The 60,948-nt window shown below is 44.8% G+C and overlaps 1 protein-coding gene across 1 annotated transcript; it reads left to right on the top strand.

The window, feature by feature from the left end:
- The first annotated feature begins 20,121 nt into the window (after nt 1-20,121).
- LOC121282595 (protein phosphatase 1H-like) lies at nt 20,122-58,104 on the top strand. The gene is made up of 10 exons (XM_041196362.1): nt 20,122-20,433; nt 38,293-38,422; nt 42,310-42,636; nt 43,733-43,845; nt 45,870-45,954; nt 47,366-47,484; nt 48,735-48,798; nt 52,729-52,836; nt 54,042-54,193; nt 56,148-58,104. Exons 1-10 carry the CDS (start codon nt 20,195-20,197, stop codon nt 56,284-56,286), a joined length of 1,476 nt encoding a protein of 491 aa, XP_041052296.1. The 5' UTR covers nt 20,122-20,194; the 3' UTR covers nt 56,287-58,104.
- Nucleotides 58,105-60,948: the final 2,844 nt, after the last annotated feature.

Here is a 60,948-nt window from a genome sequence, read left to right on the forward strand (position 1 = left end):
AGAAACCCTGTAATGGTCACACCTGGAGTGATGGGATAGGGGAATGATTTTTACTCCTCCTCCCATAGTCATAACAACTGTTAAAACTTCAGCAATATCCGAGATAGGCACATTGGACTCTATCGTCGCACCTCTGGCAGCTCATAAACTTACTGCTGTGCAGACACTTAGATCCACTGCCTATAGAGTCACACACTCTCCCTGCCTCCATTACAGACAAAGCCTTAACTTCCACGAGAAGCATAGGACAATGAAATCACCCTAGGTCATAAATAGGAAGTAACTGGAATTGTCACCTAACCACACAGGATTCATAAGTCAGTCAAATGACTCTGCAAAAAACACTCAGTTCATTTCGATAAATGGCAACCACCAGCCACACACAAAACAGCCACACAGTCCCATAAATACACACACACACAACAGCCACACAGTCTCACAGACACACACACATGCACACACACAACAGCCACACACTCATACACATACACCAGCCACACAGTCTCTCTCTCACACACACACACGCACACAACAGCCACACAGTCTCATACACATACACCAGCCACACAGTCTCTCTCTCACACACACACACGCACACAACAGCCACACAGACTCATACACACACACCAGCCACACAGTCTCACACACAACACACACTAGCCACACAGTCTCAGACATACACACACACCAGCCACAGTCCCACACACACACACACACACACACCAACCACACAGTCTCTCTCTCACACACACACACGCACACAACAGCCACACAGACTCATTCACACACACCAGCCACACAGACTCTCTCACACACACACACACCAGCCACACAGACTCTCTCACACACACACACACACACCAGCCACACAGTCTCACAGACACACATATACACCAGCCACACAGACTCATGCACACACACACCAGCCACACAGTCTCACAGACACACACACACCAGCCACACAGACTAACAGACATACACACATCAGCCACACAGTTTCACAGACACACACACACCAGCCACACAGGCTCACACACACACACACACCAGCCACAGTCTCACACACACACACACACACACAGCAGCCACACAGTCTCTCTCAAACACACACACACACACACACACTAGCCACACAGTCTCTCACACACACACACACCAGCCACACAGTCTCACACACACCAGTTGGTAAAATGGAGTTATTTAAAAATTCCAGAGGGAAACTTTAAACAACTGTCATAATCAATAATTTTAAGTGTTATGATTGAGATGTGACTCTAAATTCAGAAATCAAACCACTAGTTCTCGAGGTTTTACATTACATTTTACATTAAACTAAGTGAAATATTTTAAAATATATATACATGGATACAAATAACTACTATCATAACTAATCTCCATTCAGGCAACAGCAGCCCATAGACTTAACCAAACACCAGGCAAAGCATTGTCACCTTACAAATTCAAAATGAGGTTATTTTCACTGTGGAGCCAGTTGGAGGCTTGGAGCTGCCTTTTGATCTTACATTGCCTCTACCCTGCACACCTGAAAACTACTGAAGTTATACCTGCCAGCACTGATTGAATTCAAATTCTCATTGCCTCACCAGTCTCTTTGAACTTTACCTTTTAACAATGAAACCCTATTCATTGCACCAATGTTATTAGTAATATAAACATATTGCTTGGTATCTGCTAGAAAGGAATCAGTTTTCACCCCACTTCTTGAATGCTTTATTCAAAAAATGCAAAAGCACTCTATCTCTCTGTTTACATCTCAAACTAGTACATATCAAAGCACCCAGACTAGCTGACTTTAATCCAATTAAGACACACCCACAGACCAAACCTCTATTTTAAAAAAAAATATTTTCCAAAATATTATATACATTAATAGCTTCATGACATCCCCCTCCTAATTGAAAAATGAACTGTCATAATTCTAAAAGACGGCTTCATTTTAATAACCCATCTCACACTATTTCCTATACTTATTACCTATTACATTACCAGATGCATGCATTAACATATATATATATATATATATATATATATACACACAAGTCCTCGGTATCAACAGTAATCACTCCAGTTCAGTGTCCATGTTTTTTAAAAATGCCCCAATTTCCTTTAAGCTTCAAACTCTTGATAACGCATGTGTGAGCAGATTTTCTCTTCCAGAAATATGTATAATGCGTGGATTAAATGGTTGTAATAACAGACTCCATCTGAAAAGCCTTGCACTTCTGCCACAAAATTTGTCCAAAATCTTCAAAGGATTATGGTTTGTATAAACAATTGTTTCTGGTGAATTATTTGCAACATAAATTTCAAAATGCTGCAATGCTAACACCAAACTCAAAGGCTGTTTCTTGATCATTGAATATCTTCTCTGTTGTACATTCAGCTTCTGTGAAAATACCCTATTGGTTTTCAATGCCAGTGTCATCTTCTTGTAACAGTACAGCCCCAATGCCTGTAATGCTTGCATCAACAGCGAACTTGAATTGCTTGGCATAGTTGGGTACTGCCAACACTGGTGTCATAGTTAATAGTTTTCAAACTATCGAATGACTTCTGACACTCCAGTGCCCACTGAAACCTCTTGTTCTTTTTTAATAGTTCAGTCAGTGGAGAAACCACTCAGCTAAAATTTGGTACAAATTTCCGGTAAAACCCACTCATGCCCAGAAATCTCAAAACTTTTCATTTTATTGTAGGCACTGGGAAATCCATAATAGCTTTGAATTTTGCATCTCTCGGAGCCACCTTACCATGTCCAATGGTATGGCCTAGATACATAACTTGTGCTTTTGCAAATACACTTTTAGCCAAGTTCATCACCAAGTTAGCTTCTTGTAGTCGAGAAAACAATTCTTCCAGATGCTGTAAATGCTCCTCCCATGTCTGACGGAAAACTATTAGATCATCAATATAAACAGCACAATTGCTTAGACCTGCAATTACTTTGTCAATTTTTGAGATGTTGCAGGTGGATTCTTCATTCCAAATGGCATGACTTTAAACTGGTGTTACGAAAGCTGATATTTCCTTTGTCCTGTCCGACAATGGATCTGCTGATATCCTTTTAACAAGTCAATCTTTGTGATAAATTTAAATTGTCCCACTTTCTCAATGCAATCCTCCAACCGTGGTATGGGATATGAATCCGCTTCTATCACCGCATTCACCTTTCGATAGTCCACACACAGTCTTTGTGTTCCATTCAGTTTTGGTACCAGTACAACAGGCGAACTCCAGTTACCACAACTAGACTCAATAATGTCATTTTGAAGCATGAAATCAATTTCTTTTTATACTTGTGATAACTTTGCTGGATTTAACCTATAAGGTTGTTGTCTCTCTGAAGATGATATTTCTATACACACATCATATAAAGATAAATGTAGATTTCTCAACTTATTTCCACAAATAGGTTTGTGTGACTGCAATAGCTTTTCCAAATCACTTTGACACTTGTTTGGAAGGTAACTCAATATTTCATTTAAATTTTCAAGCACCCCCTCATTATCCAATTTGATTAGAGGAAAATCAATTTCAGAGTCCTGCACTTCTACCTCTTTCTCATCATCCACTATCACTAACACCTCTTTTTGTTCCTCTTCCCTGTCAAAATACTTTTTAAGCATATTTACATGACACACCCTCTGCTTCTTTCTTCTGTCTGGAGTATTTATTAAATAACTTACTTCGTCAATTTCTTTTCAATTATGTAAGGTCCACTAAATCTTGCATTCAATGAATCCTCTAGTACTGGTAACAGAACTAATACTTTCTCTCCAGAAATAAAACTGCAAATTTTTGCCTTCTTATCTGCTTTGGCCTTCATCACTTGCTGTGAGATCTTTAAATGTTCCCTTGCCAACTCACATGCTCTGTTTAATCTTTCCCTGAAATTTGATACGTAATGCAGGAGAGTAGTTTCTGAATTTTGCCCCACCAATTTCTCATGAATCAATTTCAGTGGTCTCTTTACCTCATGACCATAAACTAGTTCAACAGGGCTAAAACCAGTAGGTGCATTAGGAGCATCTCTAATAGCAAATAACAAAAATGGAATTCCCGTATCCCAAACCTGTGCATAATCAAGACAGTATACTCTTATCACAGTTTTTAAAGTTTGATGTCATCTTTCCAAAGCTCCTTGTGACTCCAGATGGTAAACTGTTGACTTAAACTGCATTATCCCAAAACTGTTCATTACTTCCTTGAACAGCTGTGACATTTGACCCCTGATCTGATTGTATTTCCTTAGGTAAACCATATCTTGCAAAAAATGTAATTAACTCCTCCACAATCTTCTTAGTTGTAATATTTCTTAAAGGTATCGCGTCAGGAAACCTAGTAGACACATCGTTATGCAATCCTGGCCAAAAAAATACCTCTATCTTTTCCTGTGTTTTCCTAATTCCTGAATGTCCCCCAATTGGAATTTCATGAGCAATCCTCAGAATCTCATTTCCAGACTCTAATGGGATAACAACCTGACACACCTTCCTCCAGCTTTCATTTGCTGAGATGTAATCTGACCGCCAATTTCTCATTACTATATTCCCTCGAAGACAATAACATACTGGTTTCTGAATAAGCTTTTGCTATAACTGTTTTCATTGCAAATTATTTTTCTGTAACTCCATTAAGCTCTTTGAGTTAAACACTTCAATTGAGCAATGTTATCAAATACAGTGCCAGCTAATTGGATTTTGACACCTTCTTCTTGCCTTTGAACTGCCTGCTTAACTTCTATTTTTACTTAGTTCTGTTGAAGGGTCATTCGGACACGAAACGTTAACTGGGTTCCTTTCCGCAGATGCTGCCAGACCTGCTGAGTTTTTCCAGGTATTTTTGTTTTTGTTTTGGATTTCCAGCATCCGCAGTTTTTTGCTTTTATGCCTGCTTATCTTGTTTATTTTGTTCTTCCCTACGGGCTTTTGACCTTATTATAATAGAATCAGGAAACAATCCAGGATGTTCCTTTTGTAACTACTGTTAAAAACACTTCTACAGGCTGCTCAACTACCATAGGCATCACCCACATTTGCGATCCAGCTATATCATTACCCAGAATAAATCGAACCCCTGAAATGGGCAATTTCTCCACCACTCCAACTATAACCTCACTATTCTTCCATTTGCTCTTTAAATTTACCTTCCACAATGGAATAGATTTAGCATCTCCATGAATCCCACTTATTATTACCTTCTCCTGCAACACTCCTACTGAACAACAAATATCATTAGCCTACAACATTAAGGATTGACTGGCTCCTGTGTCTATTAATATTTTAACATCTTTACCTACTCCACCCTGTACACATGAAAAGACTTTTCCCTTCACATACAAAGTCTTTAAACATTTCTGTCACCTGCTCCCCAGAATTCTCTTGGGTAAACTGCGAACACATTCCCACTTCTTTACCTATCACTGATTCTCCCTGTTTCACCTGTACACGAACCAGTGGTTTCTCCTGTGCCTGAACCTCAGAACCCACAGTACTTTTACTTCCAGAACTTTTCTGTACCCCAATAACTCCTACAGATTTTCCTACAACCTCCAACATGCTGACTTCATGCGCCCCACTTTATTACAATGAAAACACCTCAATTTTCAAATGTCACTTCTACCTTCAGCACCTTCCTTTTTGTTCTGAGAAAAAAAACTTCCTGGGAACTTCAAGCTACTCCTTCTCTTCCCTGACTACCTGCCTTCATTTCATCTTCCCACTTTTTATCCTTTTGAAATAATTTGAAAGGGTGATGGAAAAAAGGTTTAACTCTGCGAACTAATTCATAATCATCCGCTATATCTGCTGCTTGTCTTACAGAATCAAAGTTCTGTTTCTCTACATGAGCTCTCACTACTGAAGGGATTGAATCTTTAAATTCTTCCAAAAGAATGACTTCCCTAAGAGCTGCATATGTTGTCTCTATTTTTAACGCCCGTATCCACCGATCAAAATTATTTTGTTTTACTTTTTCAAACTCAACATAAGTTTTCCCATGAAAACAAAAACTCCTGGAAAAACTCAGCAGGTCTGACAGCATCTGTGGAGAGAGAGACAGAGATAACGTTTCAAGTCCAAATGACTCTTCTTCTTCAGATCTTCAAATAAGTTCGCCCAAGCTGTTTTCTCATATTCCTAAATTTCTGCCTGTATGTTTCAGGGACCAACTCATATGCACTCAAAATAGCTTTACTCACTGACATTTCTCCTAAAGCGAAGCATATGCCTCAAGCCCCCTACCTAGTAACTTAGACTGTAATAATAACGTCCACTTTTCCTGTGGTCATTTCATCTGTTTAGCTTTCTTCTCAAATGAAATAAAGAATGCCTCAATATCTGTTTCCTCAAACTTTGGAAGAGTTTGTACAAACTTAAACATATCCCCACTGGGTTCTCCTCTGGAGACAAATCCTTCCTCACCTACTGAAGTCTCTTTTCTAACTGCCAACATTTTCAGTTGGAATTCTCTTTCTTTCTCTCTCTCTCTCTTTCCTCCTTCCCCATCTTTGCAATTTCTAATTCCCTTTTAAAAGCCATTTCTCTGCCCTTTGCACCGAATTCAAGCTTTTTCATTTGCAACTGAAGTCTCACTGCCTCCAGCTGTGACTCGCTAGAGTCAGGTTTCAATTCCAACTGCAGATGCTGTGCTATACTTTTAACTATATCTGATTTCCTGGCTCCTGCAGGTAACCCCAATTGTTAATTATCCGCCAAACCTGTTAACTTACCTTTGGTTATTCCCTCCAACCCAATTAGAGTTATCTCTTCTACTCCCAGACAAGTCTTAGCAATTGCCAAAGCCATCGTGCTTTCTCACCTCTTCTAAAATATCTCACCAACTCCTGAATTCAAAGTGCCTCTCATATTCGTAAGCTTCAAGATCCACCAATTCCTGACCAATCGAGGAATCAGAAATATAATTTATCCCAGCACAGCCCCCAATTGTTATGACCGATTCAGTTGGTAAAGTGGAGTTATTTAAAAATCCCAGAGGGAAACTTTAAACAACTGGCATACTGTTTAACAATGAAACCACATTCATTGCATCAATTTTGTTCATAATATAAACATATTGCTTGGTATCTGCTAGAAAGGCATCAAGTTTTCACCCCACATCTTGAATGCTCTATTCAAAAAATGCAACTACACTCTACCTCTCTGTTTACAACTCAAACTAGTACATCAAATCACCCAGACTAAAACAGAAATACCTGGAAAAACTCAGCAGGTCTGGGAGCACCGGCAGAGAAGAGCAAAGTTGACGTTTCGAGTCCTCATGACCCTTCAACAAAACTAAGTAAAAATAGGAAAGGGGTGAAATATAAGCTGGTTTAAGTGGGGGTGGGGGGTGGTTTGGGAGGGGGGGGGTGCGGTTGTTGGGACAAGCAAACAGTGATAGGAGGAGATAACCAAAAGATGTCACAGACAAAAGAACAGAGGTATTGTAGGTGGTGATATTATCTAAGAGAATGTGCTAATTAAGAGTGGAGAGCAGGACAAGCAAGGTAGCTCTAGTGGGGGTGGGCTGAAATAAACAATGGATGGAATACATTTAAAAATAATGGAAATAGGTGGAAAAAGAAAATCTATATAAATTATTGGAAAAAACAAAAAGAAGGGGGAAGAAACGGAAAGGGGGTGGGGATGGAGGAAGGAGTTCAAGATCTAAAATTGTTGATCTCAATATTCAGTCCAGAAGGCTGTAAAGTGCCTAGTCAGAAGATGAGGTGCTGTTCCTTCAGTTTATGTTGAGCTTCACTGGAACAATGCAGCAAGCCAAGGACAGACATGTGGGCACGAGAGCAGGGTGGAGTGTTAAAAATGCAAGCGACAGGGAGGTTTGGGTAATGCTTGTGGACCGACTGAAGGTGTTCTGCAAAGCGGTCGCCCAGTTTACGTTTGGTCTCTCCAATGTACAGGAGACCGCATTGCGAGAAATGAATGCAGTAGACTAAGTTGAGAGAAGTGCAAGTGAAATGCTGCTTCACTTGAAAGGAGTGTTTGGGCCCTTGGACGGTGAGGAGAGAGGAAGTGAAGAGGCAGGTGTTGCATATTCTGCGTTCTCATGGGGAGGTGCTGTAGGAGGGTGTTGAGGAGTAGGGGGTGAGGAGCTGTAGTCGAGGTAGCTGTGGGAGTTGGTAGGCTTGTTTCGACTACAGCTCCTCACACCCCGCTTCCTGTAAGAAATCCATACCATTCTGTCAGTTCCTTCGCCTCCGTCGCATCGGTTCTGATGATGCTACCTTCAAAAACAGTTCCTCTGACATGTCCTCCTTCTTCCTTAAGCCAGGTTTTCCACCCACGGTAGTTGACAGGGCCCTCAAACGTGTCCAGCCCATCTCCCATGCATCCACCCTCATGCCTTCTCCTCCCTCCCAGAAACATGATAGGGTCCTCCTTGTCCTCACTTATCACCCCACCAGCCTTCGCATTCAAAGGATCATCCTCCGCCATTTCCGCCAACTCCAGCTTGATGCCACCACCAAACACATCTTCCCTTCACCCCCCCGATGGCGTTCCATAGGGATTGTTCCCTCCGGGACACTCTGGTCCACTCCTCCATCACCTCCTACTCCTCAAACCCCTGCTACAGCACCTCCCCATGCGAACGCAGAATATGCAACACCTGCCCCTTCATTTCCTCTCTCCTCACCGTCCAAGGGCTCAAACACTCCTTTCAAGTGAAGCAGCATTTCACTTGCATTTCCCTCAATTTAGTCTACTGCATTCGCTGCTCCCAATGCAGTCTCCTCTACATTGGAGAGACCAAACGCGGACTGGGTGACTGCTTTGCAGAACACCTTCGGTCTGTCCGCAAGAATGACCAAAATCTCCCTGTCGCTTGCCATCTTAACACTTCACCCTGCTCTCTTGCCCACATGTCTGTCCTTGGTTTGCTGCATTGTTCCAGTGAAGCTCAATTCAAACTGGAGGAACAGCACCTCATCTTCCGACTAGGCACTTTATAACCTTCCGGACTGAATACTGAGATCAACAATTTTAGATCTTGAACTCCCTCCTCCATCCCCACCCCCTTTCTGTTTCTTTCCCCTCCTTTTTGTTTTTTCCAATAATTTATATAGATTTTCTTTTTCCACCTATTTCCATTATTTTTAAATGTATTCCACCCATTGTTTATTTCAGCCACCCACACTAGAGCTATCTGTACCTTGCTTGTCCTGCTCTCCACTCTTAATTAGCACATTCTTTTAGATAATATCACCACCTTCAACACCTCCTTGTTCTTTTGTCTGTGACATCTTTTGGTTATCTCCTCCTATCACTGCTTGCTTGTCCCAACAACCCCGCCCCCCCAAACCAGCTTATATTTCACCCCTTTCCTATTTTTACTTAGTTCTGTTGAAGGGTCATGAGGACTAGAAACGTCAACTTTGCTCTTCTCCGCCGATGCTGCCAGACCTGCTGAGTTTTTCCAGGTAATTCTGGTTTTGTTTTGGATTTCCAGCATCTGCAGTTTTTTGTTTTTAAATCACCCAGACTAGCTGGCTTTAATCCAATTAAGACACACCCACAGACTAAGCCTCTATTTTAAAAGAAAAATATTTTCCAAAATATTATATACAGTAATAACTTCTTGAAACACCAGCCACACAGACTCATACACACACACCAGCTGCACAGTCTCACACACACACACACACACACACACATACCCACTCACACCAGCCACACAAACTCATACATACCAGCTACACAGTCTCACACACACACACATACACGCACACACACAAACACACACACACCAGCTGCAGTTTCACACACACACCAGCCACACAGACACCAGCCATGCAGAACACACACACACACAGCCGATAATAACAAAGCAACATTTCTGCGGTTTACAGTGAGCAAGGGGTTTGGGAGCAGCTATGTTTTGTCTAGCAACACAGAATGAGTGGTGTTGCGGGGAGACGAGGGGTGAGAGGCAGCAGCACTCATCGTGACTTTACACAATAGGGAAAATCCACAGCAACTTGCTGGTGTGGGCTTCAGGGCACCTGAACAAAGTAACACTGGTGTCACAGCCTAAAATTACCAGACACTAAAACAGCAGCTGAATTGAGCAGGGGGGAAGGGATTGTCCTATTAGGAGAGATTGAACAGAGTGGGTCGATATTCCCTGGAGTTTAGAAGAATGAGAGGTGATCTCATTGAAACATAGAACATTCTTAAGAGGCTTGACAGGCACTGAGAAAATGTTTCCCCTGACTGGGGAACCTGGAACACAGGGTCAAAGTCTCAGAATACAGGGTCAGCCATTTACAACTGAGAAGAGGAGAAATTTCTTCACGCAGAGGGTTGTGAATCTTTGGAACTCTTTACCTCAGAGGGCTGTGGAAGCTCAGTCTTTGAGCATATTCAAGACAGAGATCATACTAATGGACAGAAGGAATATGGGGATAGTGCAGGAAGGTGGAGTGAGGGACAAGTTCAGCCATGATAGTGGAGCAGGTACAAAAGGCCAATAGCTTCTTCCTGCTCCTGTTTCTTATCTTCACGTCTCTAGTCCCTTACCACTCACAGCGCCCATCCATATCACTGTTGGCCATCACCACAAAGATTAGACCACGTCAAGCACATTGACTGCTTACGCAGCGAGTGGTCGGGGTCTGGAATGCACTGCCTGACGGTGTGGCAGAGGCAGGTTCAATTGAGGTTTTCAAAAGGGAATTAGGTAGTTACCTGAAAAGGAAGGATGTGCAGGGCCACGGGGAGAAGGTATGGGGATGGCGCTGGGTGAATTGCTCATTCAGAGAGAGCTGGTGCAGAAAGGATGGGCCGAATGGCCTCCTTCTGCACTGTAACCATTCTGGGAGTTCATACAATTGTCTGCTCCTTGCTAAGCCATGGTTACCTGTCGTTAAGGCTTTTTCAGGCAGCACCCTCCCCCCGCTCCCTCACCTTCAGTCACCACCCCATCCCCATTTGCAGATCCGCTGTGATTGAGGATTGCAAACGAGTGACAAAATGAGACGATTCAATCCATCACACCTATTGAAACACAAGCTACACTAACCTGCAGTAGTATTGGTGACAATTTACGCACAGCAAGGTCCCACCAACAGCAAGGAGATAAATTATTGGGTGATAATCTATTTTAATGATGTTGATTAAGGGATAAATACTGAGGAGAATTCCTCAGCTTTTCTTTCAATAGTGACATCCACCTGAATAGGTGGACAGGGCTTCAGTTTAAAACAGCTCATTTGAAAGATGGCATCTCTAACAGTGTAGCACTGCCTCAGTAGTGCATTGGAGTGTCAGGCTGGATTATGTGCTCAAAGGCTGGATTTACAGTTGGGGGGGATGGTGGTAGGTGGGGTGGAAAGCATTCCGAGTCGGATCATTGAGCCTCCCTTAATGCCATGCTTAAATAGAAACTGGAAGATACAAGGAGAATCTTAGGACTAGATCTTACCGTCGGCGAGCAGGGGTGGGGCCCACTTACCGGTGCGTAAATTGACACGCGGTGATGTTGGGCGGAACTCCCGCCCCATTGAAATTTTCAGGAAGGTGGGGGCGCAGCAAAATCAGCTGCGGGCCCACCGACCAGTCAATGGCCAATTGAGGCCATTGACAGAGCAATTAAAGTAATTAGTGGACCTGCCGTCCAACCTTAAGGCTGACGGGTCGACCAGGAGCCCTGGTGGGAGGTAGAATAAACATAAAACCTCATCCACTGGTGGGATGAGGTTTCATGTAGGGTTTCAAAAATTTTAATAACTTTTTTTGGAAATTATGAACATGTCCCAACTCATGTGACAACGTTGGGACAAGTTAGGGAAATTTTATTTTTCTAGTTTGAGCTTTTTCACATTTAGAGCTGATCTCCCTGAGGCTGCACTTAGCCTCAGGGAGGTGAGTGCACTCTCGATTTTGGGATTCCCCCCCCTCGCTCGCACAGGCAGTGCATCGCGCTTCCCTGCGGACGTCACGCTGGGTGGGCCTTAATTGGCGCCGCGCCTCCGATCGGGGGCACCGATTGGAAATGCGCCCATATGCGTCCACCCATCAACTTCCCCCCCCAATGGGAGGATAATTCAGCCCTTAGTGTTTGAGCTTTTGGCCTCTGGATGCGATACAACAGAGCAGGAAGGAGCTCTCATATATCTCACCAATCAGGCACTTCATTGCTCCTGGTGAAGCCATGTCAAAATGCAATTCAGCATGTCACCTCAATATTATTGGTAAGAAGTGAGTTCCCATTTTAATCATTCCTTTTGAGCTCTCTACTGTACACACACATACACGAGTCATATAAAAGTGAAAAGAAATATATTCAACAAGTACTCAAATGTGTTATATACAATGTGAATACAGTAACCATGGTAAACCCATTAGTGCTCTAGGCAAGATGGTGCCCTGTGCTTACACCTCCCATGTTGCCTCAGAGGAGGTGGAGGCAGGCTGCTCACTCACCTGGCTAAACAGCAATGTGGGGCACGGTGGTCTGCCTTTTCATGCAGACACCTATTGATGACCTCCCTCTGGCTACATGCCTCCATGAGCAGTCATGGTGACTGGTTCACGTGGAGCAGATGAGGGCTCTGGCAGAGGGCCCAGGGAGGTGGCAGAAGAGGAGGGTGCTGAGGAACTCTCAGCACCTTCACCCTCCTCCCCTGCACAGCCCTGGGTTAGTACTGGAGAAATTAATGGGATTGAAAATTGATAAACTCCCTGCACCTGATGATCTACGTCCTAGGCCAGGATTTCCCGGTCGGCGTGCAGGGTTTGTGGGGGGGGGGTTGCTGCTCGTCGACGCGTAAAATGACACAGGATGACGTAGGGTGGAACTCCTGCCATCACCCCGCCGAATCAGCTGTGTGCCCACCGACCTGTCAATGACCAGTTGAGACCATTGACAAAGTAATTAATGTAATTAACAGACCTGCCAGTCCAACCTTAAAGTTGGTGGGCATTGGAAAAAGCATGAAACCTCATCCACGGGCGTGATGAGGTTTCATGTAAGTTTCTAAATTCTTAGTAAAAGTGAAACTGAATGTGATGGACAGGTCCCAACTCATGTGACAGTGTCACATGCGGGGACATGTCAGGGAATTTTTTTTTCTCTGTTTTCAATATTTTTAAATCTGTAGCCGATCTCCCTGAGGCAACACTTAGCCACAGGGAGATGAATGCACTCTTTCATGCCCATGCACAAAAGAGTGCACTCTGGGCACAGGGAATCCTCCCCCTGCATCCCTACCCACCCACCCCCCCACCCCCCCACCCCCCCCCCCCCCCCCCCCCCACACACACACACACACACACACACACACACACAGGGAGCGCAAAGCGCTTCCTTGTGGATGTCACACTGGGTGGGCCTTAATTGGTCCGCCGACGTAAAATGGCAGAGGCGCATCTCCATGCACCAGCTCTTGAACATCTCCGCCACCCCCCCCCCACCCCCCCCCCCCCCCCCCCCCCCCCCCCACCCCCACCCCCCCCACCCCCACTGCCAATGGGGGGAATATTCTGCCCCTAGAGCATTGAAAGAGGTAGAGCCAGAGGATGCTTTGTTGGTCATCTTCCAAAATTCTATTGATTCTGGAACAGTTCCTGCAGATTGGAAGGTAGCAAATGTAACCCCGCTTTTTAAGAAAGAAGGGAGAGAAAAAACAGGGAACTACAGGCCTTGACATCAGTGGTAGGGAAAATGCTATAATCTGTTATAAATGATGTGATAACTGGACTCTTAGGAAATAATGGAAGGATTGGGCAGAATCAACATGGATTTATGAAATCATGTTTGACAAACCTGCTGTAGTTTTGTGAAGATGTAACCAGCAGAATAGATAAGGGGGGACCAGTGGATGTGGTGTATTTGGATTTTCTGAAGGTTTTTGATAAGCTCCCAGACAATAGGTTAGTGAACAAAATTAAAGCACATGGTATAGGGTGTAATATTCTCGCATGGATTGAGAATTGGTTAATGGGGAGAAATGAATAGGAATAAATGGATCATTCTCAGGTTGGTGAGCTGTGACTATTGGGGTACCACAAAGATCAGTGGTCCCAGCTATTCACAATCTATATCAATGATTTGGATGTGGGGATCAATTGTAATATTTCCAAGTTTGTTGATGACACAAAACTTCGTGGGAACGTGAGTTGAGGAGGATGCAGAAAGGCTTCAAGGAGACTTAGACAGGTTCAGTGAATGGGCAGAACATGGCAGATGGATTATAGGGTGGAAAAATGTGAAGTTATCCACGTTGATAGGAAAAACAGAAATGCAGATTATTTTGTAAATGGTTGGAGACTGGGAAGTGTTGATGTCTAAAGGAACCTGGTGTTGTTGTCTATGAATCACTGAAAGCTAACATGCAGGCACAGCAAGCAATTAGAAAAGCAAATAGTATGTTGGCCTTTATTACAAGAGGATTTGAGTACAGGAGTAAAGATGTCTTGCTGCAGTTGTAGAGCCTTGGTGAGACCTCACCTGGGCTAGTGTGTACAGCTTTGGTCCCTTTACCTAAGGAAGGATATACTTGCCATAGAGGGAGTGCGATGAAGGTTCACCAGACGGATTCCTGGGATGGTGGAATTGTCCTATGAGGAAAGTTTGAGGATGAGCCTATATTATCTAGAGTTTAGAAGAATGAGTTGATCGCATTCAAATTTATAAACCTCTTACAGGGCTCAACAAAGTAGATAGAGGAAGGATGTTTTCCCTGGTCTGTGGGTCTAGAACCAGGGACACAGTCTTAGGAATAAAAGGTAAGCCATTTAGGACTGAGGAGGAATTTCTTCAGTCAGAGGGCGATGAACATTTGGAATTCTCTACTCAGGAGGCCTGTGGAGGCTCAGTTATTGAGTATGTTCAAGACAGAGACCAACAGACTTTTAGATATTAAAGGCATCAGGGATATAGAGATATAGTGATAGTGCCAGAAAATGGTCTTGAGTTAGAAGACCAGCCATGATCTAATTGAATGACGAAACAGGCTCGAGGGGCTGAATGGCCTACTCCTGCTCCTATTTCCTATGTTCCTAAATATTTGTAGGAGATGTCTGGGGCTATGTCAATATTTGTAAGTGATTCCCCCCACCCCAACTCCAATACACAGAAGAGTTTGCAAACCATGAATTTGAATCTTGGCTGGTTAAGAAACATGTGAAACCCACCTCGGTCAACAACAATAATAGACGTAAATATGATAAGATGTGCAGATATTCCTGCAATAACATTGTTCTAATACACTGAGCCTGATATGTCGAAATGGATGAATGGTTCAAGGAGTGGCTACAATGAATACAGAATATTACATGCTTACACAGCAGTTTGCAGTGTTTCACAACACATTAGTCAAGTGACAGGAAAAAGGTAAAGTCACGCGGTGATACTAGCAGGATTCATAGAATCTACATTCTCCAGCACAATGAAACACAGGATTGGGAGGGAGGGCTCATCAACTCAACTCTGTTCATCATCCAAATAAAAATCTCTCGACCTCCTGTCTTGAGAATTTCACTTGATCCCCAGCATCCACAGTCATCAGGAGAAGAATGTTCCAGCTTTCCACTATCTTTTGTTTGATGAGGTGCTTCTTCACATAAGACAGCAGTCTGTGGAAAGATCAGCTAATGGTAGTTGAGGGAAAATGTCATGGAAGAGGAGTGATGGCATGGCCTGTGGCTAAGGAAACAAAGTGAGGCTACTTACCACCATGTGGGGAGGTTGAGAGCTGATCGCCCACCCTACACCAAAATGTAAGGCAGGGTCTCTTATAGCTTTTACATCATTGTCTATGTTGTCTGAGAACATGGACTCCAGCATATCAGACTCTCATTACTGGCACTTGGAATAACTTGACAGACTTAATTTAAATCAGTCCCTGGATCATTGAGAACCCTTGGACCACCTATAGCCCTGGAATGGGACGCAAACCCTGAGCTTCTAGCTCAGAGGCAGGGACATTACCCTCTGCACTACAAGACCTCAATGCTGATCGTGCAACGATATTAGTCAAACAAAGTCAGCAGTTACATAAATCTTGCTTACAAAACTACATTGTTATTGTTTATGATCACTCGTGCTGAGTCAACAGCAGGGATGAAGGTTCTAGACTGTTCTCTCATGTGGCCTTGACCATGATGTTGCCTGTGACTTGCATTTTGGACCAGTCCACAGAACACCTGGAGAACCTTCACAGGCCATACTTTGAGAACCAACAGCTTGCATTTATATAGCTCCTTTGATGTAACAAAGCATCCCAAGATGACACATAAAGAGCTATTAGAACAAATTACTAAAAGCTTGGTCAGAGGTGAATTTCAAGGAGTGCCTTAAAGGAAGAGAGAGAGAGAGGGAGAAGGACAGAGAGGTTCAGGGAGGGAATTTCAGAGCTTAAGGCCCAGGTGGCTGAAACATGGTCACCAATGATGGAGCAATGAAAATAGGGGATGTGCAAGAAGCCAGAATTGATGAAGCTGTAGGGGTGGAGGAGGTTACAGAGAAAGGAACAGATATGAGACACGCACTGTCTTGGGGAGTCTTTTATAGATGAGGTGCAAAGTTTATAGTTCCTGCAGAGACAAAAAGTATGAAGATTAAATGAACGATAGTGACAGATGTCACTTGACTCTTTCACAAGGGCAGGCAGCATGGAGCACAGAGTGAATATTCAGCCATTGCTTTTGGAATCAGACCTAAACAACCAAAGATCTGCTTATAGTTCTTAATTCGCTGCACTTTCTGCTTTTGTACTGAGCCTAATAGATAAGTTTCAAATCCAAGCCAGATTGAGTTCTTTGACTTTGGCTAAAGCAGCTGTTAAGCCACTATTATTAAAGGCCTTCAGATTACAGATGCTAAACTCGATCAGGGTTCCTGCTCTGTTGATAAATGCTGCAGTGCCTTCTGCTGCAGTGTGTGTGACTGCAGATGTCTAGTAAGGATAGGTTTAGGTTCAGCTGTGATGCTCCCCATGGTTGGATATGCAGCCAATTAAGCCGATGCAGGAAGAGTGGCCACTTTAGCAACGTTCTGGTGGGCAGTCTGGTCTCCATGTAACACATTCCTGAGCGACAGGCAGTGCCTTTGGGAGAGGAAGAGAGAAAAATACTGACTGTTGATGCCACAAAAGGGGATTGAGAAGTGGGAGCTCAGTACAATGCCCAAGTACTCTTGTCTCATCAAAACTTACTTTGGAAGTGTAGTATAGCCATTGTGGCAAGAGTGGCATTTATTGGTCATCTCTCATGGCCCTTCAGAAAGTGGTGGTGTGCTGCCATCTTGAACTGCTGCAGTCTGTGGTGACGGTGGTGCTGGGTAGGGAGTTCTTGCACTCTTGACCCAGTAATACTGAAAGAATGGCCAATATATTTCCAGCTTGGGATGGTGTGTGACTTGGAGAGGAACTTGGAGGTGATGGCATTCCCATGCACCTGCTGTCTTTGTCTTTCTGGGTGGGTGGTGAATGCAGGTTACAATGGCTCCCAGTTCAACAAAGCTTCAGTTTTCAAATCTCTCCATAACTTTGCTCCTCTCTATCTCTGTAGCCTCCTCCCACCCTACAGACCTCAGAGACCTCCCAGTTTTTCCAAATCTGGCATCTTGAGCATTCCCAATTTTAATTACTCCACCGTTGGGGGCCATACCTTCAGCTGCCTGAGTCCCAAGCTCTGGAATTCCCTCCCTAAACTCTCTGCCTCTCTCTTTCTCCTCTAAGGCGCTACCTCTTTGACTAAACCTTTGATTGTGTGTCCTTAAAGGGCTTATTCTCAGTTTCTGTCTGATGACCCATGTGAAGTGCATTGGTGATTTAATACATTTAAGATGCTATATAAATGCAGGTTGTTGTTATCTAGCTCACACATGGCAAATGGGCAAAGCGTCGAGGTGGCTATGACAAGAGTTATACCTTAGCAAAGATCAGCATCTTTAGGAGATATGGAGAGCGTCAAAAATGGAAACAAGAAATAAAAAAGAGAAATGAGAACTGCTTGAAATTCCTGCATGTGGCAGAGAGATCTTTACACTGACTTCTTTAATGGTTCCTCTTTAATAATTCCAGTAAAAACTAGCTAATCAACAAAAACAATTCAGGAGTGTTTATGACAAGATTTCATTGATCCCAAATGCCCATCACAACGGCAGTGTCCCACTGGCAGCAATCAAAGAACAATCTAGAATTCACTATTTATACTTGGTTGGGACAAACATAAACATTGTGGATTGGAATATCTGATTCTGTAAAGCAATGATGCCCCTACTTAACAGCCTGAGAACTCAAAAGGGGAACATAAACAACCTCAAATACAACGTCATGGCTGTCCAGCATGGTCCTGATCCACTGGTCTAGAAATGGTGGTAGTAAAGTTGCTATAATTACTTTCACTAACCTTGGGGTTCCCTCCATCTTCCCACATGCAGTTCCCTCCCCTCCTGCTTCCATCCTCCTATTCTCTCCGCACTTCTCCCCTTACCTCCCGTTCCCTCACATCTACTCTCATCTCCCCTCCTAGCTCTCTCCCCCACTCTCCTCATAACAATCCCTCTACTCCTCCCCCCGATCCTCCCCTTTCCCCCCACCTCCAAATACAACACACTCTTTACACTCCAAAAACTCTTTCCCCATCCCTATCCCCAACTCTTGCTCCTCCTGCTCCAATCTCCACCCTCATCTTCATCCCCACAGCCCCATCTTGCCACGCCTCCCCATTTCCTACACTCTTCCCCACTGCCCCTTCCACTCCCCTTTTCTCCCAACTGCTGCCCCCCCTACCCCCTCCTGAGCTCTCATCCCCTTCCCACTTCCCATCTTCCAACCACCCATCCCTTCACATTCATTTCTCTTTCACACACATACTTCCCCAACCCCAAACTCCTAGTCCCTTCTCCCATCCAATCCACCCCATCTCCCCTTGACACTCAATGGCATTACCATCGTTGAATCCCACAATATCAACATCCTGGGGGCTACCATTGACCAGAAACTGAACTGGACCAGACACACCATGGCTATAAGAACAGGCCAGAGACTAGGAATTCTGAGGGAGTAACTCACCTCCATCCCCAAGGCCTGTCCACCATCTACAAGACACAGTCAGGAATCCACCATCTACCAGTCACAGAGGAGTGTGATGGAATACTCTTCGCTTGCCTGGATGAGTGCAGCTCCAACTCACTCAAGAAGCTGACACCATCCAGGACAAGAAGCCCACTTGACTGGCACCACATCCACCACCTTCAACATTCACTCCCTCCACCACCAGTGCATGTGGCAGCAGTATGTACCAATGTGCACAAGATGCACCACAGCAACTCAACAAAGCACCTTCAATTGCACCTTCCAAACCCAGGACCACTACCATCTAGAAGGACAAGGGCAGCAAATGCATGGGAACACCACTATCTGGATGTTCCTCTCCAAACCACACAGCATACTGACTTGGAAATATATTGCCGTTCCCTCACTGTCACTGGGTCAAAATCCTGGAACTCCCTCCCTAACAGCACTGTGGGTGTACCTACACCACATGGACTGCAGCGGTTCAAGAAGGCAACTCACCACCCCCTTCTCAAGGGCAACTAGGGATGGGCAATAAATGCTGGCCCGGCCAACGAAGCCCACATCCCATGAACAAATAAATTAAAAGCCTCCCCACACTCACATCTCCCTTACCTACTCACTCACTCACACTCCCACCCCACATCCCAGCATCTCCCCTCCCCACTTCCTCACCTCCTGGCCCCAACACACCTATCGATTCATATCCCAATATCACCACATCTACCGCTCCTCGTCAACCCCCTTCCCCCTCATTTCCCCACCTCACCCCTACCTCTCTCCTCACCCCATCCAACCTATTACCTCTCCTCTTAACTTGCGCTCCCCATATATCCCCTCCCATCCCGTCCCCCCCCCTCCAATATGTTCCCTCCATTTCCCCATATTTCTCATTCTGCATAATTCCACCTCCCCCAAATTTAACCCTCCTCCCGCTCCCCCGCGGGGTGGGGGGGGGGGGAGGGGCGGGATGAGCTATTGGCTGGAGACCAGGAGAGGGTGGGGTAAGTGGCGGGGTTAAGTAGCGAGCGCCGCTTCCCCCGCCCGCCCGCCTGTTCACCAAGATGGGGCGGAGCGGGAGTTGCGCAGCGATTGCGCTGCCGCGCGGGCGGAGGGACTGACGGACGGACGATGATCAGCCGGGTGAAGGCAGCGGTCGCCCAGCTGGTCGGGGGCACGGCTTCCAGCTTCAGCCCCGGGAGCTGCCCGGAGTCCAGCCTCAAATCCAAGTACTCCCGCCCGGCTTTCCTGTTTCTGAGTCCGGAGGAGAGTGAGCGAGCGGCGGATCACAGCAGCAGACCCATCCTGGTCCCCGGGCAGGACAGGAGGAAGAGGAGGAAGCTGCTGCCCTGGGATACAGGATACGCCGAGTGAGTCCAAAGCAACACTCGGGATAGTTAAGGGGTGGCTTTGACTGAATTTTCTCTCTTAAAATAAATATTGGCGAGAGAGAGAGAGAGAGAGAGCGAGGGGGAGAAAGCAGCGTTAAACTTACTCTCAGAATTAGGCAGAATGCCTTCACTGGAGAGGTTGGGATTGTTCTGCTTGGATCAGGGAATGTTAAGGGATGGTTCGATCAGGGTCTTCATAACCATGGATGGGTTTTGATGGGCTAAGTAGGGAAAAACTGTGTAGGCAGGAGGGTCAGTAACCAGATTTCTGAAGATAGTTGACAAAAGAAGCAGGAAGGGAAAGACTTTTTTTTTAAGCCATGCTCTGAAATATTCTACCTGAAAGGGTGGTGGAAGCTGTTTCAATAGTAACTGTCAACAGGGAATTGGATAAATACTTGAAGGGGGGACATTTTCTAAGATTACCCGGAAAGAGTGGGGGGTGGGGGGGGGTGGGATTAATTGGATAGCTCTTTCAAAGAGTTGACACACACATGATGGGCTGAATGGCCTCCTTCAGTGTTGTATCATTCTGTAAGAAAAACTAGCTACCTGATGTCTATTGGCAGCTTTTTTCTTCGTCAGTATTTTCTGTGAAGCTTAGTTCCTTAAGAAAAGTGAAACTGCCTGTGTGTGTAGAATCAGCAGAATAACTCTGAGAATTAAAGTGTTAAGTTATAAGGAAAGGTTTTCTAAATCTGGCTCGTATTCCCTTAAGTATAAAAGATTGCGGGGGTGTTCTGATTGAGGTGTTTAGAACGAGTGGATAGAGAGAAATTATTTTCTCTGGCGGTGGTTAATTGAGAACAAGGGGATGTTATCTTTACAGCCTGGATGTTCAAGGGAAAAAAAGCAAACTTGTATTTCTGTTGTGTCTTTTTTTTTATGACCTCGGGACATCCCAAAACATTTCACAGCCAATTTAGCACTCTTCAAGTGTAGTCACTGTTGTAATGAAGGAAACATGGCAGCCACACTGCACAGCAAGATCCCACAAACAGCAATGTGATAGATGACCTGAGAATTTCTTTTGGTTTTAGCCGTGTTGACTGAGGGGTGGATTTTAGCCTGGACACTAGGGAGACACCCCCCCCCCCCCCCCCCCCCCCCCCACCCCCCCCCACCCCTCAGCCACCGCGCTCTTCAAAATAATCATGGGCTATGTCCACCTGAGGTGACAGACAGCACCTCGGTTTAATGCCTCATCTGAAAGCTGGCTCCTCTGTCTGGGCAGCAGCACTCTCCCTCAGCGTTGCACTGAAATGTTAGCCTGGGTTTTTTGGTGCATTTTCAGGGGTGAAATCAGGCAGCAGTTCTTCACAAGAAGGTGGTGGAAATCTGAAACACTCCCCCCGCCCCCCCCAACCACCAAAAAAAAAAGCTGTGGATGCCGAGCTTTCAAGAGTGGGACTGGAAGATTTTTGTTGGTTAAGGATAACAAGGGATTATGGAGCAATGGAATTGAGGTAGCCATCAGCCCGTGATCTAATGGAATGGGAGGATGGGCTCGAGGGGCTGAATGGCCTGCTTTTAAGTGGCCAGCTCTGAGAGAGAGAGAGAGATGGGTGGGTGGGTAGTGTTCACTGTTGATGTTTTTGAATTAGACTGGAAATATGAATATTAGCAGATGATGTTCACACCGGTTTTAATCACCATTATTGAGAAGGTTGGTGTTGTGACTTTTGACAGACAGGAAAAGGGGAAAATAAAGACGTTTTTGCCTGGCGGTTTCTCGCATTTGCGTTTTGTGGCGAATGAGTCGCTTTGAAATTCCTCGGAAGCTGTTTAGTGCACAGCAAGATCCCACAAGCAGCAATGAGATTAATTACCTTTTCCTTATTTTTTTTTTCTAATGTTGGTTGAGGGATGAATATTGGCCCAGGGAGAGTTCCCCTGCTCTTGTTAGAATGTTGCCACAGGATCTTTCTCTTCCACCTCCCGAGAGGGTATGAGGGGCCTTGGTTTAATGTCCCATCTGAGTGCCAGCACCTCTGATAGTGTGGAAAGGCCTCACGACTACAACTGCGGAGTGTTTGTCTGGATTACGCATTGCGGTGCTGAAGCAGGATTTGAATGCATGACCTCCTGATTCAGAGATGAAACATTAAGTGTAACGAGTCATTCTCACTATCAGGGTGGTAACTTGGAGTGTTTAAGAAGATGAAAGGTGATTGTTTTTTTTTCTCTCTTTATTCTTTCCTGGGATGTAGGCATCGCTGGCAAGGTGAGCCGAGCAGCTTCCTAGGCCATGTTGGAGCTAGGACCCTGCATTTTTACAGTAACCCATTATTCTAACTAAAGAAATATTTAGAACCTCAGACTCCATCCGGGCAGTAGGAGGGAATGGGGCTCCTGCCAAATCGGAGGAGGGGAGGGGAGGGGCTGCAGTGCGAGAAAGAGATCTGACTGAAAAGCCCTTTTTTTTAGCCCCCCCCCCAGACCCAACTAGCAGATGGATAATGAGTAAGACAAATAGAGAAACTATTTTGGAAAATCAATAATTAATGGGAAAGTAATAGTGCATTGAGGTAAGTTTTTGAACTGATTGTTTCAGTGCCTTCCTGTTATTTCCACGAGGCATTTAAATTAAACTGGTGATGGAGCCAGGTCTAGTTGGATGAAGCCAGGATTCCTGAGCATCCCTGAGGTTGAGAAGTGCAGGGCAGAAGATGAGATAAATCAGAATGTTGACGCCAATCTTGAATTTTTAATAGGCTGTGGAGTGTAGGAGGAAAGAATGTTAATTGCGTGGCCGATGAACTGGTTCCTGGAGAGACCGACACGAGAATCCATTTGCATTAAATGATCTACTTAGACAATCGTTTGAGGCATTTTCATGTGTTTGTGCCAAGCCCTTTTTCAAATTGGACGGTGAAAGGAAATCTGATCGATTGGGATGTCGGACGCTGGTGTTTCTTGCAATTGGATGGGATTTATGACATTTCCCTAATTCCACCGAGCAACTGAGGAAGGATAAGATTCTGGGGCAAAGTATATTGAGTAGATTTTCGGAAGGACATGAAGCAATTTTTTGTTGCAAAACGTGAAATACTGGAATCCATTAAGGAAGTGGTAACGGAAGACTGAGAAAAGGGTAATGATTGGTCAGAGAGGTTTTTTTTTAATGAAAGGGGAATTGTTTGACAAGCCTAATCAAGTTTTTGTAACCAGCAAGGTGGATAAAAGGGAGCTGTAGTATATTTGGAATTTCTAAAGGCATTTGACAAGGTGCCGTGAAGAAATTTGTTACACAATGTAAGGGCTCTTGGGGTTAATAAACCCTATACTTGGAGGATTGGTTACCGGACAGAGAACAGAGACTAGAGATAAGTACAGAGATAAAAACAAAAAAACTGCGGATGCTGGAAATCCAAAACAAAAACAGAATTACCTGGAAAAACTCAGCAGGTCTGGCAGCATCGGCAGAGAAGAAAAGAGTTGATGTTTCGAGTCCTCATGACCCTTCGACAGAACTTGAGTTCGAGTCCAAGAAAGAGTTCGAGTCCAAGAAAGAGTTGAAATGTTATTTCAACTCTTTCTTGGACTCGAACTCAAGTTCTGTCGAAGGGTCATGAGGACTCGAAACGTCAACTCTTTTCTTCTCCGCCGATGCTGCCAGACCTGCTGAGTTTTTCCAGGTAATTCTGTTTTTTTTTACTAGAGATAAGTGGTCATATTCCAGTTGGCAGGCTATTACAGTGGAGTGCTGCAAGGATCAGTGTTGGGGCCTCAGCTATTTACAATCTACGTTAATGACTTAGATGAAAGGACTGAGTGTATTGTGCTCCGATTTGCTGTCAGTACTAAGCTAGGAAGGAAAGTGAGCTGTGAGGAGGACACAAGATGGTGAGAGGAGGAATTTTAACTCTCTGCCCTCCGGGAGTAGGGACCCTCAGAAGTCAGGGTTGAAAGTGGGGTGGGTATGGGGGGTGGAGCCAACCTGCCTACTCTTTGGGAAGTGCCCCTAAGGAATCTGCAGTGGGATATAGATAGGGGTAATGTGAGGTTATTCACTTTGGCAGGAAGAATAGAAAACAGAATATTTTTTAAATGGTGAGAAACTATTAAATATTAGTCGCAAAACAAAAACAGAATTACCTGGAAAGACTCAGCAGGTCTGGCAGCATCGGTGGAGAAGAAAAGAGTTGACGTTTTGAAATATTAGTATTCAGAGAGATTAAGGCCAGGATTTTCCCCTTGGTGATTTGGGGGCGGGGCCTGCTCGCCGAGGGGAAAATGACGTGGGGTGATATCGGGAAGAACCTCCGACATCATCCCGGGCCATTTAAATCTTAAGGAAGGCGGGTGGACAGCGAAATCATCTGTCCCCCCACCGACCTGTCAATGGCCAATTAAGGCTATTGACAGACTCATTAAGATAGTTAAATGCCCTGCCCGGCCAATCTTAAGGCTGGCGGGCAGACCAGGAGCCCCTGTGGCCTGTAGATTATTAATGAAACTTCATCCACTGGCGGGACGAAGTTTCATTACCGCTTTGTAAAAATTTAATACGTTTTATGAGTTTGTTATCAACATGTCCCATCTTGTGTGACATTGTCACATGAGGAGGACATGTTAATAATTTTAAAATGTCTCTATTTTTTGACTTTACTTACCTTTCACTAATCTCCCTGAGATGGGACTTTGTCTCAGGGAGCAGTGCGCTCTTTCACCCGCATGTGCGTAAGAGCGCACTTTGACAGTTGGGGATTCCCTCCCCACACACCCCCCACCTCCTGCACAGGAAGCGCATAACCCTTCCTGTCCCCGGCAGGCCGCTGGGTGGGCCTTAATTGGCCCGCCCACTCAAAATGGCGGTGGGGGTTGGCTGCCCTCCCACCACCGAGTCAGCAGGGCCTGCCTGCCAGCCAAGGGCTAAATTCTGCCCTAAGGGTTACTTTGCACACACAATGTGGGAAGTTAACATGCAGGTAAAGCAAATAATTAGGAAGGCAAATGGTGTGTTGGCGTGTATTACAAAAGCGTTGGAGTATAAGATGTCTTGCTGCAAATGCTCGGGAATTTGGTGAGACCACACCTAGAGTCCTGTGTACAGTTTTGGTCAGAGCTTAGTTCTAGATGGCTAGAGGGATGGCTGCCAGTGGTGGTGTGAGGGAAGTCGAGGATGAACAAAGGATCAGTGGTACAGTGACTGTGATGGGGGCTGGAGGATGTTGGAGGATATGGAGGAGGGAAGGCCATGGAGGGATTTCAACACTAGGATGGGAAATTTGCAGGATCAGGAGTCAATATCAGTCAGCAAGACCGGGATGATTAGTAAGTGATGCAGGATGCGTACAAGTTTGAACGAATTACAGCTTATAGAGGTTAAGAGGATGGGATGCTGACTGAACAAGCAAGTCTGGAGGTGACTAAGGGATGAATGAGGGTTTCTGTAGTGAACAGACTGGGACAGAGGCAGGGCTGAGTAATGTGGAGATGTGGAAATAAGCAGTCTTTGTGATGGAGAGAGTCTGGGATCAGAAGCTCTTCTTGGGATCAAGAGGACGCTGAGGTTGTGAACTATCTAGTTCGGTCTCATACAGTCGAGAAGGAGATGGAGTTTATAGTGCAGGGGGAGGAGTGGGGTGTGGGCTAGAAATGATGGCTTTGGACTTCCCTTCTGTATTTAGCTGGAGGGAATTATGAGCCCCAGACCAGAAGTTGGATAGTCAGACAACCCAGAAAGCAATGGAGATGTTAAGAGAGATGGTGAATGGTTAGTGCTGAGTGCGACTTAGTGTGAATGTGGATGTTGACCACCTGCCACCAATGCCAGTTCACTGTTTGTGAAACAATTTCAGATATTTGAGAAGTGTGGTAAAGCGATCTACAAAGTCAAGTATCCATGATTGGAGTTTGCCCGAGGGATGACTTTGGTTTGATTAGGCTCAGGATTCTTTACAGTGAAACATTGGATTTTGTGCTGAGAAGACACTTCAGTTGCTCGTGGTGAACCTAGTTCCTGGATATTGCAGAAAGCTGTGAGAGACGGAGTTCACGTGACAGAGGAGTGTTAGTAGGACTACACTGTAGCTGCAGGCTCTGGTTATAACTGCAGCTTGTTCTTGCCTCTGTGAAATGCCTTCACCATTCATTCCCCTTGTGACTTTCCTGCTTGTGATTCCTCAAGTGCTCCTTAAGTAAGGATAAATGACATCTTAAAACAAGGCTTTCAGCAGAGGCAACAACAAGGTCTCTGGCTGCGTTAGAACTGGAGGCAAAGGGTGCGCCAAGGCCAAGTCTCCTCTAGAGCCAGTCTCCAGTTCCCTGTCGGCTGCATCCGCCGGCTGCAGCGCAAGGGTTACTGTGCCGAGCCTGAGGGCGCCAGAACCCCCGTCTACCTGGCCGCTGTCCTCGAATACTTGATGGCCGAGACCCTCGAGTTGGCCGGCAATGCAGCCCGTATTATCCCCCACCACCCGCAGCTCGCCATGCGCAATGACGAGGAGCTCAACAAGCTGCTGGGTGGGGTTGCCATAGCCCAGGGTGGGGTCCTGCCCAATATCCAGGCTGCGCCGCTGCTCAAGAAAACTGGCCAACCCAGCAAGGCTTATGCCTGAAGGGGCGAGATCAGGAAAAGATCAGTGTACATCACATGCTCTGCTTCTATTTGAAACCATCCCACTTCTCTGATCATTTTGATAGGACAGTGTTTACCATGTGTGCAGGGCTGGCTAGGGCCCTCTGTCTGTTGTTACTGCAACCTATTGAAGTTCCTCTGTGTGCTGACAAATGCGATTAATGCACCTTAACCATCAACAATTTACAGGCCTGAACAAGTGCTGCATGCTACCTGTACATCAGCCAGCAAATTCCTTTTAGAATTTTTTCTCCTTTTCATTCCCTATGTTCACTATGGTGGTGTAGTGGTAATGGCATTGGATTGGTAACCCAGAAGCCCAGGCTGATCCTCTGTGGACATGGGGTCAAATCCCACCACGGCCTCTGGTGGAATTTAAATTCAATTAATAAAAACCTGGAATTAAAAGCTAACCCCAATAATGGTGACCATGAAACTATCGTTGATTGTTGTAAAAACCCTTATTCTTTAGGGAAGGAAATTTGCCAACCTTACTTGGTCTGGCCTACATGTGACTCCAGACCCACAGCAATGTGGTTGACTCTTAACTGCCCTCTGAAATGGCCTAGCATTTCAGTTTGAGGGCAATTAGGGATGGGCAATGCCTACATCAAAGAATTAGAAAGTCTTTTTAATAATTTGCTGATATGATGTGGATGTTGCTGCCAAGGCTGGTGTATAAGACCATAGGACATAGGAGCAGAAATTAGGCCATTCGGCCCATCGAGTCTGCTCCGCCATTCAATCATGGCTGATAAGTTTCTCAACCCCATTCTCCAGCCTTCTCCCCGTAACCTTTGATCCCCTTACCAATCAAGAACCTATCTATCTTGGTCTTAAATACACTCAATGACCTGGCCGCCACAGCCTTCTGTGGCAATGAATTCCATAGATTCACCACTCTCTGGCTAAAGAAGTTTCTCCTCGTCTCTGTTCTAAAAGGTCTTCCCTTTACTCTGAGGCTGTGCCATCGGGTCCTAGTCTCTCCCACTAATGGAAACATCTTTCCCACGTCCACTCTATCCAGGCCTTTCAGTATTCTGTAAGTTTCAATCAGATCCCCCCTCATCCTTCTAAACTCCATTGAGTATAGACCCAGAGTCCTCAAACGTTCCTCATATATATTGCTCATCCCTCCTTTGGAATGTGCTGAGGTAGAAATTTGTTAGCGTGACAGCGGCAATGGGACTGAACATTAGATGGGGTGTATAACAGGAGGGGCGGGTGAGGTAATGGGATACTGCCCAAGACAAATTCCTACACCTCTGACTCTGTGAAAGGAACAGCTGACCCCCGGTGACCCCTCCCACCACCTCACCCAGGTACTTGCTCTACTTATGTTGGCCTATGCAGGAAGGGCTAGACGTTTTGCTCAGTTGGCGGGAGAGGTGAACAGGCTCCTCCTCTCGCCACCTGCTTCCCTCCCCCCACTTCATGATCCCCCTCATCCTGGTCGCATCTTCAGGCCTGGGTGGAGGTTGATCTAATGTTCAGGATGCATGCTCCCTCACATCACCCAGGCACCCAGGGAACCATGCTAGCCTGGGGATGGAAATACACTGTCAGGGACCTCGCTAGGAGTTGCCAACTCTTGCAGGGTTGCCCATCTCCAGGGATTAAAAATTAGCCTTGAATGCTGCTGCCTACAAATTCCCAGGAGAAAAGTCATTGGAGCATTTTCTTTAAACAATTTTGTTAACCAAACAATGGTGTTGGGAGAAATCAGGTGCAACGGACAGGCAAGAATCCTCCAATCAGGCAAGAAAGTGCTTATGTGCAGCGGGGATGGGCACGTTAGGTGACCAATAGCAGGAAAGTTGGGCTGTGGTTGGAGGTGAGGGGTCATGCATTGAAATCTTCTAGAACAGCCCAATTGTATTTCCAATACTGACACAGTAATCACACTTCAGAAGCAATTCGTTTGGCTGTAGGGAGCTTTGGGACATCCCGAGATTGTGAAACGTGCTGTAAGTTTGTCTTTTCTTTCCTTGTCTCTTTGCTTCCTTCTCTCCCTCTCTGCTGTTGGCCAGGTTTGATGTGGAGGCTGAGGCAGATCTTCACACGAGCTTGCATGATTCCCTGTGGACAAGAAGCCTCTATCCGTAGGCGGCATTGAGTTAGTTAGAAGTGGAAAATTAGCTCTCGCCCTCCAGCTGTGTCTCTGGTGATAATAAAGCAACTCTTTAAATAGGTTTGAGGTGACGTGGGTCTATCGCAAGCCAGATCTGAGAAACACCACGACAAAGGGTAGTGTGAATGAAAACAAGTATCTATTTTTCTCGTTCTCTCCCTAAAGCTGAAGTGTCACAAGATAGATTCAAATAAGGACGATTGTTCGACCTAGGTTGACCTTTCCATCTAGAAAAGGCCCATGATCCAAGAGAAACAACTTGCATGTATATAACATCTTTAATATAGAAAGGAGTGTTATCAGACAAAAACTGTCACCACGTCAAAGAAGGAGATGTTCAGAGGGATGACTAAAAGCCCGGTTAAATAGAGAGATTTTAAGGAATGCCTTAAAAAAGGGAGGAGTTTGGGAAGGGAATTCCAGCGCTTGGCTCTTAGATGACTCAAGGCACAGCCGTCAGTGGTGGAGTGAAAGGGAGTGGGGAATATGCAAGAGGCTGGAATAGGACGAGTGAAGGGATCTCGGATGGTAGGCAGGCTAGAGGATATTACAGAGACAGGGAAGAGGTGAGGTATGGAGGGTTTGAACACCAGGATGAGAATTTAAAATCTGAGCCGTTGCTGGACTGGGAACCAATGCAGTTCAGCGAGCACAGGAATGATGGGACTTGGTACAAGCTAGGATGTGGGCAGCAGAGTTTTAGGCGTGAGCTCAAGTTGATGGAGGGTGGAAAATGGGAGGGAGGCTGGAAAAGCAGCGGAATAGTTCAGTCTAGAGATAACAAGCTCTGACTGGTGATATTAGAAAGATCTATCCCCAGTTTTAATAGTGAGGCACTAGGGGGAGTTGAGCATTTTATTTTTCCTTATTTGTCCTTCTCCTACCCATTGCAGAAACCAGTTCTATCTGTGATGTCTGTTTTCATAGTCAAAGTCCATTCCTTTGCATTAAGAATTACTTCCTAATATCAGTCCTAAGTTTACCTTTCTCCAGTTTGACCCTTGAACTACTGTCAGGGTTTAGTTTGAAGTAGTGTCTCAAATCTACCTTTCCCGTACCAGTTATATCTTATTTATCTCAGTCCCCTCCTTTAAGCAGAAAACCTGAGACTCCTCAGGCATTCCTCATCAGGACTCTGATCCTGGGCGTCTTGTGACTTGTCCCTGCATTGCCTTCAGGGCTTAGGTATCTCATTACCTGGCCCCTCAGGTGAACGTAAAACATTCCCAAGGCCACTTATTTTTAAAGAGAATTAGGGGAATTCTCCTTGGTGTCCTGGCCAATATTTATCCTTCCACCAACTTACAAAAAGCAGATTATCTGATAATGATGTCACAGTGCTGTGTGGGGAGTTGCTGTGCGCAAATTGGCTGTCACTTTTCCCACTTTACAGCAGCGACCATACTTCTAAAGTACTTGATTGGCTATAACATGCTACTGGATGCCCTGAAATCATGAAAGGTGCTATGTAAATGCACCTTCCTGCTCTTGGGTGCTCTTTCCTTTTCTCTGCAGTCTTCTCCCACATACGGGGTGAATGTGTTTTCCTCCCAATCCCTAATTTTTATGTTTCCCTGGAACGATGATTGGTTGCAGAATCAGTTTGTTCTGTGTAAATAAAGCACGACACATTTGAGAGTAGGTCACACGTTCAGCTAACCAAGCCTTCAGTTTTCCGCCTGTGCTTTCAACAAGACTGACTCCATTTAATGCAGGGAACTGCTGCTGTGGGAACCCTGGGGTTCTCTGGGATGAAAAGTATTTGTGGCTTTCTTTACTCTTCTAGGCTACTTTCCCACCCCCCCTCCCCCCCACTGGAGTTGCTGAGATACATTATTGTGATTCATATCCACCCCCTGGTGCTAGTTATGCGGAATCTGGGGGAGATAAAAACACAGAATCGAGTGAATAAAGACTTCCCTGTTTTCCTATTTTTATTCTTCTGTGTTTCAGTTTCCAATTTCAGAACATACTTCATTTTCCATTTCTTTACATGACTGTTGGTTAAAACTGGTCACATGTTTAATTTACATAGATGAATTAATGTTTGGTGCCTTTTGAAGTCTCTAGATTATTCCCTCCAGGCTCATAGAATCATTTGGCCTGTGACCTTCCTGAAAGGAAGACTTGCATTTTGGTAGCGCTTATCACAATTGGACATCTCTCAGTGCTTTACAAAGTGTAACCACTGTTGTGATATAGGAAAAGCGACAGCCACAGTGCACAGCAAGCTCCCACAAACAGCAATATGACGATGACCAGATAATCTGATTTTGTGATGTTGATTGATGGGTAAATACTGGCCAGGACACCGTGGATATCTCCCATGCGCGTCTTCAATATAGTACCATAGGATCTTTTACCCTCACCCAAGAGGGCAGATAGAACCTGGTTTTAATGCCTCATCCAAATAATGGCACCTCCGAGAGTGCAGCACTCCGTCAGTACTGTACTGGGAGGTTCAGTCTTTGAATAATGCCATGGGATCCTGAACCAAATAATAAGTCATGTCCTGTTGATTTTATTAAATTCTGTGCTATAAATAAGAGCACCATGTTTAAAGGGAGAGCGGCTTGGGGAAGCAGGGTTACGGATTCGGGTCCTCATCTGACTTGTGTTGCTTATTGAGCCAGGAGCACTGAAATTGAAGCGGTGGGTGCAGGATTGAAGTGGTGAGTGCGTTACTGAGGTAGCCCATTCTAACTGGATAGCTGTTTCCCCTGCAGTCTGTCACTCTAATGCTCTGTGTTACTCAATCACTCTGTATTGGGCAACCTGGGTGACTGGGCACAATGTAGGGTATTGTCAGGGTTAAAAGGGCAAGGTGGTCAAACCAGGAAGCTTGGTGATACCAAGCTTAATTTAAAAAAAAAATGCTAGTAAATTATTGGTGGTGTGGAAAGCAGTGGGAAGTGGAGGTAGTTGCAATGCAAGTGACTTCCTAGCACAGACCTGTGCACATGCACACGCACCACAAATTTCAGTGTTAGTGAGCACACACTTCCTATGCATTGAAGCTTAGCCTTTGTGTGAAATATTTTGCAAACGACCTCCCTCCTCCAAAGTCCCTTTCCTCTCCAAAGTCCTTGAATGCAAAGCAGTTTTCTAAACCTGTGCCCACCTTTCCTACAACTCCCTATCTGAACTTCCCCAATTGGGTTTCTGCCCCTTCGAGACTGGAGAGATATTCATAATCAGTCACAATTGATATTCTCTGGGACTATTACTAAGGTGTGCTATCCCTCTTCAGCCTTCTTGATCTGTCTGTAGCCTTTGAGGCAGTTGATCTCACCATCCCCTTCCAATGCTGTTCCTCCCTTGGTTCCATCCTTATCTATCTAATGTTAGCCAGAGAATCTTCTGCAATTTCCATCCCTTCCTTGAAGACCCTTCTTATAATTTGCCTCTTTGACCAAGTCTTTAGTCACTTCCTAATGTCTCATCTTTTGCCTTGGTCAGCTTTTCTCTTATTCCATCTTGGGATGATTGAATCCCTTAGAGGCACTATATAATTGCAAGTTGTAGGGTTGCCATTAAGCACAAAAATAAATCCTTCTATTCTCTGGGGTAATATGGCCAAAGTGAAGTGCAGACAGAGAGGTAAAAATGAAAACTTAGAGAGAATCTTTCTAAACTTGCAGAAAGCACCATGCAGATTGAAATATAACACAGGCTAAAAACTAATCAAAATTTATTTAGGTAATAAAATTATACAGAAGCAATGGTAAATCAGATTTAAAAAAATGTCTTTCTTTCTCAGCAGTAATTTAAAGCTTTTTTCCCCCTCAAATTAAAATAACAAGCTCAAGTTTTTTTTTTGTAAATCCTCACTGTTGAGACCCAGCCTTGGATCTCTCAAACCTTTTCTTTATGGAATAAACTTCATCCTTTCGCATTTGAGCTACGTGAATGAACACAGCATGGAGGCAATATGAAAGAACACGAAATAATTGGTCTTTATCCCACTTGAGTCACACCCTCTAACAATTCAGAGCTGGATTCTGTGCGCATGTCTCAGGGTCCCCTGTTCTTCCTACTGCTGTCCTGTGATGAGAGGAGTGGACTAATATAAGGAATAAATAAAGTTACTGATCTCTTGCCATGTTCCATTGTGACAGTTATAGTTTATTTTAAGGCAACAGCTTCCATCAAGGGCTTGTTGACAGATCCCATTGTAAATGTTGGGCCTGAACATCACTGGGCTCTAAAACCACACACCACAATGTCAAGTGATGAGGCTTTCTGCATGGAAAGAGAGGAACTAGAAAGACTGAACAGTCACAACTCATTTCCTTTGCTTTTGTTTTATTAAAGTGATTCATTATTACAAGTACTCACTGCCAGTGTTACTCGAGTGTTTTATTTCCCCATTCTTTCTCTCTCCACTTTGCTTGCTCTGTTCTTTCTCTCTTTCTATTTATTTTGTTCTCTCCCTTTTTTTTCGCTTCTTTCTCTGTCTCTATCTCACTCTTACCTCTTGAGTTAGAAGGTTGTGATTTTCACTCTCACTCCAGAGACTTGAGCACAAAAATCTCGGCAGGCGTTCCCAGTGCAGAAAGAAGGAATGCTGCACTGTCAGGATTACCATTTTTCATTTTCAGATGAGGGGTTTTGATAGAGTAGAGAGGGATAAACTTTTTTTTTTACTGTATGGAGAATCAATAGCCAGAGGGGAAAGATTTAAGATAATTGGCAAAAGAATCAGAGGTGGAGATAAGACATTTTCTTACACAGTCAGTTGCGATCTGGAATGTGCTGTCTGAAAGGGTGGTGGAAGCAGATTCAGTAATAACTTTCCAAAGGGAATTGGATAAGTACTTGAAAGGGATGAAAGAGTAGAGGGACTGGGGCTAATTGGTTAGCTCTTTAAACGTGCCAGCATAAGCATAATGCACCAAATGGCCTATTTGCAAAAGAGCTATGATTCTAACGTTATAAGTGCCATAGGGGGGACTTTTTTTAAATAGTCACTCATGGCACAGAGGCTGGACGATTGAAGCTTTTACACTGTCAGGAGTTAAGAACTGTAGCAACAGGAAGTGGTCATTAGGTTCTACAAGGCCAATGCTAATTTTAGCCTGAATATCACATGAGCCAGGATTTCCTTCAGATACCCATCTGAAAAACATCAGCAGAAACTCAGATTGTTCTCACTAGAGCGACGGAGATAGAAGTTTACAAAATTATGAGTGGCATGGACAGAGTAGATAGAAGCTTTTTCCCAGGGTGGAAGAGTCAATTACTAGGGGACATAGATTTAAGGTGAGAGGAGAAAACTTTAGAGGAGATGTGCGGGGCAAGTTTTTTTACACAGAGGGTAGTGAGTGTCTGGAGTTCACTGCCAGAGGAGGTGGTGGAAGCAGGTACGATAGTGGTGTTTAAGAAGCAGCTTGATAAATACATGAATAGGAAAGGAAAAGAAGGATATGGACCCCAGATGTGCAAAATGTTTTAGTTGACAGGCAATATGATCGGCGCAGGCTCGGAGGACTGAAGGGCCTGTTCCTGTGCTGTACTTTTCTTTGTTCTTTGACATGTTTGCTCAGATGGCATCCTGGATCAGATCAGCGATTTGCTGTTCATGGACCCAAAAGTGCCATTTAGGAAGAGCAATTAATCAACCCCACATTGAGAGAAAAGGAAGTTGCATTTACATAGCGCTGTTCATGACCTCAGGATGTCCCAAAGTTTTTCACAGATATTGAAGTCCTTTTGGAGTATCATCACTGTTATAACGTAGGGATCATGGAAGTTAATTTGCTGCTTTAACCATTCCTATATCATCAAGAGAAGCTGTGGATGGAAAGGTGGAAAAGTGCAACTCACAGGACGATGCCATGGCAGACTTGGGAATAAGAGGAGGCTATTCAGCCCCTTGAGCCTGTTCCATTATTCAGTTAGATCAACGCTGATCTGTACCCAAGAAGATGTGCTTTGCTCAATGTGCACTCTCTTGACTGCCATTATCCATGTGCTGATGTTACTCACGACAAGAGGTTGTAGTGGAAGATTAATCCAGGCTTGTCCTTTAGTTCAAGCTGGTTTATTTTCAAGATAACTCCTCAGTGCTGCTGACTTCCAAATAGCTTCCACACAGTGTTCCAGCTGTATCTTTTTATTCTGTTTAGATGGGATAATCAATGCCGATCACCTGTTTAACTAGCAATTGCCGCATTGACAGATTCCCCTCTTCTTTTTTTGAAATTAAAACTTTGAAAAAAATTCTTAAAGAACGTTTTATTTTAAACAAACAGAAGGAAATAACGTCACATCTGTAATTCCCGTTTTTCTTTTACCAAATATATGTAAACAATTATAAAACAAAAAAGTTTTTTTCCCATTGCATCATTATAACATAAGACATGCCTCTTCCAATACATTTAATACATATTCTAACTGAATAATGGAACAGGCTCAAGGGGCTGAATAGCCTCCTCTTATTCCCAAGTCTGCCATGGCATCGTCCTGTGAGTTGCACTTTTGTCTGTCCACCTTTCCATCCACAGCTTCTCTTGATGATATACGAATGGTTAAAGCAGCAAATTAACTCCCATGATACACTTAATACATTTAATAATTTCTTAGAGCAGGCACTTATTTTTGTAAAACAGTCTGATAGCCGGTGACTTGAGTCAACCCTTTGTATCTTAGAGATCTCTCTTCTCTCTAACATTTCTGGTCTGTTCTTAGCCTTTTCTCAGTGACGTTTTTTGTGGAATGAACGTTGTCCTAAAGAGACCGATTATCAACATAATGCTTTATGGGCAGACCTTTCCCACATTGCACCTTTATATAATATTTCTGTCAGTATATTGAATAAGTGAAGCCCCCATATCTAATGCTTCTACCAAAGCCAGTGTTTCAGCAGCTAAGGTGCTTTTCACCACCCTTTTTATTTTCTTGGCCTCCCAAGCCAGCGGGCAATATTTATCACTCTTTCCCACCAAGAATATGATAAACCCTGCTGTGCTAGAGTACCTATCTGGAAGATTGGCATGTGGAGCACCACTAAAAATCACCAACCTCATACCTTCTGGATCACCCAAGGCTGGAGTCTTGAGCACACATCTCTCGGAATGTAATTTTTTAAGTGGTTTATTTGCTCTCAGCACTTGCTCAACTGTAGCATGTTTGATCATGGTACTCAGCTCCAACACATCATAACTAGCGTCAGGCCTAGTCTGAGTGCACCAGTTCAACTGCCCAATCAAACTTCTCAACTGTTCTGTTTCTTCCTTGGTAGCAGGAACCTCTTTTTGTGAGTTATTGGGATATGATTAACATTTTCTAGATAAGATTGTTGATTCAATGTCACTCCTAACTTGCTCTGCTTAATGTCTAAACCTATCTATTTAAAGACCCCTGAAGCCTGACTTCTGACCAGGGATTCCTTCTTTAACTTCTCGATTCCCAACTGTTCAAATTCTACAGATCCTCCCCACAGGAAATCATCAACATGCACAATAAAGATTCCAGCTCGTTTCTCCTTATGGTACCAGTAGAACATTGTAGGGTCTGCCTTTAACTGAATGCAACCTGTTTACAACATGACAGGCCTCACAGAAAAATACCATACTCTTGACGCATCATTCAGTCCATAAACACTGTTATTCAATTTCCATAGCTTTCCTTCTACATCCCCAGCTTCTTTGGGTGATTTAAAAAAAAACTTCCTTTTGAAACTTCTCCCCCTGTAAAAATGCAGCCTTTATATCAATTGATTTGCGCTCCCAGGAATAGGATGCCAAAATAGCTAAAAATATCTTCAAACTCACCTTCCCTGCAGTAGGCGAGTCCACTCTGACATCCTGATCTCCTAGTCTCTCTTCAAAGCCTCAGGCTACTAATCTCGCTTTGGCCTTATATGTGCCATATGTGAGTACCTTTTCTGTATAGATCCATCTGAGAGATAAAGCTGGTTGTCCTTTGTCAGGCATTTCAGAATATACCCCAAATTCCTTCCAACTTTCTAACTCTTTCTGTTTGGCTTCCTTTATCAGCTTACTTTCCAATTTATTAGCAGCTACTAGAATCTCTCGGTCATAAGGACTTCTACTTCTATTGAGATTCCTAACTTGTGCTCTAGTCCTCGTTCTTGTTAAGCTACAGACTCTACTCACATTCCTCTCCCTTTCTGGACTGCTACTATATGATCTTTCTCCCATGCGAGCAGAACCCTGTTTGCAAGTCCATGATTTTTTTCTAGGGTCACGACCACTTTCTGGTCCACTGTCAGAACTCATACTGCACATTTTGGGTTTCCACATCTTTACCTCGGTTTGCCAATTGATAGGTCTTGTCTCCTGTCCTTCATCCTGCCCATTTAGCCAATGTTTGTATTTACCAGTGGCCTTCCCTGCTCTCCCTGCTATGATACTATGATAGTGGCATCTCTCCACACACTGGCCCCTTCTGGCATGCATGTTACCTTTGTTCCTACTTTGTGTAGTTGCCTTTTTGGATGAATATCGTCAGCCCTGTATCTGTCATCGTCTGCTCCTCATAACTACCCAGTGTATGTGTATGTGAAGTGCATGGTGCCTCCTCACGTTCTATGTCCTGTTCAGAACCTGTAAAGGTATTGCCAGTACCAATTAACTGTGAAGACTGTACCCTAACAGTTTGATTGCTGTGTTGCACGATTACTACTTTCCCATCACTCCCTATTACCTTGTCAGGTTTTTCCACTCTTTCTGGCCTTCCCTTTCATAATATACCATGTTTCTTAAATTGTCAGCAATAGTACACTTCTTTCCCCTCAGAGGATTGAGACAGAAATCTTCATATACAGCAATCAATCAGCAAAGCTTAACGTTCATCTGCTGCTACTATGTTAATCACAATAAGAGGTTGTAGTGGAAGAATTAATCTAGGCTGGTCTTTTGGTTCAAGCTGGTTTATTTTCAAGACAGCTCCTCAGTGCTACTGATTTCCAAGTAGCTTCCACACAAAGTGTTCCAGCTGTGCCTTTTTATTCTGTTTAGATGGGATAGTCAATGCCCATCACCCGTTTAACTAGCAGTTGTCTTTAAAAAGGCGATCGCCACATTGACAGCTGAGAGACTGACTTCCACAATCGCTCCAGCAGCCATCATTTTGTTTCACTTTTTTCTTTATCTCAAAGAGTAATTAACGCAGGAAAAAGTGTCCTCAACGAAGACCAAGCTGCTCGAGAAACAGTTTGCGTGGAGAAGGGCGATCGGAAGAACAGCACTGAAGCCAAGACAGTCAAATGTGATGGGAGGGCGCACAAGGTGAGCAAGGGCGTCGACAAATGGGTGAAAGCTGTCCAGCCCATCTTGCCTCACCCATCCATATAGAGCCTACACTGCCCCCACACCCCTCAGATTCCCCCCGCCCCAACACATCATTTCATCTATTTTCAAATGATTCCAGTGTTTCTTGACCCTTTGAACTTGCCTCTTCCTGGTTTGAGCCTTTGCTCCTTGACCAGTTGTCACCGTTCAGTTGTGTCTCAGTTTTATCTTTTGCTTCCTGTGTTTCTACCTTAGTCATGAGAGTATTTTGGCCAAAGTGTGAAAACAGTCGCTATAAATTAAATGATTTCAGTATCTGAAAGCCCAGATTTCGTATGCCATTCTGATCCTAATTGCTGATTTCCAGGATTTGAACTGGCCGGGAGATACTAAACCCGAAATCTGCAGGCTGAGCACTGGAGCGCTGATTCGGCACAACTTTCGCGGCGCAGTGTATGTGGGCTCCACACATCCACTTCCATCGAAGGGATGGTGTGCTCTGGTTGGCGCTTGACAACAGACAGGATGGCTCAGGCACTGAGGGACAGTATGCACAGGTTCTGTGATTCAGCCCTGGCAGTGCAGAGATGGAGGGATGCCCTGCACTCACAGTGGAGAATGATTCCACCTCTGCTCCTGTCCCCCTCTCCTGCTGCTGCTCAGCCTACCTCTGCTCCCGTCCTCCTCCAAACCAATGGGAACCTCAGCAAGGTGCCAATGACCAAGCTCCCCGTTTCTCCTGGTCACTCCCATAAAGTGTCCAATAAGCTGGAGAAGTGCAAGACAGTCTCTGAGGACTTCAGCTAAAAAGAGCATTTCTGGAATAAATGTTGCTGAAGTATTGGTGATGTCTTGTCAGTTCCTCAGAATGTTCCCTTCATGGCTGCAGCAACAATGAATGTGAAACGGCGAATATCCCATTTAAGTGACACCTGAAATTGAGATTTATGCCATGTTTACTCCCCAGTAGTTGGTCACCGTTAGGAGAGGGTGTTAGGAGCAGCACTGGCCACCAAAATGCCATACAATCTCTTTAAAGAGCGTCAGCAGGTGTCTTAAATGGTAACCAGCCCCTTAACAAGCTGCTGTTCCTGGCGCAAACATCAGCTCCATCACCAAGATAAAACCAAAATACTGCAGATGCTGGAAATCTGAAACAAAAACAGAAAATGCTGGGAAAACTCAGCAGGTCTGACAGCATCTGTGGAGAGAAAGACAGGGTTAACGTTTTGAGTCCATATGACTTCTTCAGAGCTAAAGAGAAGTAAAACTGTGATGAAATTTATACTGTTTAAAGGGAGGTGGAGCAGGTGAAGCTGGATAGAAGGCCTTGATAGGTGGGGGCAAGGGAGAGATCAACAGGGATGTCATGAACAAAAGGACAAGGGGGTGTTAATGGTAGTGGTAAGGGCTAAAGGAGGTGCTGGTAATGGCATTAAGCTCAGAAAGCAGAATTGATAATAGCAGGACAAGGGTAAGCACTCTGGAAAGAACAACATGATGGCCCTTGTGGGGGTGGGGTAGGGAGAGGGGATGGGAAAAAAGATTGGGAATAGGATAAAAGGTGGGGATAAAACAATAAAAATGAAAAATAAAAAATGAAAATGAATATTGAAAAAAGGGGATAAAAAAAGGGGTGGGGATGGAGGGAAGAGTGAAGCAACTGAAAGGAGTTTTTGGGCCCTTGGATGGTGAGGAGGGGGTAAAGGGGCAGGTGTTGCACCTTCTGCGGTTGCATGGGAAGGTGCTGTGGGAGGGGGATGAAGTCTTGGGAGTGGTGGAGGAGTGGACCAGGTTGCCCCGGAGGGAACGATCCCTATGGAATGCCAACAGGGTGGAGTGAAGTAAAGATGTGTTTAGTGGTGGCATCATGCTGGAGTTGGCGGAAATGGCGGAGGATGGTCCTTTGAATGTGGAGGCTGGTGGGGTGAAAAGTAAGGACAAGGGGGTCCCTATTATGGTTCTGGGAAGGAGAGGAAGGTGCAAGGGCAGAGGTGCAGGAGATGGGTCGGGCATGGTTGAGGGCCCTGTCAACGACAGTGGAGTCGGGGGGAGACCTCAGTTCAGGAATAAGGGAGACATGTCAGAAGCGCCATTTTGGAAAGTGGCAGCATTGGAACAGATGTGACAGAGGTTGCAGAGCTCTGGAGAAGAGTCAAAACGTTAACTCTGCCTTTCTCTCCACAAAAATCTGTTTTTGTTTCAGATTTCCAGCATCCGCAGTATTTTGCTTTCATCGTTTTGAACATCACAGCCAGACCTTCAAATATATCAGTGATGACTCAGCGGGCGGCACTCTCTCCTTGAGTCAGAAGGTTAGGGATTTGAGCTCAACCCAACAGGGGCTTGAGCCCATAATCCAGTCTGACACTCCCAGTGCAGTGCTAAGAGAGTGCTACACGGTCTGAGGTACCACCTTTTGGATGAGATGTTAAACTGAGACATTGTCTGACCTCTCATTGAGATGTAAAAGATCCCAAGGCACTATTCTGAAGACAAGCAGGGGAATTGGCAGGTCTGCCTGGTGTCTTGGGCCAACTAGCGGTGCTATATATATATAAAAAAATTCTGGTCCTTGTCACATTGCTGTTTGTGGGAGTTTACTGTGAGCACATTGGCTGCTGTGTTTCCTGCATTACAACAGTGACTCCACATGAAAAAGCGGGTTGGGAGGTTCTAAAGCTGAGATAGGCATTATAAAAAAAACCTTGTTTCAGATTGTAGTTAACACGATAAATGTGAATATAGATAGAGTTGAATTTCTAAAATGCCTTTAATAACCCTAGAATGTCCCACAGTACTTTACTGCCAATTAAGTACTTTTGAAGTGTGGTCACTGTTGTAACACAGGAAACATTTTGCACAGAGCAAGCTCTCACAAGCAGCAATGTGGTAAATGTTAAGATACTTGTTTAATAATGTTGCTTGAGGAAGATCAGATGCCAAGGAAGAGCCCATGTAATTTGTAATTCACCTTGTAAAATAAGTCGGTTCTTTGGTGTTGATCCTTGTTCTGCTATTAACACATTCTGCTTTCTTACCTTTGCTACTATTAGCACCTTCTTTAGTCTATAACACTGCCATTAACTCTCCCTTTGTCTTGTGACCATGACATCTTTGTCAATCTCTTCTGAGCTCTCACCAATCCCTGACCCTTTTTGCTCCACCCCCCTCTTAAACAGCATAAACTCCATGCTGCATTGTTCCAGTGAAGCCCAACACAAACTGGAGGGACAGCACCTCATCTTCCAATTAGGCACTTTACAGCCTTCCGGACTTAACATTGAGTTAACAACTTCAGACCATGAACTGTCTCCTCTATCTTCACCCCTTTTTAAATTTATTTTAATTTTTTATTTATTTTTATTTTTATTCATTGTTTTATCCCCTATTGAATCCCTTTTTCTACCCCTTGCGCCAACCACTGCCCCCTACCCCACCCCCAAAGAGCCATCAGTTCTATGTTGTTCCCTCACAAGTCTGACCCTTGTTCCACTATCCAGACATTCTGCTTTCTTACCTTTATGCCACTATCAGCACCTCCTTTAGCCTTTAACACTACCAGTAACATTCTCTTTGTCTTGTGCCCGTGACATCTTTGTCAATCTATCCTTAGCCCCACCTATCGCTGACCTTCCACCCAGCTTCACCTACTCCCCGGCCCCCCCCACCCCCACCCCTTAAACAGTGTAAAATCCATCACATTTCTGCTTCTCTTCAGCTCTGAAGAAGACTCATACGGACTTGAAATGTTTCTCTCTCCACAAATGCTGCCAGACCTGCTGAGTTTTTTTTCCAGCATTTTCTGTATTTATTTTGCGTTTCCAGCTCCCGGGGTGGCTTGCTTTTATGTTATTGGTCCTTTTCATGTCTTGTATCTCAAGGAAAGGGACGGACTTCAGTTCCATTACTGGGCACTGTTTGATGGCCACGCGGGGACAGATGCAGCTGTAATGGCGGCCAAGCTCCTTCACCTTCACATCTGCGAGCAGCTGCGAGGCATTGTCGACATCCTGCGAGATGGTGATGTCCCACCTCCCATCTGCCTCACCAGCAACGACGGGGCGGCGATGGGAACCGGTGCAAAGAGCCCCCAACATCAGGGGGACTGGGAACCCCCCACAGATAGTGAGTCACGATTCCTGCTGGAGAAGGAAATCTCACACGAGTATCTAGTTATCGGTGCAATAGAGAATGCCTTTCGACAGATGGTGAGCTTTGCTACAGCACCTTGCTCCCTCTTTGACCAATACTGGGGACTGGGGCTCTGCTCTTTTTTTTTGTTGTCACCTCCTCTCGTTCACTGGCCCTCACTATGGCTCAGCGGGTAGCACTGTTGCCATTGAGTCAGCGGGTTGTGGGGCCGAGTCCCGCTGCAGAGACCTGAGTGTAAAAATCTAGGCTGACACTAGACAGCACCGAGGGCAACCTGCACTGTCGGAGGTGCCATCTTTCAGATAAGTCGTTATTGAGGCCCTGTTGGCCCCCTCACGCAGATGTTTCTGCTTTTGATTGTCAGCTGGTCAGGCAGCATCTGCAGAGAGGGGAAAACCGAGTTAACCTTTCAGGCCTGTGGCTTGGGTGGCACTTGAACCCACAACCCTTCTGACTCAGTTTCAAGACTCACAGCTAAAACGCAAATAGGATTTGACTGTGAGCTACTTTCTCTGATCAACCTTGTGGGAATGTTTGTGTGCGAGGGGTTTTAGTTTGTCTCCGTAAATCTCCTTAATACAGACCTTGTCCACTTCACCTGACTCATTCAGAGAACAGTGTCTGATTTTTTTTTTCCCCTTTATTTTCTGGAGATGGTTTATGACTGCTCTCCCTGATAACTTCATCATCATCATGTCATGTGCGTTCTGCCTGAAGGCAGGTCCTCGGCTCATTCGCTGCTGCTGCTGATGACCCTGAGCCATTTTCTCCTCAGTTTGTGGGATCTTGCTGTGTGCAGATAGGCCACCACGTTTCCTACATTGCAACAGTGACCACAAGAATTCTTCATTGGTTGTAACGCACTTTGGAACAGCCTGAGGTTGTGAAAGGCATGATTCAAAATATGATGTATTTTTACTTTTACATCACTGTACTCAATCTCCATGAAGAAATGGGAATTGATGTGATACTGAGTAATCCCTGTTATGTGTGGTACTGAGAAAGGGGCCAACACTTTCAGGAGAGGCCAGGTTGGGGTTGGGGTGGGGGGGGTGTGGGGGGGTTGGTGAGGGTGGGGAGGTGATGGATTAGTTCTGAGGGTCTCTGTTCACAGGTTTGTGTGTGTGACCTAATGAATGGATCTTTTTACAGGATCAGCAGATTGAAAGGGAGCAGAGCTCGCGTGGAATGCTGGGTGGCTGTTGTGCATTGGCAGTTGTGTACTTGCTGGAAAAAATCTACATTGCAAATGCGGGTGACAGCAGGTATGAAACCCAACCCCCTACTGCCGATTAGATGGCGGCTTCATGCCACGCGGTCAGTTGGAGTGGACAGAGAGGGGTGATTGTAGAACCTGAGCTGCCTGCCACTTCTGCCTTGCTTAGGTCCGTGGTAGTGTGAATGGATAGCACTGTCTGAGAGTTAGAACGTTGTGGGTTCAGGTCCCGTTCCAGAGACTTGAACACAAAATCCAGACTGACATGCCCAGTGCAGTACTGAGGGAGTGCTACACTGTCCAGCGCGCACCCTTCGGAAGAGATGTTAAACCGAGATCCTGTCTGCTCTCTCGGGTGGTTGTAAAGGATCTCATGGTGCTTTTCGAAGAACAGTAGGGGAATTATACCCACTATCCTGGTAATATTTATCTCTCCATCAACATCACTAAAACAGGTTATCTGGTTGTTATTACATCGCTGTTTGTGGGGTCTTGCTGAAAACAAATTGGCTGCTACACTTCCTACAATACCAGAGTGATGACACATTGGCTGTAAGTTGCTTTGGACATCCTCAGTTCATGACAGGTGCTATATCAATTCTTTCTTAACTAGAATTTTGAATTTCTCGGTTGTGGTGACTGTTTATCTCATAGAAACACAAAAAATAGGAGCAGGAGTAGGCCATTTAGCCCTTTGAGCCTGCTCCGCCATTCAATATGATCATGGCTGATCCTCTATTTCAACGTCATACTCCTGTGCTCTCCCCATACCCCTTGATGCCTTTAGAGTCTAGAAATCTATCTATTTCCTTCTTAAATATACTCAGAGACTTGGCCTGCACAGCCCTCTGTTGGTAGAGAATTCCACAGGTTCACGACCCTCTGAGTGAAGAAGTTTCTCCTCATCTCAGTCCTAAATGGTCTACCCCATATCCTGAGACTGTGACCCCCCGGCCAGAGGAACTATCATCCCTGGATCCAGTCTGTCCATCCCTGTCAGAATTTTATATGTTTAAATGAGATCCCCTCTCATTCTTCTAAACTCCAGTGAATACAGGCCCAGTCGGCCCAACCTCTCCCTCATACGACAATCCTGCCATCCCAGGAATCAGTCTGGTGAACAAAAGTCAGCCATGTTGTTGTGGATCTGGTGTCACACGTAGGCCAGACTGGTAGATTTCCTTTTCTAAATGAACCAGATAGGTTTTTACAGCAATCAGTGACAGTTGTCATGGTCAGCAGTACTGAGACAAGCTTTACATTCCAGCTTTAATTAATTAAATTTAAATCCCACCAGCAGCATGGGATTTGAACCCACATCCCCAGAGCATTAGCCGGGGCCTCTGGATTGCTAGGGCAATGAAATTACCACTACACTGCCATCTCCCCACCTATGTTCTGTGGGATCTGACTGTGCTAATGGTTGCTGTATTTGCCTGCATGAGAAATAAGTGCAACCTTTGTGCAATCCTATGTGTTTAAGCCAGTGAGTTTAAGATGCACATCACTGTGAAAAATCTGCCAATTACTGGTGATATTGCTGAATATTTTGGTGGTCAGAGTGAATTACTTAAATTACAATCATGGACGGTCAGTTAAAGACTCTCTGCTCCATCCAGCCTGTCCTCCACAATTGTGATATGTTGTGTGCCACAATATATCCACTCACCCCACCCCCCTGCAACATCCCACATGGGAATCATGTGGTCTGGGAGAGACAAAAAGTACCAGGTAAAAATCCCATGTTAACTTTGTGGATGAAAATAATCTGGGAAATTCCTTTCTGATTTCCCCACCCCCACCCAGCCACCCCACAGCTGATCAAAACTAGACCAGTAGATCCCTCGGGCCTGATAGTTCCTGCTCTTCCGCAAGCTGATGCCTGGCTCAGGGAGATTGCCAATCCGGCTCTCGGTCGAAGGAACTCGGTCCGTTGGTGTCCAGCGCGCGGCAGCGCCTGTTCAAGAGGTTTGGGATTCCCTGGGAAAAGAGCAACTTTCTGATGGTCTAACCTGAGCCTTACACATCTTTAAAATCTGTTACGTTACTCGTTGCTTTCCTTTTTAATTTCAGGGCCATTTTAATCCGTAACGGGGAAGCTATCCCCCTGTCCAGTGAGTTCACTCCTGAATCGGAGCGGCAGAGACTGCAATATTTAGTAAGGAAGTATTTCCTGCTCTTCCAATTTCGCCTTCTGTATAGAACTGCGTTTTCATAAGCTTCCGTTTTGTTTTTGATGGGTACGTTATGGGGACAAAGGAAGATCTAACCATCCCTTTGATCAATCTTTCCCTCTCACGCTTTTCCCTGCCCCGACCCCAACCCCAACCTGGGTTGCTGATGAATGACCAGGATTTCCTACTCCTGGATCAGCAGTTCCAGCCGAGACATGCAAGAGTAAGGGCAGGCAGGATCCTGGAAGTGGAAGCCGTGATGCCTTGCCCAGTTCCGGAACGTTGGCCGTGTATCAGCTGGGGTTCAGTGTGTGGCCCTGTCTCGCCTCTGAGGCGGAAGGTTGTGGGTTCAGGTTCCACTCCAGAGACTTGAGCGCAGAAGTAAAGGCTGTGGCGCAGCAGTGCCAGTACTGAGGGGGTGCTGCCCTGTCAGAGGGGATCCCTCACTAGTTTGAAAACACAATGCCCCGGCCAGTATTTTGAGGGAGGACAGGGGAAGCTACTCCCGTTAGCCTGGCTAATATTTGTTCCCCAGCCAACATCACGGAAAGCAGATCTACCCGGTCATCATCACATTGCTGTTTTGCGGGAGCTTGCTGTGCACAAATTGGTTGCTGCACTTCCTACATTACAACAGTCATTATACTTCAAAAATATTTCATTGACATAAGGCACTTTGGGAGATCCTGAGGTCATGAAAGGTGCTATGTAAATGCAAGTTTTTCATTCAATTTGGAGAGAGAACTGGTTAATCATTAGGAATTATTCCCTACCCCCAAAGACCAGTTTGTAGCACGCTCTAGGCAGTCAACCCAATTCACTGCAGCCTAGGACTGCCCTCAGTACCTACGTTCTGTCTATCTGTCCAGCTGTCTCGGTCCTCTGGCTGTAGACTGTCTGAGAGCCACAGGTTTGGAAATCTGTGTGCGCGTGTCTTTCTTTCATCAAATCCCATTTATCTATCACCCACAGTGCTCGCTGATCTACTTTGGTCCCCGTCTAATACCACCCCCATTTAAAAATTCTCACCCTTGTTTTCAAATCCCCCCTGTGGCCTCGTCCCTCCCCATTCTCAAACCTCCTATAACCCTCTGAGATTTTTGCGCCCTTCCAATTCTGGTCTCTTGAGCCTGACTGATTTTTAATCACTCCACCATTGACAAACATGCCTAAGTTCTGGAATTCTCTCCCTGAATATCTCTGTCTCTCCACTTCTCTCTCCTCCTTTAAGGCACTCCTTAAACCCAGCTCTTTGACCGAGCATTGGGACACATGCCCTAATATGACCTTATGTGGCTCGGTGTCAAATTTTGTTTGATAATTGCTCCTGTGTAGCGCATTGGGATGCTTTTGTATGTTAAGGGCGCTATTTAAATGCATGTTGTTATTGTTCAGGGATATTTACAGCCGCATCTCCTTGGAAACGAGTTCACACATTTGGAATTTCCCAGGAGAATCCAGCATCGGGAAATTGGACGTAAAATGTTGTTTCGGGATTACAGCATGACTGGCTGGTGAGAGGCCACTTAACCATCGTCGACCAGTAATTGGGGGCGGGGAAGGGTTGGTGGGTTGTGGGGTGGGGGTAGGGAGAAAGGGGGACGATCGTGAGTTGGGACAAGCACAAGTGTTGTTCTTGGCAAGTGTCTATGTGCGTGTTTGTGGGGAGGCAGGAAGGCCTCAGAGGGTGAGAAGGGAGATGAAAAAGCTGCAGAAAAGTTTTGGGGTGAGGGTTAGGTTAAGCAGGGTCCCTGCTACAATGCATCTCACTGAATATGCTCAAACCCCGAGTCTTGGTGGAAACTCGAGCACAGGGACCTGATGGAGAGATGGACAAAAGGGGAGGTGTGAAGAGCGAGGCTGGGGAGGAACAGCTTTGGGCAATGAACGGGGTGCGAATCTTCATAGATTCACACTTTGTCCTTCAACAACGAATTCAGGGAGATGATGAGACTTGAGAAAGGATTAAGTGCCAGTAAGGTCTGTCACTCATTCTATTTTACTCAAGGTGCCCTGATATTGAAGATAATAGCAGCGAGGAAGTTACACAAAACCTTTAAAAAATAATACATTGGTTAGACCCCATTCTGGGCTTCACACTTTAGGAAGGATGTGAAGGCCTTGGAGAGTCTGCAGAGAAGATTTACCAGAATGGGACCAGGGCTGAGGATGTGGAGTGATTGGAGAAGCCGGGACAGCAGGAAAAGATAATAAGAGATTTAATAGATTTGTTCAAAATCACGAGAGGTTTGACAGAGTAAATAAGAAACTGTTTCCACTGGCTGTAGGGTCAGTAACCAAAAGACACCTTCAAGATAATTGGCAAAACAACCACGGGCACGATGAGGAAACGTTTTTTTTTCTACACAGTGAGATGTTATGTTCTGGAATGTGCTGCCTGAAAGGGCGGTGGAAGTGCATTCAGTCATAACTTTCAAAAGGGAACTGGATAAATACTTGAAAAGAAAAAAACATTGCAGGGCTGTGGGGAGAGAGCCAGGGGGTGTTGGCTATGGGTGGATGAGCTAGGGACTGGGACTAATTGATAGCTCTTTCATAGAGCTAGCACAAGCATGATGGGCCAAGTAGTGTTTGTTCTGTGCTTTCAGATTCTGAGAATCTTCCATCCTTGCAAAAATTCAGACACTCGTCTACAGCAGCAACTCCAATCTTATCCTTTAGCACACTACCCTCTAACGCAGAGGAATCTTTCCTAATTTAATCGCATCTTTATTACAACCTCCCTCTCCCCTTCTTCCTAAAGGGCCTACAAGACTATAGAGGAGGATGATCTGAAGTTCCCGTTGGTGTATGGTGAAGGGAAAAAGGTAAAGGATTGGAGAGAAATCAGTTGGCGAACAGTGTAAATCATACAAGTCCTGGAGAGACCTGCTCCGCATGTGTTTGGCCCAGGCCTATGTATGAAAGAAACAACAAACCTGCCTTTATATGGTGCCTTTCACATCCTCGGGACACCACAAAGGCATTTCACAGCCAATGAGGTATTGGTTTTCTCGCATAACCAGCGAGAACACAATCTCTCTGTTGTAGCTGTATAAACTAAACGGTACAATATTAAAGAGGCACAGGAAGAGAAAGTCTCAGGTTTGTGTACACCAATCTTTGAAGATGCAGTACAAGTTAAGAAAGCTGTTAAAGCGTGTTCACAGGGCTGAAGGAAAGAACAGAGGGAATAGGACTAATTCGACAATTTTTAACAGAGAACCAGCATTAGCATAATGGGCTGAATGGCCCCTTCTGTGCTGTAACATTCCATAAAATTACCAGACAATCTCTTTGCTGGGATTGAGGGATAAAATTTGGTCAGGATGCTGATCTTTAAGTAGCAATCCATTGCATCTGCTGTGAAATGGCAGATCCAGCCTCAGTTTAATGTCTCATCCAATTAATATAGTTAACCTGATGGCTGGAACATCTTATTTGATGTATGTGGATTGATTAACAGTAATGTAGGCAACTATGATTAACTTCAGGAAAATGCAATCACAAGGTCTGAGCACCGTTGCTTAACATCTCTCTTCCCAGGTTTCTAAACTGTTAATATCTTGGTTTGTTCACTCCACTTTAAAACATTAACCACGTGACTGACTTTTTGAGCTCTTGAGTGTGTAAACACAATTCACAGCGATGGAATGGAGAAAGCATCATTTTGGTTACATACAAGGATCCTCCAAGATGTGATGTGGGCATGCTCCTGTTGCTAATTGTTTGCAGACTCAAGAGGCTAGACAAGTGGTTTATGTCACCGTGTGGTTTAGATCTACAAAGTGCAGAAGCTCAGTTGTTCATTTCAGACGGCCCTGTTTCTTTATGAAGAGTCCATAGGAAAACCTAATCATAGAACCAGACCATTCAGCCCATTGTGCTTATGCTGACTCTTTGAAAGAGCTATCCAATTAGTCTCATTCCGCCTGTTGTTTTTTTTCCTTTTCAAGTATTTACCTAATTCGTTTTTGAAAGTTATTTTGGAACCTGCTTCCACCACCTGTTAATTCCAGATATAAGAAATGTCCACATTAAAAAATGTTTCTCCTCCTCCCCTCTCTCAGGTTCTTTTGTCAATTATTTTAAACCTGTGTTCTCCGGAAAATGTCAGGAATAGGAGCAGGAGTAGACCATTCGGCCCGTCGAAACTGCTTTGCATTCAATATGATCATGGCTAATCTTGGGTTTCAACCCCACTTTCCCGCCTGCTCCCCATTTCCCTTGATTCCCTGAGAAACCAAAAATCTGTCTACCCCAGTCTTAACTGTATTCAATGACGGAGCATCCACAATCCTCTGGGGCAGAGAATTCCAGAGATTCACAACCCTTTGAGTGAAGAAATTTCTCCTCAGCTCAGTCCTATGTGATCAGCCCCTTATCCTGAAACTGGGCTTCCTGGTTCTAGATTCCCCAGTCAGGGGAAACCACCTGTGTCTACTCTGTCAGACCCCTTCAGAATCTTTTATGATTCAATAAGATCACCTTTCATTCTTCTAAACTCCCGACAGTATAAGCCCAATTTACACATTGCCTCATCATAGGACAACCCTCTCATCCCAGGGACCAATCAGTGAGCCTTCACTGTACGGCCTCCAATGCAATTGTATCCTTCCTTAAACATGGAGAGAAAATTGCACACAGTATTCCAGATGTGGTCTCACCAAAACCCTGTACAATTGTAGCAAGATTTGCTTATTCTTGTACTCCAACCCTCTTGCAAATAAAGGCCAATGTCAAATTTGCATGTACCTGAATGCTAACTTTCTGCGTTCCTTGTACAAGTGCACCAAAGTCTCTCTGAACATCAACATTTACAAAAAAAATTGCTGCTTATTCTTATGACCAAAGTGAATAACCCCACACTTTACCACATTATACTCCATCTGCCATCTTCTTACCCACTCACATAACCTGTCTATATCTCTTTGCAGCCTCTTTGTGTCCTCCCCACAGCTTTCATTCCCATCTAGCTTTGTATCATCAGCAAACTTAGATACGTTACTCTCTATCTCTTTGTCTAAGTTGCTAATATAGATTGTAAATAACTGAAGCCTCAGCACTCACCCTTGCCACACTCCCTTAGTCAAATCATGAAAGTGACTCATTTATTTGCCTCTTGCCTGTTAACCAATGCCTCTGGCCTGTCTTTTCATTATGCTATGTAGCCTGGAATATTTATTTCCCAAACTTGTAACGTTGTAAAGGCTAATTTGATGGAAACCATTTATCTTTATTTGTGCCACTGGTTCATCTATTTTATTGAGGGTAGTCATGCGCACTCCAGTAAAGAGCCTTTAATTTTATATTTTTTTCACTACTATTCCCTGCATGGATCTGACTTGCTGATGCACTATTACCATTAAACTCTCTGTTCCTTCCTACCTCTCCTGCCTTGCCTTTTCCTGTCTTGTCTTTACCCACATCACGATGCTGTTCTTGACTTTTCTCTTTGGATTTATGATTTTCCATTCACCCATCCTCATGCCTCAGTTAGTTCTGCAATTCTCCAGGACACTGTTCCCAGCCCTGTTTAAGTGGAGTCCATCCCAATGGAACAGTTTCCTCTTTCCTGAGTACTGGTACCAATGCCCCATGAATTGAAGCCCCTTCTTTCTTCACGGTCTTTCTTCCTGACCCTCCTGCTAGGGGAAATAGTTTCTCACTGTCTAATCAAAACTGCTCATAAATCTGCAACAAAAACGAAAATTGCTGGAAAAACTCAGCAGGTCTGACAGCATCTGTGGAGAGGAAGACAGGGAGAGTTAACGTTTCGAGTCCGTATGACTCTTCATCAGAACTAAAGAGGCCTGCTGAGTTTTTCGAGCAATTTTAGTTTTTGTTTCAGATTTCCAGCATCTGCAGTATTTCGCTTTTGTCATAAATCCGCACACCTCTATTAAATCTTCCCCTTAACCTGCTCTGCTCTAAGGAGAACAATCCCAGTCTCTGCACATAACTGACCCCTCAATCCTGGTATCATTCGAGTAGCCAATTTGTTTAATTTGCGCATCCAGTGATCAGTGTTTGGTGGCAGGAGTACTGACTGGTGAAAATGTGTTGTTTTTTTTTGAAGGGTGTGTTTTTTGACCCTTGTTTTTTTTTGTTGATGGTTTACGATTTTGCCTGTAAAAATGCCTGTTCCAATAGTTTAGCCTGTGCACTACCAATTAAAACGGAAATGTGTGAGACCAACACTTGACTAATGCCTGTGAAGCACACCAATAAAATTAAGCCATTGTGTTTTATATTGAACAGAAATACCTAACAACTGCGAGCTGCAGCTGGTCAAATTCTGTTTTGGTTTAATTAAGCTTTGCTGTTCGATAAATTAGGATGAAATTCCGATGTGCATTGTTAAGGACAAAAGAAAGAGCCTGGATTGTACATAGCTTTACTCTCTTGAAAAATAACATAATGACCTTGGCAAATTTTGTTTAAGATTTCCCCTTTTTGAAAGTGAGGGAGAATGTGATAAGCACCCCTGGAGATCTGCAAATTGGGCAGTTTACCAGGACTAGGGGCTTCATTGTTGAACCTGGGAATGCTATCTAGTAGGCAGCAGAGGTTTTCAGTTTATTATGAGACCCAGTTTATGCAAACTACTGTCTGGCCAAAAGTGTTGGGGAACATCGCAAAAGGTAACACTTCCTCTACGTCAAAGAACAAGCAACATATTTAGCACAGCCTCTTGGGGTTTACACTGGTAAATGTGAATTAATAAGGCATTGACTTATTGACATTGTCCCCACCAGGCTCGTGTCATGGCAACCATTGGGGTTACTCGTGGGCTGGGAGATCACAACCTGAAGGTGCACTGTTCCGATATCCATATCAAACCTTTCCTGTCTTGCGTACCAGAGGTGAGAGCCAGCAACGGTACTTATCAAAAATGTCAATCTTTTCTGGAGGAAGGAGTTAGTCGCTTCAGGGTTATCCAGTAGATACAGAGAGACTTTGAAACTATTGAGGGTTTTTTGTTTCTCGTCCAACATTAGGCTGAAGGGGGAGTAGAATAAACACAGAGCAATGGGTTGATCGTGGCATGAGTTCCATTCGCTTTGCTGATCAGAATTTTATAGAGTCTTCTGGCTCAGTTATTTAAGGGGAGGCAGTGGCATAGTTGTATTGTCACTGGACTGGTATTCTAGAGACTCTGGGGACCCGGGTTTGAATCCCACCACGGCAGATGGTGAAATTTGAATTCAATAAAAATCTAGAATTGAAAGTCTGATGATGGCTACGAAACCATTGCTGTAAAAACCCATCTGGTTCACTAATGCCCTTTAGGGAAGGAAATCTGTTGGCCTAGATGTGACACTAGGCCCACAGCAATGGTTCTTAAAATGCTCTCTGAACAAGGGTAATTAGGGATGGGCAATAAATGCTGGCTGGCAATGCCAATATCCCATGAATGAATTTTTTAAAAAAAATTCTAAGCTAGCATTTTTGTTTCAACAAACAAACAGATTGTTCTGTGGGCCAAAAACAGAGCCCCCCCTCCCCACAATGCACCACCAATCCCAACCCCAATCTGCCCCTTTCCTGGTGTATGCATTACTATTTCATTCTGTATCCCTGAGAGTCACTCCACCTCAGTCAGGCTGTGTTGAATCAGCGCTTTATGCATGGAACAGAGCAAATCCCCCTACCCCAGTGCACACCATCGGGGCTCAGTGCTATGGTGGAAGAGCCAGCACAGCTCTTATAGAACTGTTCCCTGTCTGTGACTTATATAAATTCAGCAAAACCCCTCTGGTGTAGCCTACCTGTATTATATACAGGGAGAGCATGGATTAGGTACAGAGTAAAGCTAGAAGTCATAGATATAAGTTAGCCATTAATAAATCCAATAAAGAATTCTTCATCTAGAGAAAGTTGGACAAACACATGAGAGATAAAGGCTGTTTTGATGAGACGCAGTAGAGAGTATATGTGTAGAGTGTAAACGCTGGCAGAGATCTGTTGGGCCGAATGGCCTGTTTTTTTTTGCGCTGTCAATACTATGTAACTGATGTCACTCGGGCGTTAGTTCAATAAAAGCAAACCTCAGTTGTTCCCTTGGCAGGTGAAAGTGTATGATGTTACAAAGCATGAACATGGAGTGAATGATGTGATAGTGCTGGGGACAGATGGACTGTGGGATGTAGTCTCGGACCGAGAGGTAGCAGACGCGGTCATCGGCGTTCTCTCCGACTGCGAGCCTGACGATCCGAACAGGTTAGTGGGGTTGATCGGGTTTTCTTAAAGTTTCCTCTAAATGATCTCCCTGACAGACTGAAACACGGAAATCCAGGGGCACATGGAAATAGAAAGGAAGTTGTGCAAAAGGTTTCAACAAGCTTGCATTCATATAGCGCCTTTCACAACTTCAGGATGTCCCAAAGCGCTTCCTGGTCAGAGGTTTTTGAACAGCATTCACTATCTTAGGAAACGCAGGAGTCAATTTAAGTACAGTAAGATCCCAGAAGTTGCAATGGCCAGGTTACCTTAGTAATGCTGCTTTGGTGATGTTGGTTGGGTGATAAATGTTAATGCTGGGTTACCAAGGAGACCTCCCCATTCTGTTTCTAGTCGGGTCATAGGATCTTTTACATGCACCTGAGGGGACAGACAGGGCATCGCTTTAATGTCTCATCCAAAGGAAGGTATCATTGCCGATGTCCTCACTGACAATTTTCTAATAGTAGATTTGGTTTTCGTGTACGAAAATTATGAGGATAGTCTGGCCATTGTGTCATTGCAGCTTGTGGGATCTTGCTGTGCTCAAACTGACTGCTGCGTTTCCTAAGACAGTGACTGCTGTTCAAAATCTTAATTGACTAGGAAGCACTTTGGGATGTCCTGAGGTTGTGAAAGGTGCTATATAAATGCAAGCTTGTTGAAACTTTTTTGCACAACCTCCTTTTTATCTCCACGCGCCCCTGGATTTCCATGTTCCAGCCTGTCCACTGCCCTGCATCATCTAACCGGCAGAAATATTCTGCTTCACCTCGCGTTCTTACATCAGAGTTCAGCTGCTTAAGGTTTTGTTTTAACCATGCACCTATTTAGGAGCATAGCAATGGGAGGAGGCCATTCAGCCCCTCAAGCCTGTTCCTTCATTCGCTTAGATCATGGTTGATCCCAGTTACTCATCTTTTCTCTGTAACCCTAAACGCCTTTGCATAACAAAAATAACATACAGGGTTCATATTTGGCATCTTCCCGGCATCAGAAAGCAGTGCCTGGCAAATAATCACATAAAGCTTGAGGCTCCCTGCAACCAGTTAGAATTACAGGCCACAGCTTCATACCACACAGGAGGAAGCCATTTGGCTCATCACGCCTGTGGCAGCTCTCTTTGAAAGAGCTGTCCAATTAATTGCAATCACCGCCTTACCTTCCCCCCCCACCCCCGCCCTGCCAATTTTACCATTGAGGTATTTATTCAACTCCCTTTTAGAAGTTAATATTGAATCTGCTTCCACGCCACCACCTTCCAGACAGCGCATCCCAGATCAGAACAACTTGCTCATTTCTTATTCTCTCTCCCTGCTTTGCCGCCCCCCCCCCCCACCCCACACAACCGGTTCTTTTGCCAATCATCTTCAACCCGTCTCTTCTCATTTCTGAGCCTCCTGCCAATGGAAACAGCTTCTCCTTACTCTATCAAAACTCTTCAATCTCAATCACCTCTGCTCGCTCTCCCTGTAACCTTCTCTACCCTGAGGACAACAATCCCAGCTTCTCCCGTCTCTCTTCGTAACTGGAACCCCCCCACCCCTGGCCCCATTCCAGTCTTCAGTGTCCCGCCGATTGAAGCTGCCTCTCTTCACCTGAGCAATCTAACAATTCGGCTGGGAGGAAGGAAGACCTGCATTTATGTAGTGCCTTTCAGAGCCTGAGGATGCTCCGAGGCGATTTGCAGCCAATGAAGCGCAGTCACTTAGTGCGGAAATTGAGCTGCTGCTGCAGGTAGCGGTCGAATCAAATAGTTTAGATGCTTTCAAGAGCAAGCTGGGTGAGTGTGGGAGAGAAAAGGGAAGGAAAAGATATCCTGAAAGCCTGAGATGAGGTGGTTGCAATGGGAGGAATCTTGTGCTGGTGCTTACGCCCCTCACACACTAGATGGGCTGAATGGCCTGTTCCTTTACTGTACGTTTTATATAGTTGTGTGCAATTCTCTCCACAGGTTCACACTGGCTGCTCAGGACCTGGTGATGAAATCCCGTGGCATATTGAGGGAACACGGGTGGTGGAAGTCCGACGACAGGCTGGGTTCAGGCGACGATATCTCTGTCTTTGTTATCCCTCTGTACGGCCATACGTGAGCTGCTGTTGGACAGCGTCTTTCTGGAACTCTGTCAAGACTGACAATGGAGCTGTCTGCTTCTAAATACCCACCCAATCCCTGTGGCGGATTCTATTTTCTTTTTTTTTTTGCTCCTTTTTAATAAGCTTCCCCTATCCTCTCAAAATATAATCCTTCCCAGCAGAGGCATTGACTGAACAAGAAGAACTTGCATTTATATAGCACCTTTCACAACCTCAGGACGGGATGTTTCAAAGCTCTTTACAGCCAAGGAAGTGCATTTGAAAGGTAGACATTGCTGTGATGTAGGAAAGATGGCAGCCACTTTGTGCACAGCAAGCTCCCACAAACAGCAATGCTATAAATAACCGGATTTATTGTTTTTTAGCGATGTTGGTTGAGGGATGAATTTTAGTCCCGGTTCTTCAAAGTAGTGTTATGGGAGACATCCATCTGATGGGACAGACAGGGTCTCAGTTTAACACTTCATCCAATAGGCAGCACCTATAACATTGCAGCACTCCCTCAGTACTCAAGTCTCTGGAGTGGGTCTCGAACTGTCAGTGAATGTGCTACCCACTAAACCACAGCTGGCATATTTGAGGGTACTTGTGCCTGTAGGTCCTGTAGAGGAATCCTGTTTGTAGGATGTTTTGCACCCAATAGCCAAAATCGTATCCAGGCAAGGCTCCTGATCCGAGTACGATACCTTTTTGGATGATCATCCTGTCCCTGAGTGAGAGCTGAGATTTCAAACTGTCCTCCTGTACCTATCTTTTTATTTTTAACCTCTGGTTTCCAGCCTTTGAGAGAGAGAGAGATGTTTATGAAATAAAAATTTAATATGTTCTATAAACTTGAAATAAAAACAGAAAATGTTGGAGACAGACAACAGGCCCACTTGGTGTTGCCAACCCTCCAGAATTGCCCTGGAGCAAGCCAGTATTAAGGATTAAGCTCCTGGGGCAGCATTGTAAACATAACCCTGGTAGAAAAATCATAGCGGGCAATAACATATTTTCTATTTCTTTCAACACTTTAATAAGCTATCAAAATATTGAATGGAGGGAAAAGGCTGTTGGACAGACAGCGTAGTTGGAGACAGCAGATATGGGATATATCCCCCAGGAAGATCTCAACCAGAAATGAAAAGTCCAGTCTGGCTCTTCTTGGAAACTGTAGCTCTGTTGCTCTCTCTGCAGGTGCTGCCAAACCTGTCGAGTGTTTCCAGCACTTCCTGTTCTGATTTTCAGCTTCTGAAGTATTTTGCTTTTATACTTCGAACCAGAACTAGGAACCCCATGGTCCCCATTTTTTTTTTTAAAACCGTTGACCACTTTAATGCTTACACCTCACAAGCTAACTATCGGTGAAGTTAATTCTAGTACTTTTAACCAGTTGAACCCTCTGCCTTAGGGCAGCATCTAACTGTTAAGTAATTATTCGAGTGTCTTCACCCCACCTCAAGTTCCAATGCTGTTCATTCTGTGTGTGTGTGTGTGAAAGTGTAAATCCTTAATTAGAACTGGGAACGAACAACTCTCTGGATGAAACCACTTTGTATGCTGGCCACATGCATTACTAACATTTGTTCTTATATGAGAAATAATGAACCTTTAGAAGATCTTGGCAGACTGAAGTAGGTCGGGCATCAGTTGTGCGGAACCCTGTACGCCATCCAAGGGAACGACAGTCCCCTCTATGTATTTTTGGATCTCTTTCCAATGCTGAGTTTGTTGTTTTGGTTCATGACATTAGTTTTCCATCTGTGAGCAGATGAACAATTGTGAATAATATCTATAATCATAAAGTTATGAATAAGAATAATGAGCCACAACCTGTTCTACTGCCTCTTTAATTTACTAAGCGACGGAGCTGGCAGGATCAGACTGGACTCTAAAGGTGTCGAGGGGTATGGGGAGAAGGCGGGGGCACGGGGTTGAGACAGAGGATCAGCCATGATCATATTGAACGGCGGAGCAGGATCGAAGGGCTGAATGACCTACTCCTGCTCTTCGTTTCTATGTTTCTATGGGCTCTGGAGGTGCATGGATAACAGCAAAATACTGCAGATGCTGGAAATCTGAAACAAAAAGCAGAAAATGCTGGAAAAACTCAGCAGGTCTAACAGCATCTGTGGAGAGAGAAACAGAGTTAACATTTCGAGTCTGTACGTATGGACTTGAAGCGTTAACTCTGTTTCTCTCTCCACAGATGCTGCCAGACCTGAGTTTTTCCAGAATTTTTGCTTTTCTCTGCCTACATCTGCTGTGTTGTGTAAGGTCAAAGCCATTCACCCCCTCAAGCCTATTCCTGTTAAAGACAACCCCAGATTCTCCAATCCAGCTACATAACTGAAGTCTCTCATCCCTGGAACCATTCTTGTGAATCTTTTCTGCACGTTCTCAAAAGTCTTATGCAATACTCCAGTTGAGGCCCAACCAGTATTTCAGAAAGGTTCATCATAACCTACTTGTTTTTGTACTCCATACCACAATTTATAAATGTATTGAGTACGAAATCAGTTTGTTCTCTGATCTCTGCCAGGTTTTCACCATTTATACTCCTCTTATCAACTTGTATCAGCTTTTGAGAAATCCCAAATTATTGTCAAAAAATACAAATGTTTTTCAAAGAAAAGCATTGGAAACAAATGAAGAGGCCACTCAGTAGACTCACTGATGCTCAGTTTTGGCTCTGCTAGGGTTACTCAGCTCCTGACCTCATTGTAGCCTTGGTTCAAACATGGACAAAAGAGTTGAAATCCAGGGGTTAGGTGAGCGTGACTGCCCTTGACATCAAGGCCGCATTTAACCGAGTGTGGCATCAAGGAGCCCTAGCAAAACTGGAGTCAATGGGAATCGGGGGAAAATTCTCCACTGGTTGGAGTCATACCCAGCACAAATGGTTGTGGTTGTTGGAGGTCAATTATTTCAGCTCCAGGACATCACTGCAGGAGGTCCTCAGGGTAGTGTCCTTGGCCCAAACGTCTTCAGCTGTTTCATCAATGACCTTCCTTCCATCATAAGGTCAGAAGTGGGGATGTTCGCTGATGATTGCACAATGTTCAGCACCATTCGCTACTCATATACTGAAGCAGTCCATGTCCAAATGCAGCAAGACCTGGACAATATCCAGGCTTGGGCTGACAAGTGGCAAGTAACATTTGTGCCACAGAAGTGTCAGGCAATGACCATCTCCAACAAGAGAGAATCTAACCATCGCCCCTTGACATTCAATGTCATTACCATCACTGAATCCCCCACTATCAACATCCTGAGGGTTACCATTGACCAGAAACTGAACTGGACTAGCCATATAAATACTGTGGCTACAAGAGCAGGTCAGAGGCTAGAAAACCTGCAATGAGTAACTCACCTCCTGATTCCCCAAAGCCACCATCTGCAAGGCACAAGTCAGGAATGTGGTGATATACTCGCCACTTGCCTGGATGAGTGCAGCTCCAACAGCACTCAAGAAGCTCAACACCATCCAGGTGAAAGCAGCCCGCTTGATAGTAACATAGAAACCAGGAGCAGGAGTAGGCCATTCAGCCTTTCGAGCCTGCTCTGCCTTCAATATGCTCATGGCTGATCCTCTATCTCTAGGCCAAACTCCTGCTCTCTCCCCATACCTCTTGACTCCTTTAATGTCGAGGATCTTATCTATTTCCTCCTTAAATATATTCAGTGACTTGGCCCCCACAACCCTCTGTGCTAGAGAATTCCCACAGGTTCACTGCCCTCTGAGTGAAGAAGCTTCTCCCCCTCCTCAGTCCTAAATGGTCTACCCCGTAACTTGAGACTGTGACCCCCTGTCCTAGACCCCTAGCCAGAGGAAACTTCATCCCTGCATCCAGTCTGTCCAGCCCTGTCAGAATTTTATATGTTTAAATGAGGTCCCCTCTCATTCTTCTGAACTCCAGTGAATACAGGCCTAGTCGACCCAATTACTCATACGACAATCCTGCCATCCCAGGAAAGTGTCTGGTCAACCTTCGCTGGACTCCCTCTATGACAAGTATATCCTTTCTTAGGTAAGGTGATCAAAATGGCACACACTACTCCAGGTGTGGTTTCACCAAGGCCCTATACAACTGCAGTTCGGCATCCTTGCTCCTGTACTCAGGTCCTCTTGCACTGAAGGCCAACATACCATTTGCCTTCTTAACTGCTTGCTGCACCTGCCTACATACGTTCATTGACAGGTGTAGAAGGACACCCAGGTGCCAGTGTATATCAACATTTCCCAATCTATTACCATTTAAATAATTCCTTGCCATTCTGTCTTTCCCACCAAAATGGATAACTTCACACTTACCCACATTATACTGCATCTGCCATGTGTTTTCCCACTCACTCAAACTCTCTAAATCACCTTGAAGCCTCTTCACATCCTCCTCACCACTCACATTCCCATCTAGTTTTGTGTTGTCAGCAAATTGGCACCCCCATCCACAGACATTCACTCCCTCCACCACCAATGCACATTGGCAGCAGTGTGTACCATTCACAAGATGCATTGCTGCAATTCACCAATGCACCTTCCAAACCTGCGGCCCCTACCACCGAGAAGGACAAGGCAGCAGGTGCATGGGAACACCAGCATGTGCAAGTTCCCCTCCAAGTCACTTATCATCCTGACTTGGAAATATATTGCTGTGCTTTCACAGTTGCTGAGT

Source organism: Carcharodon carcharias, chromosome 9, assembly GCF_017639515.1.
Source record: "Carcharodon carcharias isolate sCarCar2 chromosome 9, sCarCar2.pri, whole genome shotgun sequence".
Taxonomy (NCBI): Eukaryota; Metazoa; Chordata; class Chondrichthyes; order Lamniformes; family Lamnidae; genus Carcharodon; species Carcharodon carcharias.

Excerpts from the sequence above, each read along its gene's own strand:
- LOC121282595 (XM_041196362.1), top strand. The coding sequence starts at position 20,195 with ATGATCAGCCGGGTGAAGGCAGCGGTCGCCCAGCTGGTCGGGGGCACG. Across the intron at positions 38,423-42,309 it reads GTGATGGGAGGGCGCACAAG|GAAAGGGACGGACTTCAGTT; the intron begins GTGAGCAAGGGC and ends TTGTATCTCAAG. Across the intron at positions 42,637-43,732 it reads AGAATGCCTTTCGACAGATG|GATCAGCAGATTGAAAGGGA; the intron begins GTGAGCTTTGCT and ends ATCTTTTTACAG.